The sequence below is a fragment of the Medicago sativa genome, chromosome 7 (genome assembly GCF_051527215.1).
Source record: "Medicago sativa cultivar Bolivia chromosome 7, Bolivia_mono, whole genome shotgun sequence".
Taxonomy (NCBI): domain Eukaryota; kingdom Viridiplantae; phylum Streptophyta; class Magnoliopsida; order Fabales; family Fabaceae; genus Medicago; species Medicago sativa.
Genome location: NC_140755.1, coordinates 32308446 through 32378960, shown reverse-complemented (window position 1 = coordinate 32378960; position 70515 = coordinate 32308446). Strand labels below are relative to the sequence as shown.

General features: G+C 32.7%; 8 protein-coding genes, 3 long non-coding RNA genes and 1 pseudogene across 13 annotated transcripts; 6 read left to right on the top strand and 6 right to left on the bottom strand.

Annotated features, from left to right (window-relative positions):
• The first annotated feature begins 1927 nt into the window (after nt 1-1927).
• On the top strand, nt 1928-5241 carry LOC146905693 (uncharacterized). Its single transcript, XM_085728610.1, has 5 exons — nt 1928-2353; nt 2445-2498; nt 4463-4827; nt 4910-5060; nt 5179-5241. The coding sequence occupies exons 3-5, from the start codon at nt 4463-4465 to the stop codon at nt 5239-5241; spliced, it is 579 nt and encodes a 192-aa protein (XP_085584736.1). The 5' UTR covers nt 1928-2353; nt 2445-2498.
• Nucleotides 5242-6015: 774 nt separating this feature from the next.
• LOC146905692 (uncharacterized) lies at nt 6016-6853 on the bottom strand. Its single transcript, XR_015019791.1, has 2 exons — nt 6329-6853; nt 6016-6245 (listed from the first exon to the last, which is right to left on the bottom strand). It is a non-coding gene; the product is annotated as an uncharacterized LOC146905692 (long non-coding RNA).
• A 1753-nt stretch (nt 6854-8606) lies between these two features.
• LOC146905691 (uncharacterized) lies at nt 8607-9565 on the bottom strand. The gene is made up of 3 exons (XM_085728609.1): nt 9443-9565; nt 8993-9343; nt 8607-8882 (listed from the first exon to the last, which is right to left on the bottom strand). The coding sequence occupies exons 1-3, from the start codon at nt 9563-9565 to the stop codon at nt 8607-8609; spliced, it is 750 nt and encodes a 249-aa protein (XP_085584735.1).
• Nucleotides 9566-17205: 7640 nt separating this feature from the next.
• LOC146905690 (uncharacterized) lies at nt 17206-21983 on the bottom strand (annotated as a pseudogene). Its single transcript, XR_015018599.1, has 7 exons — nt 21758-21983; nt 20757-21670; nt 19527-20671; nt 19228-19446; nt 18289-19146; nt 17602-18185; nt 17206-17489 (listed from the first exon to the last, which is right to left on the bottom strand). The product of XR_015018599.1 is annotated as an uncharacterized LOC146905690 (transcript).
• A 2007-nt stretch (nt 21984-23990) lies between these two features.
• On the top strand, nt 23991-31604 carry LOC146905689 (ribosomal RNA-processing protein 8-like). Its single transcript, XM_085724300.1, has 9 exons — nt 23991-24403; nt 24493-24554; nt 27835-27886; nt 28421-28535; nt 28637-28731; nt 30539-30645; nt 30734-30848; nt 31158-31202; nt 31282-31604. Exons 1-9 carry the CDS (start codon nt 24305-24307, stop codon nt 31351-31353), a joined length of 762 nt encoding a protein of 253 aa, XP_085580426.1. The 5' UTR covers nt 23991-24304; the 3' UTR covers nt 31354-31604.
• Nucleotides 31605-33720: 2116 nt separating this feature from the next.
• Nucleotides 33721-37054, top strand: LOC146905688 (transcription/mRNA export factor). The gene is made up of 5 exons (XM_085724305.1): nt 33721-33884; nt 33967-34051; nt 34819-34913; nt 36391-36467; nt 36694-37054. Coding segments are annotated over exons 1-5 (333 nt in total). The 5' UTR covers nt 33721-33882; the 3' UTR covers nt 36768-37054.
• A 2377-nt stretch (nt 37055-39431) lies between these two features.
• Nucleotides 39432-42294, bottom strand: LOC146905687 (FBD-associated F-box protein At5g56370-like). Its single transcript, XM_085728608.1, has 5 exons — nt 41561-42294; nt 40707-40906; nt 40490-40618; nt 40109-40384; nt 39432-39637 (listed from the first exon to the last, which is right to left on the bottom strand). Exons 1-5 carry the CDS (start codon nt 42084-42086, stop codon nt 39569-39571), a joined length of 1200 nt encoding a protein of 399 aa, XP_085584734.1. The 5' UTR covers nt 42087-42294; the 3' UTR covers nt 39432-39568.
• Nucleotides 42295-44315: 2021 nt separating this feature from the next.
• LOC146905686 (uncharacterized) lies at nt 44316-45338 on the top strand. Its single transcript, XR_015018018.1, has 2 exons — nt 44316-44732; nt 44970-45338. It is a non-coding gene; the product is annotated as an uncharacterized LOC146905686 (long non-coding RNA).
• A 2772-nt stretch (nt 45339-48110) lies between these two features.
• LOC146905685 (FBD-associated F-box protein At5g56370-like) lies at nt 48111-50305 on the bottom strand. Of its 2 annotated transcripts, XM_085724304.1 has the most exons (4): nt 49412-50305; nt 49193-49321; nt 48812-49087; nt 48111-48340 (listed from the first exon to the last, which is right to left on the bottom strand). In XM_085724304.1, exons 1-4 carry the CDS (start codon nt 50117-50119, stop codon nt 48272-48274), a joined length of 1182 nt encoding a protein of 393 aa, XP_085580430.1. In that variant the 5' UTR covers nt 50120-50305; the 3' UTR covers nt 48111-48271. The 2 variants fall into 2 exon arrangements, with proteins under 2 accessions (XP_085580430.1, XP_085580428.1); XM_085724302.1 differs by having other exon boundaries at nt 48111-49087.
• A 1652-nt stretch (nt 50306-51957) lies between these two features.
• On the top strand, nt 51958-53394 carry LOC146905684 (uncharacterized). The gene is made up of 2 exons (XR_015019209.1): nt 51958-52786; nt 53024-53394. It is a non-coding gene; the product is annotated as an uncharacterized LOC146905684 (long non-coding RNA).
• Nucleotides 53395-56653: 3259 nt separating this feature from the next.
• On the bottom strand, nt 56654-58163 carry LOC146905683 (FBD-associated F-box protein At3g52670-like). The gene is made up of 3 exons (XM_085724301.1): nt 57372-58163; nt 57149-57277; nt 56654-57044 (listed from the first exon to the last, which is right to left on the bottom strand). The coding sequence occupies exons 1-3, from the start codon at nt 58080-58082 to the stop codon at nt 56673-56675; spliced, it is 1212 nt and encodes a 403-aa protein (XP_085580427.1). The 5' UTR covers nt 58083-58163; the 3' UTR covers nt 56654-56672.
• An 8547-nt stretch (nt 58164-66710) lies between these two features.
• On the top strand, nt 66711-67925 carry LOC146905682 (uncharacterized). The gene is made up of 2 exons (XM_085728607.1): nt 66711-66792; nt 67555-67925. Exons 1-2 carry the CDS (start codon nt 66711-66713, stop codon nt 67923-67925), a joined length of 453 nt encoding a protein of 150 aa, XP_085584733.1.
• Nucleotides 67926-70515: the final 2590 nt, after the last annotated feature.

The window sequence follows — 70515 nt, the reverse complement described above, 5'->3', positions numbered from 1 at the left end:
CGAATCCGCCCCCTCTTTTTTAAGCAAATCTTCTTTTCACGCCCACGCGCGTTTAAAATTTTTTCTCAAACTGATGATATCGCCCAAATGCATGATGATATCGCCCAAATGCAAATCCGTCCCTTTTTTTAACCAAACTTTTCGCCCAAGCACGACTAAATCATTCTCATAAATAAAACTCAATCAACACAAAAACATTTTCTGCCTAGAACTACGTAGCTTTGATTTCTCCATCGCACCTGGAGATACGTAGGAGCAAGATGAAACTCTTGTCAAGCACAATAATAAAAAACCCTCTTTCTTTTTTTTGCATTTTTCTTTTCTTATTATTTCTTTATCAGTTCAAATTCAGCATTTTTTTATTCATGCATATTTATTTCTTCGTCATTTATTTTTATTGCATTTGATATAGAATGTATTTAGGGCCAATGTACAATATAAATGAGAAAAAGTGTGTGTGTGTGTGTGTGTGTGTGTGTGTGTGTGTGTGTGTGTGTGTGTGTGTGTGTGTGTCTTTTATTTCATTACCGCTTTATATATATCAAAAAATACAAAAAAATTAGATTAGGGATTTTGTGGTGATCCAACGTCACTACAAAAATCCGCTTTTAATTTTATTGCTCCGTTAGTTTAATTTCCATTTATTATTCAAAAACAACTAAAACATGCAAATAACCAAAAAACACAAAAATATTTTCATGATAAACCTTGATTTTCAATCAAGTGATCGTTCTCTCTATTTTCTTTCTTAATCAAATTTCAAATCAATTCTAATTCTACTTTGAGTCTATTTTCTTTTAATATAAAAAATACAAACAAATCCAATTTGCCACTTGGCTCTTTATTTCAAACCCTTTTCAAAACTCATAAAAAAAAACATAAAAACCAATCAAACGTCAATTTCTTCCCCGAATTACGAGGTTTTGATCCCTCACGGGTACGTAGGCAAAGGACATGCGTCCTTTCAAATCAATAAAAATGTAGATAAATTAGGTCTCTATTTTCTTTCATCATTGCAAATTTCATTTTTTAAAGCAAGCAAGTTTATAGCACAAAAGTTAAATAAAATCAAGAGGTTCTCGTAGAGTACTACGAATATTTTGGGTGTTTAACACCTTCCCTAAATATAACGAACCCCCGAACCCTTAATCCCTAAAAAATGTGGTATTTGAACCTTTTTCCACTTTCTGTTGAAAAGAATTAAATGTTCAGTCGTGAAATCAAAAGTGAGTCAAACGTCAATCAAATGGCCTTTGACCGTCCGAAAAATGACGCGACAGTTATCAACTAGTTTCACTATTTATTTTCATATCAATAATTGTATTACTGATATAATTATTAATAAAATGTTATAAACATCTTTTCTTAATAAAAAAAATCATAATTACGGTTGAATATAAAAAATTCATACACATTCAAAAAAAATAATTCATACACATAATACATATTTATTATTTATAAATCAGCGCTGCTATTTAGTACGGAAGATTGAGTACGATATTTGACGAATAATAGTTTTCTTAACTAACTAGTCGAGAGACCTGTGCTATAGCACGGGTAGCGCGGCTTCGCCGCGGAATACATATAAAGGATCACTACTAGAAAAACGCAAATTAGAGAGGGATTTTAGAGAGGGACAAAATTCCGTAACTAATTGTGACGGATTTAGGGACGGATTTCGGTATTAAACACAAAAAGTTGAATTGCCAATTATTAGTGAGGGAATGGTTTAAACATCCCTTACAAAAAATACCTGACAAAATATCCGTCACTAAATCCCTCACAAATTTGATGAGTTAAACGTTAGTCACGGATTTCGAGATGGAAATAATCCTTCTCTGATGATTCCCTCACTAAAACCATCACTAATATCAATTATATGGTTGGTGAGGAAATTAATCCCTCACAAATAATTTATTGATATTAGCGCCAGAACTGAATCATCCCCCCTAATTATTTCACGTTTTGGCTTTCCCTCCTCTATACCAAAACATTCCCCTTTTTTTTTCACAAACCCTAAAACCAAATTTTCCCCCAAATTTTTCCTCTAAACTCATAACTCCTTCCTCAAAGAGCTTATGAACTCCAAAATGCACTCCAAACAGCTTCCAATCGATTCTCAAATCCTCAAATCCTCAATTCCTTCCTCTACACTGATTCTTCCTCAAATCCTCAAATCAAACCTAAATCTACACTGATACTTCACCAAATCGAACCTCAAATCGAATTTTGGTCCCAAAATCAAACCTCAAATCGATTCTCAGTCCCAAAATCGAACCTTACTCTGAAAATCAAATCTCCTACCTGCTTCCAAAATCGTTCCCTCAAATCTGACCTTCTCTCAAAACTCACGGTAATCTCTTTGTAAATATCAGAGTTTATTTATTTATTTATTTATTTTATATTTTATCGTAATCTGATTTGGGTTTTGTGGGGTTTTACAGTGAACTCACTCACATTTCTGAATCCAAAAGTGAAGTTGCTCTGAAACAGGTAAGGTAAATCGAAGCCCTTCCTTATTTTGTTTGTTATTAATTTTTAATTTTTAATTTTGTAGTTTGAATGATTGTTGTTGAAGACTGAGATTATTTATCTTTTGATTTTGTTCAATATTGGTTGTACAAGACACTACCAGGTTCATAAATTTTTATTTTTAATGCTTTACAAAAGATAAAGTTAAATTCAACTCTGTCTATAGCTTTAGAAGGTTGCTGTAGCAGTCCAGTTTCCCAACTTATTGACTGTGAGGGTACATTAACTTATTTTCCAATTTTATAAGAAAACTTGTGGAGTTAAATCCACATTATGGATCTGTTTTGATCTGTTTTGTCCACTATTGAATAAGAAACTTATTTTCCATTCCTTTTTTTGATATGTTTTGTCCACTATTGAATAAGAAACTTTTGTCTCATGAAAGGGGTTTGCAAAGTTTGAAACTTTATTCTTCTATTATTCTGCAGAGTTTTAGAAATAAGTGGATTTTGTCCTTGAGAATTATGGGACTTTGTTGCATATATAGTCATGATGCCTTATAAATGTGTCTCATTTTTCACTCATAATTAGATAGAATGTCTTTTACAAACGATGACACAATGGTTACTTTCATAGTTCATGTGATGATAGGCTGTTGTCACAAAGTATAAGAAAAAAGAGAGTATTTTTAGCATCATGGTTTTTAGCACTTACTAATTTTTCATATTGATTGATTAAAAGATAATGAACACATATTGACCATTTTGCATTGATTGAATTTGATGTAGAACACGTTGTATGTTTGTGAGTTTATATATGCTAAATGTGTAGCAACTGCAAAATGTGTTGTTGTTGTCGTTAGTTTTTGCTGCTATATATAGGGGCTGCTGTTTTTTCTGTTGGTGTAGGGGTCGGGGATTGTTCTCGGACATTTTGGGATTGTTCAGCTATAATTTGGTAAATCTAGCTATTGGTTTGAGAGAAGATCTTCAAACAGTCCTCAATCTCCTTCTCTATTTCATTTTTCTGATACTTATTTGTTTGTTTTGCATGCTTCCTAGCTCCAAAGAAATGGTTTTTTTGCCTTAATCTTCCAACATTTTGGTAGAGCATATGTTGCCTTTATAATTTCATGTGCTGCACAATTCTTAATTTGTCTCCTTCTATTTGCACAAGCTAGCTACATGCAGTGATAAAGTTATGCATGAGCTTTTTCTAATTATACCCTGGAGCATCTTGCTGTTGTGATTTTGTATCGTGGTGTGAATATAATGGGGGTGCTGCTGTATATCTGTGCAATCCAACATTGAAATGCAACATTGTTATTGTCATGTTTAATTTGTTTTTCCAGATTGGTATAACACATCTTGATGATTCACTAATCCGGATTTGTTGTGTTCGGCTTATTGTCATGGAAAATGTGTGATGGCTCCTCCTTGAAAGATTAAAGTTAATTGTTTTTTTATTGTGTCAAGTGTGTAGTGGTGTTGTATTATGAGTGAGAAATCTCAGGCTGGTGTGTTTTGGCCAATTGGTAAAGCTCCATTTGAGTTGTTATTCACTAAAGACATTTTATGTTTTTTCTTAGTCCAACTTTCAAGCAAATGTTAGTGTGCGATCTTTTCTTCCTTTTTATTATTATTAATTTTATTTTATTTTTACTAAAAGTGAATAAAAATTTACATTTAGACCATTGTTTAGAAAGTCTATCCTAGACAAACCTTTTAATTTAAACACACCTATTTGTTTGATTCATTTTGACATACAATTAATATTATCTTAACATGTTGAAATATATCTTCCAAAGTCTGTGTTTCTCTACGATCAATCATACGTTGCAATTTTAAGAGTTAATTCAAGAGTTAAACACACCGGTAAATGTTGATTTGTGCTTCTATTATTTTGATCTGCCATCCGCGTTATATGTTTTTTAGATGTGTCCAGATTTTTATGTGTTAATCAAATATATGTTTTTTATATGTATATATAGATGGCAGGAAATGATACTCTGGCGGGTGGAGGAAGAGGTACTGGTAGAGGTATCAGTAGAGGTAGAGGGGTTAGGGGTACCACACTTTCATCTGGGAGAGGTATGGCTGCCACTACTCCATCACACTCAATTGTTGGGCAAGCAACAAATCCTTCCACTTCTCATACAACAACAAATACACAAGTTCCCCACTCTACTCCTAGCCCTCCCATTTCTCAATCAACAAGCTTGCCACAAATTCCATCATCTAATGCATCTGCTGCTGATCCACATGTATCATCAAATGATATGGATTCATCTCCAAACATTGGGAGTGAGGACCCTCTTGATGAGCGTATTTGGATTCGTCCAGGACCTGAGAGCACGTATGCTTTTATTACTTTTTGTCCTTTAATTTTAAATATATCATACTCGTATCTTACAATTTCTTCAATATTGTTTTAATAGGTTTGACCCTCCTATTGCGCCTACACGTGCAATAACAAAAATTATGAAGCAAAAGTTTGATGGATGTTGGACAACATATGGAGAACTAAAGGCTGAAGAAAAAAAAAAAGGGAGACATAGTGTGATTGCAATGTGGTTTAGAGAGTTTAATGTATGAAAGTATTCATGAATATTTACGTATCTTACTAGTTATATTTATTTTTTTTCATGTAGATTATTCTCAATATATTGCTTTATTCTATTATTAACCTATATTTTTTATATTGTAGAGGAAGTTTAAGTGGCTACCTGAACTTGATGGAGAGATTAAGAATATGAATATAATTAATTAATGAAATCTGGTAGGAAATTGAACATTACATCAGTGATGTAAATTTCTGTTTCAATTAGTGAGGGAATTCAGGTTCATCACAATTAATGTTATATGCCTTCACAATTTGAGAGGGAAAACCAATCCGTCATTAATTACTTACGGAAATATTGGTAAAAATTGATGGAATAGTCCCTCACTATTAGAGAGGGAACAAGAATCCCTCACTAATTACTGACGGATTTGTCCTTGGTTTAACACATTTCTGGTTCATATTTAGTGACGGATTTATATGATTAGGGACGGATTGTATCCGTGTCAATTAGGGACGGAAACCAAAATCCCTCACAAAAATTTAGCAAGGCCAATATTCTTAAGGGATTACCGGTCGTCACTAAATCCCTCACTAAATTCGTTAGTGAGGGAATTATGGTAGTTTAGTGACGGATTGCTACCCTCTCTAAAATTGATTTTTCTAGTAGTGGATTAAGTCGTAAATAAAAACATAACATTAGAAAGTTATAATAAAATAATTGCGTAAATAATAATGGGCCGAAATTGAAAGGCCATATATTTGCAGGTGATATCCAATTTATAATGAAGATTAGGAAAATGAGTAGGTAGAAATAAAACATTCTGATGAACATTAATTAAAAGATTTCATACATTAGTAGAAAATATATAAATAACTAAAATAAAAATAGACTCTGAACAAAATTATAAAAAATTAGACAGTAGTTTAAATACTTAGATATGAACAAATCGAAATCCTAACTAAATTTTAAACACATGACACTTATGGAAAAGATCTTAAATATGAAATTTGAACCGGATATGATCTCCTTCATTGATTCCATTTTTGAAACAAAAGTAATTCCAGTTTGTGCCAATCATAACTTGAACACAATTGTTATTCATTGATTTGATCAATTCGAATAATTGTTGGTGGCCATCGTCTCCGCATAGAATGATGGAGTTAGAAGGAATATTTTGCCTCATATAACTATTCATTGAAGTTGGTAATATCTGCAAAAATAAAGAAATAAGTAATAGAATTAAAAATTATAAGTTAAATGTTTTTGTGAATCAATGAAAATGAAATTACTCACCAAATCATCATATTTGACTGTATCTGCATCAATTGTTATATCAAAAAATATAGTTGTTGATGGGTCTTCACTTCTGCTATGGAATGATGGAATTGTAGACGTTGATTCTATTGTTAAGAAATTTTTCACTTGGAATAAATCATTGCCAAAATAATAAATCACTAATCTCGAATTATTAGGAATTTTATAGAATTCTTTAAGGTCACTTAATCCTGTAGTTATGAGCGGGTATATTAAATCCTTATTATACTTTAAGATATGAATGTGACCTTCTTTGTTCAATACCTTCAAGTTTTCTCCTAATTCATGGTGGTAAGTAACGACAAAAATTTGTTCCATTTCTCCATATTTTTAAAAAAACAAAGAAAATTAATACAATACTTCAATTAGTATTTGAAAATAAAACTTAAGTTAGTATACAAATTGCCTGATTGGATAGTTGAATAATTTCTAGTTTGGCCAGTGGTTTAGATTGAATTTGCTTCTTCATTGCTTCCATATCCATATGATAAAATAATTTAAGTGTATGATAATTGTTATTGATATTTATAGACCGATTTGATAGAAATTATACTATTACTTAATTTATTTAACATTATTATATGATTTGACTAATCAATGTATACTTTATATGTACACTTTTTCAGAGTTTCCTTACACTTATTTATTTTTTATATAATAAATGATAATTGATTAATATAGATTTGTTGTTATATGCACGTGAATGACTTATAAGATGCATTTTTGAAACCAAGTTATATATTATTTTGAATTGAATACCAATGTATTTTATTGAACAACCAAGTATGATAAGTTGTACAGGTGGTACGTAACTTATATAGGAAGAGGAAACTGTAATTTGTCAAATTTTATATTGTTTATTAAAAAATTAAATTTGAAAAAAGAATAAGTAGTTGAATGATAATTTAATTAAGAGTAAATGAACACTTTCTTAGCAACAATGACTGAAATAAATGTGTAGTTCACTAATACATAGTTCATATAGTTGAAATATTTCAAATACACATAACTTGAATACAAATAACATGAAAAAAGAAATAGGTAGAGATAGCAAAACCGATTGATATTTAATAGAACACACAGTATATATAGGCAAACATCACAAATAGTGGCTGAACTGAGGTGAAGAGTTCATCAATGAAGTTTGTAAACATTGCATTTGTCTATAGGATTGTCAATGAAAAATTTAAATTGGATGTTATCGCCTGCTTTTATTTTGTTTTTAGAACAAAATATGTTCCATCCCATTCCAGACTTAGTAGTTAGTAGGACAATTCCATTTAAATTGACGACATCGAATTCCATAGTTTCTCCATTGTCACCACAAAGCCGAATGAACTCTAAGATGCAGTTATCTTTAACATAAATTCCTAGTTCTTCTGGTAAAGTCTGAGATAGGGAAAATGGTTAATATAATATTAGAACAAATATAAAATAAAATTAAGATATATATTGGAAAAATTTAGAACAAAAGTTATTGAAAATAAAATCACTTAACTATTTCCTCAGATTTAATAGTTTCTTCAGAGATTGTTATATCGAAGAAGAATGTAGATGTTGGATTAGTGGATCTGCTATGGAATGAATCAATTATGTTAATAGGGTCTATAAGTTTGAATGATTTCAGTTTCAAGAGACATGCACCTTGAAATGATAAGATGATTTCAACATTGTCAGGGAACTTATAGAAATCCTTGATTTGTTCCCATCCTTTTGTTATAAGTGGATTGACGTAATCTTTGTTGAATTTGATGAAATGATATTTTCCAGTTTCATTCCAGATAACCCATCTTTCATTCACATAATCATAGTAACTTGCTATAAAATCAGGATCAATTTCTGCATAATTCTATATAATTTAAGAAAGTGGGAGAAGTTAATGTGTAAACAAAATAGAATTTGATAACTTTTACATATGCAATTGGTTCTCGTTGAAGGATTGTTTTCTCTGTTGTCATGTTGTTGAACAATAACGTTTGCTAAGCTGTATAGTTGGTAGTACTTATTTATAGGAAGAGGAATTTTAATTATGAAGTGTTATATTTATTATAAATTTACACGGTGGAATATATTTCTGGCGGTATATGCACATAAAAAAAACTAACGAATATGCTACTTCTAATTTGTTTTGAATTCGATAATTTATTAATACAGAAGTAGAATATTTTTCAAATTTTGAATAAATAAATGATACTTAATTATATAATTTATAAATGACACAAATTATGTAAATAAAGATTAGATGGAAATAGGAGTTTTATTCAAGATCATATCTTCGAGAAAGTTTCATTACAAAAACGATGTTTTTTGCCATCACAACGTCACATTTGAATTCTAAATGAGTTCCAGGACGTATGCGATTATTTGAGCAGAATCTTTTCCATCTATTTCCAATAATACCAATTTTCGTATTGCTTTCTGGATCATCTTTGAATATCAATTTGCATATTGTTACAGTATTTGATGGTCCGGATAGTCTGAGATATTCATGGTTTTTAAGTTGGAGAAAGTTGCCAAGATCTGGTTGTAAAATCTGAAAATTGGTAAATATGATAGTAAATAAATGAATAGGTATTTATGATTGAAAATCCATAATTTAAGAAATGAATTAAAATAATAACATATAAAGAAGAAAACTCATACCAATTTGGAATTCATTGGATATATGTCTGGAATTGTGAGATGGAATTCAAGATCTCGATTAATGCATGTAGTCAACCTATGATAACGTGGATATTCGTTTTTTGGCGTAGAACCATTGAAAATTTTAATTTGGAAATGACTATTGTCTAAATATGTGAAAGACATAAGTGGATTCAACGTGACATGATAAAAATCTCTGAATTTGTGCCAACCATGAGTAAGCATTGGCATAGTGATATAGTTGTTAAACTCAACTCGATGACAATTTCCATAATCATCTTTTAACATCCAATGTTCTTCGAGTTCATGGTAATGTTCTGCAACAAATAATGGATCTAATTCGCAAATGATCTTCAATGTAAATAAAATTATGTTAATTATTAGTTAATAAAAGAATATTAATATATAAATCAAATAACATAAACTTCGAAGAAGTTAATAAATATATACTTCTGTGCAAACATCCATGAAATAAGGTCTATTGGACTCAAATGTGATCAATGGAGTTCTGCTACTCTGTCCCCTTCTTTGGTTTGAAGGTAATTCACTCCTGGATGAAGAACTTGACTCCATTCTTAGTGGATTCTAAAGTAAATTTTTCACAGATTAAATAGTATATAGTAAGTGGTTTTCAATGAAAAACTGGAATGACAATGGTATATTTGTTTAGTGTGGAAGTTGTATTTCATTTATAGGAAGGAATTATAGGGAAAAAGTATAAATTAATTGAGTGTAATATTGAATCTTTGTATTAAGATATGAATATTTTGTAGCTTATAGTTATATATTAGTTTTTTATAAAAGAGAAATTTTTTCAAAGTACAATGGAATAGAGATTCCTGACATGAGTTTACCATTCAACTGCTATTAGTGTTCTACATTGGCATAGAGTTTTATTTGATTGATTAGACTATTCAGTAGCTATATAATTTTGTATTTCAAGCATGTGAAATATATTTGTTATTTAAAGGCAGATCAATATATGTCAAGTTTATCTTCAAAAAGTAAGTGATATTAACAAAACAGGAACGTCTAAATGAACTTTGATATCAATCCAATATTGTGGACTTGTAAGTTTACAAAAAATTGGGCTAATGGAAATGGGGTTATGGTAAGTTTATTTTTAACGTGAATATGTATTAATTATATAAGTTTATTTAATTTAATTTATTAATACTAAGTTGATTTCATTCTTTGTAGCATCTTCCTAAACATGTATCTGAACAACTTGACATGAATGAGCAAAATAGTTTAACTCTTATAGATGAAGAAACAGATAAGACATACCAATGTGAGATTTTGAGAGATAGAAGAAATGGAAGTCTTATGTACCTTGCTGAAGGATGGTATGAATATCTTGCTTCAAAGGAAATAGCTGTTGGATTTCTTTTATTGTTTAACTTTGAAATTCCAACACGTAGGTTGTATGTATGCCCTCTTGAGTAATTATAAATATTATTATAAAGATTAATGCTGAATTTCGAACAGATATAGTGAAGGAATGTTGACTGAATTTATTTGTTAATTGTTACAGCTTGGCATTAGTTTTCTTTCTCAGACATGCATTTATAAGATATAGTGGAGTAGATAAGAATAAAGTTTGACATAACTTATCAAACAATAAAGTAAAATTTATCAGAATGCTAAATTGTTTTGGACAATGTAATGCATTGAAATTGAAAGATGTTAGGCACTGAATATGTTATATTATAGGATAGATAACTTTCCATATGTCATATATCATTGGAGGAGTAGAAAAGCAAATTCAATAGTTAAAGACAAATGCAAACATAAATGTATTACATCATTTATTAAGAAACCACACTTATGCTAAGCTAAGATTGAACACATGACACTTAAAAAAAAGATCTTGAACGACAAATTTAAACCGGATCTGACATCTGTCTTGCAGTCCATTCTTGAAACAGAAATGATCCCAATTTCCTCCAATTCTAGTCTCAACATAGTTGTTTTTCAGAATCCGGAAAAGTTGTTTTTGTCCATCGTCTCCGCATAAAGTAATGTAGTTATCAGTATTTTTTCGGTAATATAATTATTCAGAGCAGGTGGTAAAATCTGTAAAATAGATAAGAAATTGTTGTTAAAAAGTTGAAAATAGCAATGGAGTTTGTTTAGAATGGTAAATGAGATATAATATAATGTGCTTACGAAATAACCATCTATGTTTGTGTTGGTAGGTAGTGTGAAATCATAAATGAAAGATTTTGAATGATCTGTATTTCTGCTATGGAAAGAAGGAATAGCAGATGTTGAATCTATTAGTGTGAAACTTTTAATTCGAAATAGATCATTGCCAAAATATGACAGCACTATTTTGACATTGTCTTGAATGTTATAGAATGCCTTAAGCTCATTCAAACATATGGTTATAAGTGGATAGATCAAATCTTTGTTGTATTTTAGGATATGACATTTACCATCGTTGTTGCAAACATTCAAATGTTCTCTTAATTCATGATGGTAAGTAACTATAAAGATAGGTTCCATTTCTGCATAGTTCTTAAAAAAGGAAAAATAGTTATTGAATGATGAGTTATAATTTGAAAAAGCATAGGGAAATAATTTTATAAAATACCTGAAAAGATAGTTGGACAATTTCAAGGTGAGCTTATGGCTTAGTCTGAAGCACTTTCTTAATTTCCTCCATATTCATCTCTATGAGCATATAAGTGTTTGATAGTATTATTTGTATTTATAGACAGATGACGTGGGTATTTTTATGATTATTTTTAATATAGACAGGTACTATATGGTATATTGTTTTATATTTGAAGTGTGAAGCATAAAACTGAATAAAAAATATAATAAAGGTTGATTATAAGTTATTTAGTAAGAATAGAATATAATAATGAAAAGAGGATAGAATAGAATTAGTATTAACTATCAGTATGACAAAAATAATTATAACAACGAAATTAAAAAAATAGGGAAATTGACTGAAAGATAACATAGATATTGCATAGAGTTGCTAGTACATAATTAGATAAAGGTGACAGAATGGAAATAGTAGTTAATATTACAAATACAACACAATTGTAGCATGCAGAATTATGAATATTACATATTAAGGATAACAGAAACTCAAATTTAACACACTAAACCAAATGATTAGGAACTGATGTAGGTGTGATGGCTGGATACACATGACACTTGGTTAAATCAGAAGTGTCGAATTTGAAGTAGATTTTTTGGAAAGTCTTGAAATTGTTTGATTTGCAGAATTTGTCCCAGTTAATGCCAAGTTGAGTAGTTTGGTCGTGATCATTTAGCAAATAAACTTCAAAAGATTGTTCTTTTCCATTAACACCACAAAGTGTTAAATTCTGTATTCCAGACTGCTTTAGGAAATTGGCAAAATTTGGTTCCACCAGCTGCAAATTGAATAAGAGTAATTAATTCAATAGTTTATAATAGAATGTAGTAATAGAATGAAATAATGCAGAAAGTGATAAGTTAACCATGAAAGGATTAATGAAGTCAACTTCAGTAAGATGAGTGTCAAAGTGAAGTGTATGTAGTGGCATTTTGCTGCGACTGTGGAATGGAGGAATGCATGTTCTATCAGTGATCTCTCTGAACATTTCGACAAAGTATAAATTATGTCCATAATAACCAAACAGGACCTCAACATTATCAGGGAAATCATTATAAATCTGAAGATCAGACCATCCTTTAGTTAAGATAGGATGAACATAGCTTTTATTATACTTCAAGTAGTGGGTTTTGTCATTGTGATTAATAATATACCAGGAATCCTTCAGCTCATTGAAATATTTTTGAACAAACCTTGGTTCAACTTCAGCATAGTCCTAATTCAAATTCAAAGAAATACAGGTTAGCTTATGCTATTATTGAATAAAGACTGATACGTATGATGAAGTAATAATAACAATATAATTTGGATAGAAATTTTAAACATATAACTTGCAATAATAATTTAACAGCAGTAAAGTGCTCAATTGGGTCCTTCTCAAACAATTTTTGTTTAGCTACCATTGTGTTGTATTAGTGAGTAGTGATGTTGTTTGAAGGCAATAGTAGTAGTTATTTATAACATCCTTATATCTAAAATAGTAATACTAAAACGTGGTAAAGATTATGAAATGAATTGTAGTTTAATATTATTTTTTATAAGTTGCTTTGTATTGAATTATTAGAGTTTTGTTTGGTTTTGCAGGACAGCATGCATTTAAATTGATTTGCCAATTCAGCTAGTGATCAGTCAAAGCACTGTCGACTAATGTTGAGAATCTTGCATTCTTATAAAGTTGTTCACATAGTCCAAATGAAAGGCTGTATTAGTCATGAAGTAGATACCAAACTGATAAAGTAATTCATAGGGTGTATGATCACATCAGCTGCAGGTTATTTGTTCAAAGCTTCTTTAATTTTGTTCAGTAGATGTTAGTTCCAATGTAAAATTTATTTTGAATAATTAATACTAATGGATGTTTGTTATAATATTACAATTGAAGTTTGAGGGTAAGATAGTTTGATTAATTGTTTTACAGAGATGGCTATTCTAATCATGCTTTTGCTATTGCCAGTTACAGTATTTGTAGGATTAAATCATTCTGAAATCATGTTTTTGAAGGTTATATCAGAATGTGGAATCCATATCACTCATATAATATAGGTAATCGAACTTGCAGATGAAGAAAGATAAGAAAGGGAGTGTAAAGTAACTGAATTTGAATGTATAAAGTTACAATCAATACCGAATAATTAGTTCTTCAAAGATGATGACATTGATTTTTAATACATTTGAAAGTTAACATTTTTTGTTTATCAGTTTATATGTATATTAAAATTATTAGTGGTTGAGCCTCAGTTGTGGAAATCTATTTTGATCTCAGTATAATTAAATTAAGTGAGGTATATATTTGTACTCATTTTAAAGGTATTGATTATAGACACATCTGGAAGTTGTAGTATATTTGAATGGTTTTTTTAAAGTATAATTTCTCATATATGAGGAGTTCAAGAAATATAAAAATAATAGAAGTAGAGCTGAACATTAATGTATAAGCAGTACAAATGTCAAATATTGTAGTAACAATTTTGACTTATTAACCAAAGTTACATAGATTAACTGGAAATACATAACCTTGTAAACACTACGGACATACTTAATTTAGATAATAACAACACTATAGAACTCATAATTGTTGGCATTTGATGATTGAACTGAAGCAGAAGTTCAATGACTTAGATTTTGACAACCTTGATCAGATTTGAAGTAGATCGGTTAACAAAGTTGAACCTTAGATGATCGTTTTCTACAAATCCATTGATCTGACAAAAAAGTTTCCATTTAGTTCCAAATTTGGTTGTCCTATTTCCATCTACATTCTTCTTAAGCACAACACATGAAACCTCATTTCCTTCAGGTCCATACAGCAGCACAGAAGTATATTCAGACATACGAACATGGTCAGCAAAGTCATTGTTCAAAGTCTGGAAGATAAGAAATGTTTATATGAATAATATATATAAGGAAATGATTAACAAAACAGATGAAGTAGAATTTTAAAGGAAAAACAGATGAATTATATACCAATTGGGATCCAATAGCTTCATATTTGGTAAGAATAACATAAAAATACTGAGTAACGTCCATTGCTAAACGATAGGTATGTAAGTTTGGTAACCTAGTCAAGTTCATTCCTTCTTCACTATAGACATTGACGAAGAAAAGATGACCACCAAGGTACGTAAATAACATCAATTTATCACCATTTATTCCGAATCTTTCTCTCAGACCAGACCAGCCATGAGTAAGTAGAGGATGGACTAAGTTTTGGTTATATTTAACAGTGGTTCTGTTACTTCTTCCATCAAACAAAACAAAGCGGTTTCCTAGGTCATGCTGAAATTCCTCTGCAAAGCTTCTTGGCATTTCACCATAAGACTATATATTTGGATAATTATTATCAATAGTTAGTATTATATAAAATAAGTAACGTTATGAAAATATGGTCAACATAATAGTATATGCATATATACAAAATGTGATAAAGAATATGATAAATTTAATGTCATTTGAGATGTGAGCAGTAAAAAAAGCTCCTCTGCTTCTTTCCCTTAGTATTGTAGCAATTGGAATCATTCTTGGCTCAGCCATAGCAGTGTTTGTTTATGTGAAAGACCTGTTTAGGCTTGCAATAGATATATACATATATATATATATATATATATATATATATATAGAATCATTTAAGCTTTATGGACAACTTTTTTGTGTATAAAGTTACAGAATCTATACTCTTTAGGTAAATATTTTAATTGGAATAAGTTAAATTATTCAGAAAATTTAAAAGTTGAGCTGTTACATGTCTAGAGAATAGCATTCATGATTGACATATGTGGTCATTATATTACATTGAACAGTTAGAATACTAATGTATTGGATCATAATGCGTAGTAGATAATATAAAAAGATTCATATGTCTAAGACATAATAATGTAAGCATACATTTGATGACATATAAATAACATTTGTTACAATGCATAAATAAATAAAATACATAACAAAGCTGATGAAATTAACATTAATTTGATAGAAGTTTGAAGACGTGGCACTTGTCTAGTAAATCATCAATTTGAAATTTAAAGCGGATGAGATCTCTTTGTTTCCAATTGTTCCCGAAGCAGAAAAGTTTCCAACCAATTTTAGTTTTAGTTGTGATTCTATAATTTCCATTGCTATACTCAAAATTAAACTGAACATTGTCTCCATTGTCACCACAAACATATATCCAGGAATGAGTGATATAGGTTTTGATAAAATTTGCGAGTTCAAGTGGTAAAATCTGAAATAAAAGTAACGGATAAGAATATAATATTGTAAGTATAGAATATTATTTAGATAGTTTTGTAATATATAAGGAATGTACTTAACTAATGACTCTGCCTTCATTGGATCTTGTAGCAGTTGAATATCAAATTGTATAATCTTATTTGGATCGGTAGACCGGCTGTAGAATGGTGGAATTTGAGTTGATGTGTCTATTGGATTGAAAAAGTCCATAGCATATATATCTTTTCCGTAGTAAGATAATACTATTTTTGTATTTTCTGGAATGTTGTAGCAATCTCTTAGCTCATTCCATCCTTTTGTTAAAAGTGGATTGAAATAATCTTTGTTGAAGTTTAACAAATGGAAACGGCAATCCAACCTATTCCATACACTCCACTTCTTTCCTAGTTGATTATAAAAACTTGCAACAAACTTGGGGTTGATTTCGGCATGTCGCTGCTTAATTAATATCAGAAATATTAATGTTATATTAAAAAAATATATAGAAATAATGTGCTATAAGATCATTAATTAATTAACCTAGAATGAAAACTTGATGAGTTTAACATTTATAATTGGCTGAGTTTGAAGAAATGAGATGATTGCTGCCATAGAGCCTTGTTGAATTGTGATGGAGAGAAATGTGACATTGACCTAAAGAGAGTAGTTGTTTATATAATGAAGTTTTTTATTATTAAATGGTGAAAGCATTCAATGTCCGGTGGATACTGATAAAATATAGAAAAATGTTAAAGACGAATGAATGAATGTGGTTGAAGTAATGAATATGAGTTGATATGGTCCATTAATTTTGTCATTGATACTTTATGTTGATTTTATTATATAGTACGCTTTTGTTTTAACTTGACATGCCAATACAAGTTTATCTCACTCAAGCATCACCAAGTTCTGGTCCAACACATAACATGGGAATCTCACATGTCAGTGAATATAAGTAGAAGACAAAAATAATAGAGATATAGAGCAGATATGTGAACATAGCATGTATGCGCCAAGTTTGAATATCCAAAATGCAATGAAACTGATGATCAAATAAATTTGTAGTACTTTAAAGATAATGGCCATGTGAACTCAGAATGATATAGGTATTATAAAATAAAAATAATGATAATAACGTAGAACTTCAAAATAATGTCCATGACAACATTGTTTTGGTGAACACAACTTGGTATATGTTTTGACCAACATATGAGACTTGGTTGCATCAGAATTGTCTTTGGTATACATGCAAAATAGAAAGATTTATATTAAATTTTTGATAAGAGTATATAAAAACAACTGTAGTATTGTATAGGCTATAAAAAGAATAAGATAAATTCATTCAAAATAAGAGTATTTAATTTTAAAATACCTATAAGGAATGATGAAACACGTTGTTGTGGAGAACATGATATTGGATTGATCTTGATTGGAAGAAACAAATATAATAAGACAAAGGTGATTGACTTGTCAGTGAAAGCAAAGATCTGCATTCATTTTTTATAAGCCACAAAAAAGTACATGAATCAAATGTACATAAGTAGGTTTTAGTAATTATATAAGAAATAAGTAAGAGGAACACTTCCCAAATGACTTGCAAGCCCACATGTGATCAGTTGTATTGGAATTTGATTATTGTTCCTACTACTCTTTAGGATACAGAAGAATCAATACAATCTGAATAAAATTATTAAACACACATAATCAATAAGCATAAACATAGTTTGAATAAATGAAGATTTCAGTATTTTATAGTAAAATATGTATTAATAGTGAAGAACTGACTTACCTAATAAAGATTTTCAAAGACTTCCTTGTAGACAACATTCATTGTTGAAGTAAGTGGCTTGTTATCAGAATCATGGATTAATATCTTTAAACCTTTCTTGCTTTTTACTCTTGAAAATGCACCATACAATTGGCCATGGCTAAAGACTTGTCTTGGCAAGTAAAGTCCAACCTTGTCCAATGATTGCCCTTGTGATTTATTAATCGTCATGACATATGATACAATTATAGGAAACTGCCTTCTATTAAGTTTAAAAGGTCAGGGAGATTGTGAAGGAGATATGTTCATCCTTGGAATGTAAGTTAGATTTCCAATGTTTTTTCCAGAAATTATCTTGGCCTCAATAATATGATCTACCAATCTTGTAACAATTAATCTAGTACCATTGCATAATCCCTCAGCTTGATCTAAATTCCTCATAAGCATAATTGGAGTACCAATCTTGAGTTTTATTTTATGGTTAGGAAGTCCAGATGTTCTAAGGGTACTTAAAAAATCTGGAGTGAGTATTTCAAAAGATTGGCATTCATCATTTATTTCTGATTTATCAATGGAATCTGAACTCAGATATTCTTTTTCTTGTCCTATAACAATACAAATAATTATTTCAAGTTAAATTGATATGACCTACATCAATAAAATATATGATTCATAAATATGGTTATTGAGAAGTTGCTGAGAATATACCTGGGATCATAGTGAGAACATAATCATTGATTGAATCAACTACATCAATTGTTGAAGCCAAAATTTCCCTCTGCTTCAAATAATCAGGGTTGTTGTAATTGTCTAAGAAATCAGTATACGTGCTTTTCACAATTGCATCTATAGGATTTTCAAAATCCTTGATCAAAAATTCATTTGGTATGTCAATCTCAGCAAAACCATCATTTGGTTCAGCTATCTTTCCTTCACCAACATTGAGTATCCATTCAGAAAACTTTTTAAGTTCAATAGGATCCTCTGATTCGCAGCTTTGTTGCAAGCGTATGGTCTTGGTGAGAGTGAAAACTTGGAAGTGATCCCATATATAAGATGAACTTATAGATGCATGTACAATTTCTGATCTATTTCCCCTTGGTATTACCGACAAGATTTGGTGGAAGTCTCCTCCGAATACAACAACTTTTCCACCAAAGATTTTGTTTGAATTTGAAGTTGCAGACATAATATCCTTGAGTGTTCTATCTAGTGGTTCAAAACAATTCCTATGCGCCATAGGTGCCTCATCCCAGATGATCAAGTTAGCAACCTTGAGAAGTTGTGCTAGTTCACTGCCTTCGTCTATGTTACATGTTGAGTTATCAAGTGTAGGAACGGGAATTTTGAATTTTGAATGAGCTGTCCGACCTCCAGGTAATAACAGAGAAGCAATGCCACTGGATGCAACAGTTAAAACAATTTTATTCCTCACGCGCAAAGATGCAGCTAAGGTTGTCCACATAAATGTTTTACCAGTACCGCCATAACCATGTAAGAAAAATACACCACCTTTGTTACTATTTACTGCTGTAATGATTTTCTGATAAATCATTTTCTGTTAACCTGAAATTGCATAAAGTATTAAATTAATTCAAAAAATAATAATTGACTTACTTCACAATTATAGTTGCTAATGTGGGGTACCTGTAAGTAAGTTGAACAGTCTTTCGAATTCAGCCTCTAATGCATTAACATCGTAGTTGAGTTCATCATATATTATCCTATTGCCAAGTTCTTCCATGACATATCCAGTTGGATACGGAAAGCCTTTAAATTCCTTAAGTGATCTCCTATTTTTCTCCATGTGATTTTCAATCAAGGTTAGAGTGAGATTTTTGATCTGCTCTTCTGTAAGATTAAGACCTGAGTGCAATATATTTAAACTTTAGTTATATTTGTTTATTGGGAAGTATTAATAACATAATTTTTTTTAATAAGTATACCTTCATTGTTAGCCACTTTTCTTTGTTCATATAGGACACCATCGCTTAACCATTGCCAAGTATTATTCCAGACATGTACTGGTCTATCCATTGAAGCTGAAAGCAAAAGGGTCACAAACATCACATTGCATATCATGCTTCCCTAAAAGTATCATATAAAATATTATTCACAGTTCTGATATCTTCGTAAGAAGTTGGTCCCTTAACACAAGTTAACATCCTCCTCAAATAGTAAACTTCTTCGGTACTTGGAGGAACCCACATCAACCTACCAATGGTGAATCCTTTCTTCCTTGGCTTCCATGTTCTTTGTGGCTTTTTATATACAAACTTTGAAACAAACTTAGAATAAGTGAGTGATTTTGCCTCTGGATATCGAGCATTGCATTCAAGCCAAGATGTAAACATTGATTCCGTGACTGAAGGCTTTATGAGGACTTCATCCATTTGTTCATAATCGTTAAAGTACACAGATTGTTCTCCATGCAAATGAAAAAACAATCGTTCAACAGAAGGTTTCCTACCATGAATTGGGAAAGCAAATATTCTCCAGCATGCTTCACTTGATGATTCGTAACGACAGTCTAGGTACTTTTTGATCTCATCGGCGTTAGTATCCTTGACATTACCTTGATTTGACTTATCGGAAACCACAACTGCAGTTATGCGGTCATAACCTTTGTTAATATACTTGAAAAGGTATTTAATTGAACTTGATTGGTTACACCATTCCATATTGATATGAGCTTGATACTTCATTAGGAGATAAGGATTGTACGGAACAACATGACGATTGTTTAAAGTTATTCCCTTTTTCAGAATATGCCTACCATTATCTCTTCTTCTGTAAACAGGATATCCTTCATGGTCAAAACCAGTTTCATTTTGGAATTTTTTTGGAAAGTATTTGGAACAGCGATCTTTCTTCATGCAAGGAGAACTGATATTTGCTAAACTACAAGGTCCATGCATCATGTGAGTGCCAACCAACTTGTATAGTGCTTTCTGGTGAACTATACTTGGTATATCAGTAGATATAATCTTGTTAATGTGCTCCGGAGTAGGATATTTGCTTGAAGGGTGTAAAAATAACAGTAAATGTGCATGTGGCAACCCTCGCTTTTGAAACTCAATAGTATACAAATCTGTTAAGATAATAGATAAGAATCAGTAATAAATTATGAAGCAAACTGTGGCAAAGGTTTTCCATATTGTATTATAAATACTTACATGCAACTACTCTGCCAAGGATATGATTTTTAGTTAAATCATTCAAAACTTTATCAAATTTGATTTTGAAAACTCTTGCTATTATATCTGAATGGTCATGTGCTTTTAGATGCAGAGGTCCAACAACTCTTTGAATTTCAGGCCAGTTGGGATTGCAAGTAAATGTTATAAATAAATCTGGAAATCCCACTGAACTTGAAATGGCCATACCATCGAAATATAGTTGATCCATATATCTACGGCCTCCAACATAGCTTGATGGTAAAACAACCCTCTTACCTTGTTTTCCAGACTGAACATCTCCATCTGATGGCCTTTGATTCAAGCTTTTGTATTTTCCAACCCTCAATTTGGACTGATTCCTCCTCAACCATTTCAACCTATCAGCTTCCATCATTGTAAAACCATCAACCAAAAACTGTTGAAATAGCCTTCTTGCACACAAAATTGTCATAGCTTCCATTCTCGTTGCTTGTAGTCTGAATGATAACCATTCTCTGATTGTTAGTTTTTCTCTTTTTCGGGTACAACCATCGACGACATTTCTGTGTAAAACATCATCCCTATAACCATCCTCACCATAAGGGAACAATAGAGGATATTGATATGCAAGATATGCTGGGTGAAATTCATCAATTCTTTCTAGTTGACCACTTTGCTTTTCCATTATGATATCCCTTTTTGATGCCGAGTCGACATCACCAACTATCAGTGCTGCCACTTCGGATACAGTAGGTTGATTATAAATCCTTCCATCAGTTGTCCTATCAGAAATGAGCTTTAGTTTAAAATCTTGGACATTGTTGTTCCTCAGTCGGTCACGTGCCTTTCTAAAAGACTTGGCATGGCAGTTCTTTTCATCCAACATTTGTTGTAGTCTGGCAGCTGTCTCAATTTTCACTGACTTCGGATTGCTGAATTAATAATACAAAATGTATATTTAGTTTTAAGCAGGAACAATTAAAAACCAATATTATAACAATGAAAGGAAACTGTCTTACCTGAGACCGTGGATTCTATTTTTCAATTCATTGTCTGTGTCATATATGTATAGTTGATGTATAGTTGCGCAAACTTTGGACGTTTTCTGGGTAAAGGAATCATACTTCCAATCCTGTGACATGCTTCACCTTGAATTCTTATAGTAGGGGGACCTCTTCCTGCTCTAATACCTTTATCAACTTTAAAGCCAGGCGAACTAAATGCAAACATGCTATTGTATAGTCGTATGTTAAATAATTTTGTTAAATCATAAAAGAAATAAAAATTAATAACAGAAAGTGAATATTGAAAGGGAAAAAAAATATCATTTGCCAACAAAAATATTATTAATCGGTGGCAAAATAGTGTAATAGTATGAGATCTTCATTTTCTAAAATGATTTTTGCAGGAACAAAAAATAAAAAGGTTTATAAAAATAAGTAAAAGGATTACCAAAAAACATCATCCTTATAAGATCTATAAAAGATAAAACATATTCGTCAACAAAAATCTTACATTTTTTGAAAATACAACAAAATCACATCTAATTTCATGTTTCGATTTTTGTTGTTGTTGCATGTACGATGCCAAGACAGAGGCTACTGTTGTTGTTGTTGTCTCCGGCGAAGTTACTCCAACTGTAATTTTTTGTGGATTTTGTAGTTGATGCTGAGAGTGAATAGCTGAGAAGTTTGATTTTTACACATGTGGCTCTCGGTGGCCGGAAAATATTAGAGAAGATGCATGCTGAAAATTTTATCTCCTCGAGAATTAAAATAAATATATGGGTTTTTTTGAAGAAAATGAGAGGAAAAGAATGGTGGTTTTATTTTTCGAAGGTGGTGGTTGAATTTTGTTGAAAATTAGAAGAAAGGTGGTGGTTGTTAATGAGAGGAGGAAAAAACCAGAGAAGGGGACAATATATGGGTTTATGTGTGGGTTTTTATGTGTGGGTTACTGGGTTGGGTTTTTTGTCGGTTACTGGGTTGGGCTTTGGAGCCCATTAACATTGTTTTTGAAGATAGTCAATTAACTTTTTTTAACTTACCAAAAAAAACCATATTTTTTTTTATGTTTTTATTTTTTTTCTATTAATCAATGAATAATAAAAAATTTCTTCAAAAAAATTTGAGAAAAATCTCTCTTCAATTTTATAAAATAGATTGTATTTTTTTATTGGTGCACTTAAATTTTATTAATAGTCTATAAAAACTAGGGACAATATATTTCACTAATAATTCTTTCAAAAAAAAAATATTTCACTAATAAAAAAATATAAAATTTTTCAAACTTCAATTTGTAATAAATTATTAAATATATGCAAGAGCCGGGGTTCGAACCCCGACCACCACCCAAAAAAATATATGTGAGGATATGAACTATATTAATGAAAATACACGTGAGTATATGTATTTCTACGGGACCCATTAGAATAATTGGTTTTTTTAGGGGAATTAGTTGAAATTATTGATTTTAAATATCGTCAACATAAAAATACATTGTTTTTAAAAATGAGAACTATATATTAATAAAATATTTGTGAGTGTATGAACTATACATTAATAAAAATGTATATGAGTAATTTTTTTTACGGGAATATGTGAGTTTATGTTTATTTAGGAAACTTAACGTGAACTAATAAAATATATGTAAGTATATGAACTATATTAATGAAAATAGATGTGAGAATACGTATTTTTAAGAGACCATGAGAATAATTGGTTAAAATTAATTTTTTTTAGGGGAATTGGCTAAAATTATTGTTTTTAAATATATCGTCAACAAAAAAATACATTGTTTTTAAAAAATAATAATTATATGTTAATAAAATATATGTGAATATATGAAATATATATGAGTATTTTTTTTATGGGAATATGTAAGTATATGTTTATTTATGAAACTTAACGTGAACTAATAAAATATATGAGTGTATGAACTATATTAATGAAAATACATATAAGAATATGTATTTCTACGGGACCCATGAGAATAATTGGTTAAAATTATTTTTTTAGGGGAATCAGTTATAATAATTGTTTTTACTATCGTACATCAAAAGTTACTTTAATGTCATTCAACCCACAACGCGGCGAAGCAGCGCTGCCCGTGCTATAGCACGGGTTGAAACACTAGTTTCTCTTTATAAATTTATGTAAAAACTAAAAATACTTTTTTTTTTTTGACAAAATAAAAAAAAAACTAAAAATACTTGTCCCTCAATATATCACGAGGCAACACCGAATATGCGCCGCCAGCAACCAGCATCTCTCTCCTTCTCTTTGTTTTAAAAAATTTCTCCCCTTCTCTTCTTCTTTCTACATCTCTCCGTTTTATGAGTGCACAACTTACAACAGTGTGTACATTAACGAGTAACGACCGTCCAATAAAAAAACCGTCCCCGATCTTGACCGGTTTGATATAAGACCAACGGTTTTTAAAGTGTTTCCGAACCGGACACAGCTTTAGTTTCTGGTCCAATCGGTTGAACCGGTCTATCCGGTTCAGTTTCGTTATCACAACTTTTAGGTTCAAGGAGGTAGAAGGAAGAAGAAGAAGAGTTTGCAATGACGAACAAAAAACGAAAGAGACAAGGCAAAAATGATTCATCCAACAAGATCCAAAAACCAGCTTCTAATGACAAATCTTCCAGCTTTCTCGAAAAGGTATACCCAAAATTCAATTTTATTTTTATTTTTTATATATTTATTTGAGTTTCAATCAATATTGATTTGTTGGGTAATTAATTTTGCAGATGCGAGCAAGGTTGTCTGGTGGACATTTCAGAATGATTAATGAGAAGCTCTACACTTGCACGTATGTTATTGTTCATTTTCTTGTCATTTTGGTTTTGGAACATCAAATTCAGATTAAGACTTATGTTCTGTTTGGTTAAACAAAAATACCGATTGTCCTCGTGAGCCTAACTCAGTTGGTATCGACAATGCATAAAAATATGCAAGTCCGGGTTCGAACCCCGAGTACCACCAAAAAAACAAAAGTACCGATTGATAGATAAGTTAGCTTATATTAGATGAACTTATAGAGATAACTAATAAGCCAATTGATGCTGATTCAATTTTAAATGTTGAGTAAAATTAGCTGTTGATGAATGAATATAATAAAATGAGGTAATTTTTTTAATTAATATTATTAAAAACAATGTTAATTTTCATTTATTATTTCTGTAATCAATGTTAATTACACATGAACGAAAGGCAAGCGGTCAACAAGCTGCACCGCTAACCCTTTCTTGATGGCAAAAATGACAATACACATTTCGACGATGTGAGGATAGAATCAACTGAGCTTTCTTGTGAGCCTTAGAATTTCGACAAGAGAAACGTTTTTTAATCATCATATGAAAGTCTGAAATTGCAAGATCACATGCAAATCGATGAAAAAAATGTTGGCGATTGTTCGTGAAAAATTGATGATTTGTGTGAAGAACATGTACAAACGACACCACCTAGCATTGTGATTTAGGATAATGTAGAAGTTAATGCTGATGTGAGGAAAACACAAGAGGTGTTTCCTGCTGGTAATGCATCGGAAAATAAAGGAGCGGGATTTTCGGTATTAAAGATTCGCAAAGAAATGGTTCTCTTCTTAAGAGAAAATCTGTAAGTGCCTTTATCGTTGTGTTTTATTTTCATCATTGCTTGCTTATGAGTTAGTTGGACATTTATATATAAAAAAATTTTGCTTAAGTTTTTTTTTTTTGTCCATGATTTCACTATTGGTACTGTTTTCAGCATTTGAAATTGAAACCCATAAATCATCATCATCCTCATTCATCTTCGACCTTCGTAAACCAAAAGTTATCTGCAAAACCACAAGGCACTTCACTACTACAGTGCAACCCTCAAACCATAAACATACAACCCCTCCCCCTCCCTCGCAAGCAACATATCATTCACCACTTCTTCCTTGGTAAACGTGGTTTGAGTACCTGCATCGAGATTCCAAATCACTAGTGGAACTAATAGTGAAACCATAGACAAAAAAAAAAAAAAACTCAAGCAAAAAAAAAAACATATTTTTACATGAATATCTAACTAACTCATAAGCAATGATGAAAATAAAACACGGAAGCATGAAAGGAACTTACACATTTTCTCTTGAGAAGAGAACTATTTCTTTGGGCATCTTTAATACGGAGAAACCTTCCCCTAACTTTTTGGATGCATCATTACTAGAAGAAGCGCCTCTTGCTTTTTTCTCACATGACCGTTAACTACTAAATTATCACAAATAACATCACTAGGTGGTGTCATTTGTACATGTTCTTCAAATAAATCAGCAACTTTCTCCGAACAATCACCACCTTTTTTCTTCCATCAATTTGCATGTAGTCTTGGACTTAAATGACGATTCAGCATTTCTCCGATTGAAATTATGAGGCTCACATAAAGCTCAGTTGATTCTATCCTCACATCGTCGACACGTGTATTGCCATTTTCGGCACTTGACATTGATCCAAACCCTAATTCATGAATCTCAGTCGGTTTGATGCTCATATCGTCTACACGTGCATTGTTGTTTTCAGCAACCGACAGAGTTTCAAACCCTATTTCAGCTATTTTCGATTGAGGTTTTTGGTATTGAAAGAGAGAAAGAATAGGATTTTGGAATGAGATGATGATAGGTTTTTAGATTGTTTTCAAATATTAGAAATTAAAGATGATTTTTTAGGTTTAGAGATGGAAATGAAGATTATGATTTTTTTTTCTGGAACAAAACTTTTTATTAAATAAAATATCATTTTTGTTTTCTTTATTTATTTTAAATCAATATTTCTCATACCGTTCACGTGTACTGATAGGAACCTGAAAGTTCAAAGTGGGGAATATGGATAGAGAGTAAAAGTTAGTTAATGTGGTGGCACTAATTGTTATGTGAATGGGGAGATGAGAGGGGAATTAAATCATCCATTCAGAATCATTAATAAAGTGACATTGATTATCATGTGAATGGGGTTATAAAAGAGAGGAAAGGGGAAGTGAATCAGGATTGAGAATTATTGTTAAGAGTTTGTTAGGAGAGTTTCTCTCTGGTCTAGGAGCTTAGCTCTGGTAGGAGTTCTCTGAACTCTGGTTTATCATTTCCTTTTCTGTTTTATCACCATTGTAGAGCTCTTAAGCTCATCCACTTACATTCAATAATATAATTTCTTTATATTGAATTTTGGGGTTGGGGTTCTATCATGTACAAGCGAAGTTACCTCTCAGTTATTAAATTTGGCCACATGGCAATGCCATGCCAGCTTACGTTAGAAGTTAAAGTACAGGGATGGAAAAGTTTAAGGGGATTATTATTCCATGACAAATTTTAGAGGGACTGCAAGTGAAAGTTGGAATATTTATAGGACTATAAAAATTAAGTAAGTTTTAAATAAAGTGAAAGTTGGGATATTTATAGGAGTATAAAAATTATGTAAATTTTAAATAAATTATTTTTACACACAACGGACTAATGTCACATACCATCAAAGTGTTTTTTTTTTGAAGGATCAAAGTGTTTTTGTTAAACTATTGGATGTTAACATTCACGCAAGTAAATTTCTTTTTAATTTTTTTGTATATTCACACAAGTATATTTCTTTGTAATTTTTTGTAGATTCGGGTAAATATGTGAGAAAAATGATATTCTGTTAGGTATATGCTCCAAAGATACTTGAAGTAATGTGTGGAAAAAATGCTATAAATTAATGAGAGAAGAGTCGTTATGAAATAAATCTGTTTTGAACATACTATCTTATATTTGATAAGTTATCCGCTATAAGCTAGTGGTATGGCCTTGCCAAACCCAGCCTTAGATGAAATTGAGAGGTTCAGTGTGACTTCTTCCTTTAAGTAGTTTGGGCAATGAATTGGGACATAATGCTTTTTTAAATTATTATTTTTTTATGCTCATTATTTCAATAACTAGCTGGCTAGTTATACAGTTTTTGGTTTAATTTTTTGTTAATTTGTTAATGACTTGTTCAAATGATCCTATAACTAGACTTCCTAAACTGTTTTCTGTATTTTGTTTCTTTCTTTCTTGTAATTCTTTTTTTGGGTTGACAAGATTAAAGGAATTGTCATTTTTTCAGTGGAAAGGAGGCGCTTGATTATTTCCGTGAAGATTCGTCTCTATTTAACTTGGTAAGGGTTGTTTAGATGAACTTTTTATTTGAATCTGTCATTAGACATGATTTATGATAGATATATATAATGGTGTCGCTTGATTAGTGTTTATTGACACCGAAGTAGGAACTCAAATCGAATTCTCCTTTCTTTAGTTTAAAATTTTTAAAAATGTTTATTCCGTTTTAACTACTAGCATTTAAGGACCCAACATTCATAGAGGATAAGATAAGATGCCTTTGATTCAATGGCAAAACATTGAACTGAGATGTTATAGCAATTTTTTACTTCTCAGGTCTAGTGACCTAATTTTTTTGTTTAAACAACAAAATCCACATTGTTAATGATAAAATCCGAGTTAAAAATGTAACCGAAGGAATCAGCGTAAAAATTCACCAAGCAACTCATAATTTTTGTCTGATGAGCGTGTCTTGCAACACTACTACACTAGTGACTTGGCTCCATATCCTCATCCATATTAGTCCATTGGCATGTATTGTAATGATTGGAATTGCTCATTTTTATTGGTCATCTCAATTTTTATTTGGATAGTATCATGCAGGATACAAAACACAAATGTCAAACTGGCCGGAACAGCCAGTTAATGTAATTATCAAGTGGCTGAAAAAACAGAGTCCTTCTTTTGTCGTTGCTGATTTTGGTTGTGGTGAGAAGATACTTGATCTTATTGTGAATTATAACTCTTACACAATACTCATTTTTTTGCTTGTTCACTGCTAATGTTTTCATGTTTCTGATGCATTCTAGGGGAAGCACTCATTGCCAAAAGCGTGAAGAATACCGTCTTCTCTCTTGACCTTGTCTCCAATGATCCCGATGTAATTGCTTGTGACATGGCAAATGTAAGTTTTGCTTGTCAAACTCATGTACTTTATACGCATTGGATTTGGAGACTAGTTTTATAGTAGTGGACACTAGTAGCCGTATTTGTTTCCCTTGCCTTCACGTGTCACAGTTATGTCAAAAACAAATTAGTTTTTTTTGCCTTATTTTGGTGTTTATTTCACTAGGGTGTATTTTTTAGAAGTACAAAGATTACTCTACGCTTCCGTTTCTGCTAGTATATTACAAAACTGATGCAACGGATCAGGCTTGAGGCCAGTTTTATCAATAGCAGATTGAGGCGGCCAACCAACAATCTGCCATATAAACACAACATTACAGAATGTGTCGTAAACATTGCAAATATAATAACTTATGTATAGAAAGCATGATGTAATTATTACTTTGACAAGTATTTGTATGGTATTTTCAAACAAAAGTTTATGCTATGAATTCTTTAGACAATGATTTTATGACACTTATTAGTATGATCAAATGAATACCGTAGAACGACACAAAAAAAAAAAAAATGAATACTGTAAAACCTCATCCTGATCTATGAGTTCTTCTTATTCGTCTAATATTTGTTTTAACTTACGAAAAATAACTGAACAGAGCATTGTGTTAGAGAATTTGGATGTACAATTCGGTAATGATAGGACGCGGGTACCAACCTATATGTTGTCATTGAACTCAACAATTAAGATCATGTACACAAATCCTGCAACTTTCTTTGGTGTTTATGTCACATCAACTCTTCTGTAGCTTCGCTATTACGATCTCACACTGGCTCCTGGTCCAGGTACCATCTACTTCTATCCCTTATGAGCATCAATCTCTTTGTTCTTTGATGCGGGAATGCATCAATAAATAATTTGTCAACTAAGAGATTGATAAATTAGTTGACAAATTATTTATTGATGCATTCCCATGGATTAAAGAACAAAGAGATTGATACTCATAAGGGATAGAAGTAGGTGGTACCGCCCGTATGAGATCGTAATAGCGAAGCTGCAGAAGAGTTGACGTGGCATGAACACCAAAGAAAGTTGCAGGATTTGTGTACATGATCTTAATTGTTGAGTTTAATGACAACATATAGGTTGGTACCCCTATCCTATCGTTACCAAATTGTACATCCAAATTCTCGAACACAATGCTCTGTTCAGTTATTTTTCGTAAGTTAAAAAAAATATTAGACGAATAAGAAGAACTCATAGATCAGGATGAGGTTTTACGGTATTCATTTTGTTTGGTGGTGTGGTTCTACGGTATTCATATGATCATACTAACAAGTGTCATTAAATCATTGTCTAAAGAATTCATAGCATAAACTTTTGTTTGAAAATACTTGTCAAAGTAATAATTACATCATGCTTTCTATACATAAGTTATTATGTTTACGACACAGTCTGTATGGCAGCACCGACACAAAATCCACATGCCATGGCCGCTATGGCGAATATTTCACAACACTACTTGTGGCTCGCATCTTCGTTGTTTTTCTATTGCCTTACTTGAAGTACAGCTTTGATGGATGGGACACATTAGTGAAATCATGAAAGGGTGAATGGATTCCTTTATATATTGAAGGAAATAATTATTTCTTGCTTTCTTCTATTCTAGTTATGTAATTTTGGATGGTTAGGTCCTTATCTTTAGAATTAAAAAAAAATGTAGAAGTTGTCTTCCGTAAAAATTTAAGTACATGAATTTCATAATAATATTTGCAGCACATAACGGAGAACAATCTCATTTTATTATTAATTTTTTTATTAGTTGGATTACTTACAAGAGGACATGCTCATTTTTGTGAATTACTTGCAGACTCCACTAGATTCTGCATCTGCTGATGTTGCTGTGTTCTGTCTATCATTGATGGGAACGAACTATCAAACTTATCTTGAAGAAGCATGCAGGGTGCTTAAGCCTGGGTATGTGTTTTTATTTCCATAACGAATTTTCCTATTAAACCGGGCATGCTTTCCTCGTCAGGATCTGACTTATTGTAGTATTGAACAGCGGCTGGCTTTTGATAGCAGAGGTGAAGAGCAGATTTGATCCAAATACTGGAGGAGCAGACCCAGAGAAGTTTTCAAATGTAATTTCTGAGCTAGGATTTAACTCCGTGAAAAGGGTATGAAGATGCTCCATTTCATTGCCTCTGTGAATACTAGCGTGCAAACGTGTCCCTTCTTGAGTTTCGTCTGTCTCATTTTTTTCTTCTCTTCTTTTCTCTTTTACTTCCTCTCTTGTCTTTTTCTTGCTGCAAAAAAATATGATAATAATGAAAGCTACAAAATTTTTATGTGCTTTAACAAATGAGTTATTAGATTGAGTGAAAGTAACTGAAGGGTAAAATAGAAGAAAAAAGGTTAAACCAAAATATAGTATCCCCTTTATATGTATGTATTGGATTGTGCTTACTGATGTTTAATCGTTGCAGGACGTCTCAAATAAAATGTTTATTTTGTTTTACTTCACCAAGAAGGTACGTAGCTAATTCATTCATGTGATTCCATTTTTCTTCTTCGATTCTCGTTATTGATTTTGCTTTTTTTTTTGTGTAGGAAAAGCAAAATTCTAAAAGGAAGGAAATTGAATGGCCATCACTTAAACCTTGTTTGTACAAGCGCCGTTGAGGTTATGGTTTTATTTATACACAATCGTTGTGTGGACGAAAGTTAAATCACATTTTTGTTAGCATAGGCTAGTCAATCACAAAAGCTCTTGTATTTATCTGGTTCTTTTATCTTCAAGGTTCATCCCCAATTTTCTTCTTAGTGTAATGTGCATATTTGCACCTTGTAGCCAAGTGTTGTGGGGAGAGTAGAAGATTGATGTATGAAATTCCAATTCTATTAACTATACAATAGCATCCAAGTTAATTCAAGGCAAAGGAGTGTTCCCACTGTTTGAAGGAAGAAAGGGGTTTGATTTGAGATATTTTTTGAAAAAATTGAAGTAGTTTAGAGGTGAGAACTGAGAATAATGAAAGATAATGAATGTAATTTTGGAAAAAATAGCAATGAGTGTACAGTGTAGTTAACAATTCATTCTTGAAAATTTGAAACACATATTCGTATTGTAGTTAATTTTTGAAAATATTTTTAATTTTATTTTTTAAAATTTGTGCTAGTTTTATTTGTTGAAAGAGAAAAATAAAATAAAATGAGATATTGTGTAGAGATGATAAAATGCATTTAAGAAAATAATGAAATTAAATATTTTGACATTTTCATTGTCTTGAAAATTCTGAATGTATTCTGCCCTACTTTAAGTTTAATGTTTGTATGTGTTGGATCAATCCTTTACGTTTTTATATCAAATTGATCCTTAACTTATACAACGTTGTCATTTTTAAGGATATTTACATGACCGGTAAATCAATACGTGACAAGTTCAAATCAGTGCTACAATTAATTAAGTTTGTTTTCCTTGAAAAAAAAATTAATTAGTTGTTTGGGATTTCAATTAAAATTCAATGAAGCAATACAACCTACAATGACACACTCTAGTCGGTGGATAACAATCTTGGGTATGTTTGGATGGAGGATCTAGGAGGGAAAGAGATGAGACTTGAGTTACTTGAGTTGATTTATTTTTCATTTTTAAATTATGGACATTAACATATTAACATGACAAACAACCATATAATACTTCCATCATACTTAATTTATTTTAGGAAAATATGTTATATAATCTGTAATTTAAAAAAGAAAAGTAAACTTTCATCTCCCTTTCTCTTCTAAACCTTCAATCCAAACACACCCTTAATAGAAGAAAAGCGAGTTAGATGAAGGACTTTTTTTTTTTTTGTTAAGTAGCCTAGTGGCTAGAGCTTAAACAATTAAATGTGGAGAGGAGAAGTGGGGTGTCCGGGGTTCGAACCCAGACCCCTGCATAAAATATGCATTGTCCATACCTACTGAGCTAAGATCACGGGGACGATGAAGGTCTTATTTAATCAGGTGCTTTTGTACATATGTACCGTATAAATCCTTATAGCATCTTTGTAGCAAAGCACATATTAGCTTATAAATTTTAAATTCATATGACTAAAAAAATATATGTTTGATATTTTTATTTTTTTTATGAGCTTATAACTTACTTTTAACACTTGTAAATAAAAACTTATTTTTAATAGCTTATAACATTTTTTTATAAGCTATTTCAAGTAATTTATAACTTATCATTTTTTTTTTCTCTCAACTTCACTCATGTTATTTTAATTGCTGGTCATGATCATAACTTACACTCTTATGCTACTGACATCCTTCATATTAGAGATGTTTTGCATGGAAATAGAAATAAATCATTGGTGCATGTTCTTAGGGAACAAAATATGTGTGCAGATTTTATGGCTAAAGAAGGATCACATGCAAAGTGTTCTGCTCACTGGAACTGCCCTCCGCCTGACATGAAATCTCTTATCCTGAGAGATAAGCTTGAAACTTAATTTCGAATCTTACTTTCTTTCTTTTTCTTTTTCTTTAGCCTCGTTACATTGTAACACTATCAAAAAAAATTGAACAAAAATAAATATTGATCAAATATATTATAATTTTTATTTCATATTTAAAAATTAGTTAAGTCGTTAGTAAGTTATTTTTTTTTATCAAACTCTACGAATTTAACCAAATAACTTATTCTTATCAATTTTCAATATGTTATATGTTTCTTTTTTGAGGTGAATTGTTTATAAGTTATTGGCTATGTTAAGTTATCAAAAGTATCTACTTCTTTTCATAGGAGGAAAAAAAAAACCATTTATTTTTGGCTAATGTTAACTTGTGCCCTCAAGGCACATGTTAAGATACTCATTATAGAAATACACATATCAAAAGGCGTGCATTCAACTTCTTAAAAGTTGTTATATTGTGTTTTCCAATGCAAAATTGCTCTATTTAGGTTGCTTAACATGTGCCCTAAGGGCACAAGTTAACATGACCCTTTATTTTTTTTATCAACTTGCTTCGTTAAAACCATGTTTCATAAAAAAAAAAAAAAAATGATTTTCTGAAGAAAAATAGGAAAAGAAAACGGTAAAAGAAAAGAAAAGAAAAGAAAGGAATACTTTCACTCTAGTTGCATCGATCGTTTGAAAGAGAGAAAGACGAAACAGGGCATACAGTGCGTTGTGCAATCCTTCAACAACAATCCTTTTAAACATGTGAGCATCTCAAATGTTTCGTTCGTTTAGAAATTTTGTTTTCACGTAATTGATTTTTGTTATTTGTTTAATCATTTTTAAGGAAGCCAAAATCATCAGTGAATCGACCCCCAACACCTGATGTTGTCGAAAGAGAACCCACTTTTCAGGAACTCATCAATATCAAGGTTTGTTTCGATTTACTTATTTGAGCTTATTTATTGCCATAGTGAGTTATGAAACTCAAACACGGACCCTAGAAATGACACTGGCACAAATGTGTCATGTCGTGTCATGTTAGATATATGAACACGTGTTGGACACTGAACACACATTTGATTAGAAGTGTTGGTGCTACAGAGTTTGTGAGACTTGGGAGTCTCATAAGCTGACTCCAGTTTATTTCTATAAGTTCTCTAAGGCTCTGTTTGGTAAACCCAAGAAAAGAGCTTTTAGCTCTTAGCTTATAAGCTCATTTGACAAAAGATAGCTTATGGAAACGGCTTATGGCTTATCCTGAAACAAATTGACTTTATTTTATCTTGTGTAATAGAAAGAACTAGCTTATTCATGACTATGGGTATGTTTGAATTGAATTATCTACTACTGGCACAAGCACTTCTGAGACTGTTTGGGAGCAATGAAGCTCGGACACAATACGAGTATCGGATACGACGCGTATCCGACACGGCGATATGTCATCCAAATTGGGAGATATCGCTTATATGAAAACAACTTATGACATGTTCACATGATGTTTTTAGCTTATTTTCATAAGTTCTTCAAGATATCTTATGAAAACAGCTTATATCTTATACCAAAACAGTTTGACTTTATTTTATCTTGTGCAATAGAAATAGGTTATTCATAAGTGCTTATGCTATAAGTTGCAAATTAAGCTGTTTATCGAAACAGGGCCTAAATCTGGTTTTTTGTTTTTTTGACTGTTTGATAGTTTATTGAGACTGGAGAGAAAGAGAGATTGATGGAACTTTTGAGGGAAAGACTTGTGGATTGTGGTTGGAAGGATGAAATGAAAGCTATCTGCAGGTTTTTATTTTATTTCATTGTTAATTCTATTCTGGATTTTTACTGTATCAAGGCATTTGGAAGAAAATAATCTGTGGTTTCAAGTTTATTTGTTATATTATAAATTCAAGAGTTTAATGGACATACACTATCAGTGTAAATCAGTCTTACACTTGCATTGAAAGGGTGGCCTCCACTTTTCCGTATCATACATCAATTTTAAAACAATACAATATGTCAATCGCTGATGGAGAAAAATAGTGGTTTGTTAAAATTCTGGTACGCTATAGTGCTATAGCACCGCTGTTGCCTCCAATTGCCGACATGTTGCACTAAATTGCTTATTATGGATTAACTCCCCCCTTTAGTTTATTTTTCATATTGTATTTTTAGACAAAGATATGAAAGGTTCACCAACCGTGGGCACTGTAAGCAAGGCATTAGGACGCTTTTTGCGTTAAGAAACTAAATAATGGTTTGCCATATCAAATAACTAAACTTATCTTTTTCCATTCACAAATGAAACTATAACTGTACCACTGCCATATCATGTTCAAGTCATTTTTGTGTTGTACTGTCTTAGCGAAGATGCATCTCAGTCCAACGTGTATAGCCATATCTCTGTAGTCAATAGCAGTAGTGGCAACCGCAATCACGGTAGTGTGCGACACAGTGGATGTCCAACGCTGCACAAAATGCTGTGGTGGAGAGGATGTGTTCAGCCATGGCACTGTGCTTGGCAGCAGAGTTGCGGAGGAATCACATAGAAGACGTGCCCAAAAGAGAAGATGATCGGAAAAGCCATATATGCCCTTGTTTTTTATCTTGAAAAGACAAAAATGCCTATGTTTTTTGGCTGTTTATAGTTATTGTTTTCAACCTTTTGAACCGTTAAGGGTTTTGACTTCTGTGATCTATCCTCTTCTATTCCACGACCTCTCCTCTCCAAAACTGCTACCTCTCCTATGCTCTATGCGACCTTTGCTGCCGTGCAATTCTGACGCGGCTGGTGCCGACTCTGGAGCGACCTTCTCTCTCCTGTTCTCTGCACGACCAGATTTGTTCTTCTCCCCTAGACTTTGGTGTAGCGGCCTTACCGCTTTGCTATCCGCCATATAATATAATGTCATGTTTTTCCTAATAAAGATGTGTTGTTTGACAGAAGGGATTTCTGATTAGTGAATTACTAATATAAGCTTGGTGTCTGCTTTTTGAGTTTAGTGTTAGGTTCAGTTGCATGAGCTTTAGTTGCCACTTAGATGTATCACAATAAGACCATGAATTTCTGGTGATATCGTATCCGAGAAATGTTATTAAGCAACATACTTTTTTCCTATCAGATATTCACAACTGCTGTACATTCATTTTTACTGTTTTATCTTCCCCTATTGTTGTGTTTCTCTGTTTGATTCCACCTTTTCCTCTTCAAACTCGGACACATCTCTTTTTGTGTAACTTCTCAAACTTGGAATTTATAATACTATTTTTCTTTCTACAGAGCCTTTGTAAAGAAGAAAGGGAGGAATAATGTTACCGTAGATGAACTTATACACGTAATTACTCCAAAGGGTCGAGGTATTATTAATTTCTTTTTTGAAATACTTCTGTTCTGTATATGGTAACTTGGTTGAAGTGGAATTCTGCATTTTATTTGTTCATGAATCTATTGAAAAATATTTTAAAAGCTGTTATATAGTTGAATATTATGTCTTTCAACATTAGAAACTGTACAACTGTATCGTGGCTTTAATTTTCTTTGCACCAAAACTTCCAACTAACTAGATAGAGAATTTCTCTGCAGCCTCGGTTCCTGATTCTGTAAAAGCTGAGCTGTTGCAAAGAATTCAGACATTTCTTGTTTCCGCTGCTCTCTAATGGCTTGATCGGCAATAATCTCACCGGCATTCTGTAAAGGTTAAGGGTTCGTGTTTGGATTGCAGTTGGAATTGCAGCAGCACTCTTTTCAACGACAAGTAACTGAGGGATGTTTTCTGGAAACTGAATTTGGTAGCATTGGAAAGTGTACTTTGCCAATTTTCCAAACATGCAAAGAACTGCACACACATTTGTACTAGATTTTGTGTTGCAGGGGTATGAATATGTGTTGTAAAACCATAACTCGTTGTCTCCTTATTAATTTGATAGGTCATCTTTTATCGAAATCAGTCAAACTATATATGTCTCTTTTCCCGGCTTTTATTTCAAGCTTCGTATAAAAATTGCTTCTGCATATCAAGTGTATCTTATTACACACAAGAAACCGATCTTGTTTCAACTCAATGTGATTTGTTTTTGGCCTTAACCCTCTAGTTTTTGGAGAAAAGGGACCATGGTCATCCGAAGTTTGGTTAAGAGGTAAGTAAAGTCGGACAAATGAACAAATGATTGTTTCAATTGTAATTCGAACTCGGATCCTCTTGTACCCAAGAAATGATTGCTTCTATTAAATCTCAATAACCATTTGAGACCAACCACTTACGGTCTATTTACTGTGAAAATAATTTTTGTTTTCATTTTGTAAATTTGTGTCTCTATCTCTCCAAATGAAAGAAATGGAGAAGAACATAAATGGAGAAGATCTTAACTCCTATTGAATCACTTTATAATTTTAATTATAATTTCTGCTCTCAAACATCAACCAAAATCCTCCTATTTTACTTCTTTGTTTTCTATTGGATAAAAACACAATGATGTTTGGATGGTTGATATTATAAACATGAACAGTTGCATTTTATGAACTACGTTCCTTCCACAGTTCCACTCCTTAATGTTTTTTTTTTTTTTTTTTTTTATAACGTGGAGCATTTGAAGCCTTTGAGGGTCACCAAAAGAATTTTAAAACTTGTTGATTATACTCTAATCTGAATGGCATTATGTGCAATATATCACACTTGTTAAAAAGAAAAACAAATTACCGTACTTTTATAAAGAAAAGGTGATTAAAAGTAATTATACGTGTTTATACAGAAACTAAACAAGACATGTAATAAGCTTAAGCGGAAAAAAAAAAATACTAGCTTAACTTCAGAAAAAAAAAACTGAAACTCAAGGAACTGAGAACAGAACAAAGCATAAGTAGACTAACTTAAAGTTTGAGGGCCTGTTTGGATTGGTTTATTTTTGAGCTTATGCAAAACATCTTATACAAATAAATTAATTTTTATATTTGTCAATGTAATTTATGGAAAAACATCTTATCAAGATACAATTTTCGTTAATGAGAACTTACGAATTTTCGTTAAAGAGAACATAGGAAATTTCCCTAAACAAATTTACCATGTTATATATAATGACTTTTTGTTAACTTAATGAAAGTTGTTTTTACTGTCAAAAGAAAGATAATAATGAAAGTTGTGTTTTCTAGACCATAAATTGTTGTGTAACTTCTTCAATGAGAATTACAGAAACTCATTCATTCACACAGTTCTTGGTGAATATTGATTTTATTCAATGAGACGGTTGCAATCTGAATTGAAACGATTGCAAGAGGTAACAACAATGGAAGCACTCAAATTTAAATCCCGATGCATCGTTGGATTTGAATTACATTCGCTACCCTACTCGCTACCCGGTGGGGAGAGAAGACGATTTTAATTTTGTTACACAGTGGAAATATGCTACAAAAAGCATGGATATCTAGAGAACAACTCTTATGTCAACATTGTAAATGCTGAAGATTTTGACAGTCTGAGAATCAAGTCGAACACTGAATAAACAGTATAGTTACATACAATAAACAGTCTGAGAATCAAGTCGTACAGTCTGAAGTATATGAATACTGAATAAACAGTATAGTTACATACAATAATAAAGAAAAAAGGAATCCACATTACTTTATGCAGGAATCATTTGCAGCAAGTTTGTTAACAGAAGAATAACCTAAACAATGAAGATCAGCAGGGCATGTAAAAGCCAAAAATCAATGACCTAGCAACAAATATGCTGGCCCTCCACTACGAAATCGAAACTGATTGTAGAAGCAGTTTTAGTCCAGACCAGTGATTTATTCCAAAGGATGGATGAACATCAACTATGGCAAGTTGGTCAATCACCAAAAGAAAGGGACTTAAAATTTATAAGGCTGACATACTGTACCGAATCCAGGTTCGGAAGGATCATAACATAATACTTTGTTGCATTGTAAGACAGGAACCAGAAACAAGGCAGGTACTAAGATTTTAGTTAACGAAAGGAACCAATGAGAAATCAGATCGTAAAAGAGTAGAGAACCAACCCTTCTAGCAGATATAAACAATCCGACATCAACGATCTGACTTCAGGCATCCTGAATTATGAATAGAGGTAACCAAGAGTTCTCATCTACATCAGATCTCAACGAAGATAATGAAAGTATTGCCTAAGTGAATCTCATATGGTAAAGAATCCCGGTTAAACATTGGTGTAGATGTACTTTTTTTTTGAAGAAGTTGGTGTAGATATACTTGTATACAGTTAATTGTATTAGAATGCGATTAGTAGTGCGCAATAAACGGACAAGGCAAGTATATGGAAAACTTGGTGAATATTAAAAACCAAAGGTCCAAAACACAAACCAACAAATAGGTATAATATAAAGTTAGCAAGAAATAAGTTTATACTTATAAAACAAAGTCGAAACCAACAAAAAAAAGTGAGGCTAGTTAGCATTGAACACAATTATAGCACACACACACACACTACATGATTATGCACTTTTCCTTTGATTTTCTGGGTATGCTGCTCACTTCTTGGTTTTCTTCGGCGCTCTACAAAAAAGAGATAAAGTTAGACGACAACACCATTATACAAATGCTGTTCATAAAAGAGATAAAGTTAGATGTTAACACCAGTAACACGGAAATTCTGCCGAACTCACTTCTGATCTAGACATGCACTTAGTGTCTACCTTATTCAACATGTTTTCTATTTATCTCTTAATAATACTAATTTAAAGGTCCTTCACTGACATTGCAAAAGTGACCAAGAAACCAAAAGCTTATCTGCCTATGCCTGCTACATTACCCTTTTCAAATTAACCGATTATTCATTCCTTATGCAGCAAAAAACTAATGTCAATAAACCAAATCTTCAAAAAGATCGTGCAAGTAAAAAGCTAAATCAATTAAGGATAATTTTTTTTAATTTGTGCACAAAGTTCATAAATCCAGCAAATCCAACAATCTCATGGTAGCAACTAATGAAACAAATGAGAGAATATAGAAACTACTACTACATACATAAATTGAAAGTTGACATGTTGCAGAAGCTCTTGAACACGAGGTTAATCGTCTTTCTATTTTGTACCGTTTCCCGAAGCACCAAATTGACATATTTTCTAAAACTGTTGAATTCTTTAGGATAAATTCTGCTAACATAATGTGATCATTCTGTAGGCCTGGAAATGCAAAGTCACGCATCGTACAAGTTTTAAGGTTTGATGAAAGGCAACCTGGAACAGATTTTGGATGGGACCAATTTGAAAGGAAACCTCCAATGTATGTGCCTTCTATGTGCTGTTAATAATACAAAAGAAATAAAATGATACATACTTGTATGTTAAGAAAAGAAACGGGAAAAAAAATTAAATCAAATATGATTGTTAAATTTAAGAAACAAACCTTAAAAAGGTCAAGATTTTGAAGCTTAGGACAAAGGTGCAGCACTCTTGTAACTATATCCCAATTATAGCAGAGCATCAAATGAGTCAAATTATGAAATGTAGGAAGGTCACAACCTCGATAATACAACTACATTATTTAAAAAAGAGAGTATTAAAAAATAAACAACACACTATTGATTTTCAATGGTATGCATGCATATAATAATCACACATACCCTGTGTAGTTTTATGCATAGAAACTCCGCATTTGAAACTGTTTCCATCGGAATATAGAAATCACAGTCGGTAATATCTGCTCTTTTCAACTTTGTTAAGGTTTCACCCCATTCTATGGAACAAGAAGTGGCATAGGTTATATCAAATAGTAGAAGATCTTCAAGATTTGGACAATTATCTGTAAGGAGTATAAGATCCAGGGATGTCAATGGGTACCCATGGGTACGGATAGCATGATACCCGTCCCCGCCCCGTTGGATAAATATAATACCCGTGTCCGCCCCATACCTTTGTGGGTACCCACTATACGGGTACCTGCGGGTATTGGAGTATCCATGGGTATTCATGGGTACCCATGAATTTTTGAATTTATTTATTTTTTGGTACAAATAATAACTTTTTTAATTACCAAAAAATTTCAACTTTTAAACATTCATACATCATCCATTCAAAATTTCATAAATCATACATAACCCATAAAAAATTCATGATTCTTACGTAATCCATAGGATATGTTTTATGATTTGAATGGAGTGGAAACATGAATTAAAAAAAATTCTAAATAAAAATAGGTTATCAATGAAGAATCTTAGGTGAGGGGTAAGATTTGCTTCAATAAGGTAACAACTTTAAGTAATAAGATAAGATGTGCAAGGATATTTTAGTAATTTATTTAATTTATTATCGGGTATGGGTACCCGTGGGTATGGGTACAATCAAATCCGTGTCTGTATCCATATAATAATGGATAGTCAAATACCCGTTTATTATACCCGTGGATACCCGTTTAGCTACCCGCCTGTGCCCGTGATGGATTTTACCCACGGGTACCCGTGGGCATGGGTATTTTTGCCACCCCTAATAAGATCAACTTCTTGTTGAAAGCGAATAACTTTCAAATGTAGGGTTTTGAGTGAGGGTAATGTTATGGGAGTATAATAAAACTCCTCACCCATATTGAGAAAACTGAGCTTAAGAACAACAAGGGTTTCACAGGTAAGGATAGAATAAGGCAGATGAGGGATCATTCTTTCCCAATCATGCATTCTTTCACAAGTAAGGATGAAACTGTGGATACATAATTGGGAAAAACGTGTATTTGCCTTCTGTTGTTTACCCGCAGCTTCCAGCGAGATCAAAACCGAGTAAACGAATTTGTCGAATAAGGAGTGTTTGTCTTCTTCCGCTTTGTCATTGACGAATTCCAATTCCACATCTGGAACGTAACACCATAGATGCTTCCATCTTTTGGAAAGAAGTGAAGTGAGAATGGCTTGTTTGGTTGGAAGAAAAGAGAGGATGTGAATCAGTATATCGTCTGGTAAATTGCTGATCCTATCTATCGCCACCGTTGCCGTTGAAGTTTCCGGCGAAGACATTCTGTTAAGATGGTGCGGTATTCTTGATCAAGGATTCTTTTCTTGCTTTTTTTTTTTCTTTTGTTTTTTTTTACCACAAAGCAAGAAAAGGTTTAGGGTTTTGCCGCTAGTATATAAGTATTTATATATAGGAGAAATTTGACCTTATTGCTTGCTTCTAAAGTCTTGCGTATTGGAAACTTGGCCTCCAAGCCAGAACTCGAGTAATATTGTAGTAAGTCTTTATCTTTTTTGTAATATTTATTTAAATAATTAATTAAAAATAATAATAAAATTCTAGGAACTATCTTACTACAATATTGAACATTATAAAAAGAATTTATTTTAACCTTAGTTACCAAAAATATTTGATCATGGTATATGACAAAATTGATATATGTTTTTATATACAGTTAAGAGCTATAGAAAATCGGATAAACAAGTGTTCGTCTTTCCGCTTGCAATAAATAAAGAGATTGTCTAGAATGTAGTTGGATTAGTTGTGGTTATATTTTAGCAATTCGATCGTGGATTGGCTGTCATGTCTATCAATCAGATTTCACTTTGATCCACCGACCAATATTACTTATCCCTCCCAAAGCTAAAAAACGATTATTGTAATTTTTGTTGTGAGGGAACTTACACCTTCAGATCGATCATTATCATTTATCCTTCACAATTGAGAACCATAATTTTGGATTGGTGCAATTACGTTCAATTCGGTGCAACATATGACAGAACTTGCAGAGGCTATACAATGATCAAGCATTATCACGATTACATGCAAAAATATAAATTTTGGTGTAAGTCCTTATACAAGTGTAGAGGAATCAACCGTGATGTTCACTATGGTTTTCTAGTTTGAACATTACAAAGGTTGGTGGAGTCTTTTTGTACGTTTCAAGGGTTCTCAATTAGATTGCTATTGTTTATGCATTTTGTTTCTTTCGTTTCTGTTGTCTTGCATGAATATGACGACAACCGATTTTTATCGACTAATGAATCGTCCACCATCGACCCTCATGTCCATTGTTCCTTCATTAATGCTTTAGAGAAATACATTTGTGCAAGCTCTTGAAAATGCATGTGTTATTCCTTTACATTGTTTTCTAAAACTGTGTTTAAAGGGAAATAGATTGTCCATCAAGGTCCCAAAATTAAGAATCATACAAAGATGGCTTGAATCATGTAAAAATAAATTTCATGGACTTTTGATCATGGCAAAGGGCAATACTCCTTTGAGTTTTCAAGATCTATGTAAAAAACTTATTAAAGTTTGGTCCCATGTATAAAAATGGGATAGGAAATCACTAGAAAAAGGTTACAATGAATTCTATTTTTAGAATAAAGTGGATCTAAATCGTGTATGGAGTGTTGGTACATGAAACTTGAAGCCAATTTTGCCGTGCTTATCGGCATGGACGAATGATTTCAAACAAGCCTAATTATCTGGAAAATATAAAAAATCCGGAGCCTAATTAAAATCTAAACAAGGGAGATTAGTCACTTTAGTCCCTGAATAGGAAAGAAGTCGTCATTTTAGTTCTGAATGCAGATAAATTGCAAAATAGTCCCTGAATGTAGACTCTGTTAGTCAATTTAGTCCCTGAATGCAGACTCTGTTAGTCAATTTAGTCCCTGAATGTAAACTCCGTTAGTCACTTTAGTCCTTGAAATTGACTAAGAGTCTACCTTCAAGGACTGTTTTGCAATTTCTCTCCATTCAAGGACTAAAGTGACTAATCTTTTCTCATTCAGGAACTGTTTTTAGACAAAGATATGAAAGGTTCACCAACCGTGGGCACTGTAAGCAAGGCATTAGGACGCTTTTTGCCTTAAGAAACTAAATAATGGTTTGCCATATCAAATAACTAAACTTATCTTTTTCTTATCTTTTTCCATTCACAAATGAAACTATAACTGTACCACTGCCATATCATGTTCAAGTCATTTTTGTGTTGTACTGTCTTATTGAAGATGCATCTCAGTCCAACATTTATAGCCATTTCTCTGCAGTCAATAGCAGTGGTGGCAACCGCAATCACGGCAGTGTGCGACACAGTGGAGGTCCAACGCTGCACAAAATGCTGTGGTGGAGAGGATATGTGTCCAGCCATAGCACTGTGCTTGGCGGCAGAGCTGCTGAGGAATCACATAGAAAACGTGCCCATATACCGCTATGCTATCCGCCATATAATATAATGTCATGTTTTTCCTAATAAGGATTTGTTGTCTGACAGAAGGGATTACTGATTAGTGAATTACTAATATAAGCTTGGTGTCTGCTTTTTGGATTTAGTGTTAGGTTCAGTTGCATGAGCTTTAGTTGCCACTTAGATGTATCACAATAAGACCATGAATACTCAAAATGAATTTCTGGTGATATTGTATCCGAGAAATGTTATTAAGCAACATAATTTTTTCCTATCAGATATTCACAACTGCTGTACATTCATTCTTACTGTTTTATCTGCCCCTATTGTTGTGTTTCTCTTTTTGATTCCACCTTTTCCTCTTCAAACTCAGACACATCTCTTTTTTTGTGTATCTTCTCCAAGTTGGAATTTATAATACTATTTTTCTTTCTACAGAGCCTTTGTAAAGAAGAAAGGGAGGAATAATGTACCGTAGATGAACTTATACACGTAATTACTCCAAAGGGTCGAGGTATTACTAATTTGTTTTTTGAAATACTTCTGTTCTGCATATTGATGCCATATGGTAACTTGGTTGAAGTGGAATTCTGCATTTTATTTGTTCATGAATCTATTGAAAAATATTTTAAAAGCTGTTATATAGTTGAATATTATGTCTTTCAACATTAGAAACTGTACAACTGTATCGTGGCTTTAATTTTCTTTGCACCAAAACTTCCAACTAACTAGCTAGAGAATTTCTCTGCAGCCTCAGTTCCTGATTCTGTAAAAGCTGAGCTGTTGCAAAGAATTCAGACATTTCTTGTCTCTGCTGCTCTCTAATGGCTTGATCGGCAGTAATCTCAGCAGCATTCTGTAAAGGATAAGGGTTCGTGTTTGGATTGCAGTTGGAATTGCGGCAGCACTCTTTACAACGACAAGTAACTGAGGGATGTTTTCTGAAAACTGAATTTGGAAGCATTGGAAATAGTACTTTGCCAATTTTCCAAACATGCAAAGATCTGCACACACATTTGTACTAGACAAGTAACTGAGTTATGCGTTGTAAAACCATAACTCTGACTCCTTCCTATATTAATTTGATAGTTCATCTTTTATCAAAATCAGTCAAACTATATATGCTCTTTTCCAATCTTTTATTTTAAGCTTTGGTACAAAATTTGCTTCTTCATATCAGGTTTATCTTATTACACAAGAAACCGATCTTGTTTCAACTCAATGTGATTTGTTTTTGGTCTTAACCATCTAGTTTTCGGAGGAAAGGGACCATGGTCATCCGAAGTTTGGTTAAGAGGTAAGTAAAGTCTGACAAATGAACAAATGGTTGTAAGTAATTCGAATTTGGATTCTCCCATACACACAATAAATGATTGCTTCTATTAAATCTCAATAACCATTTGAGACCAACCACTTAGGGTCTATTTATTGTGAAAATGTTTTTTGTTTTCATTTTTTAAAATTTGTGATTCGGATCTTTAATCTTTAAGAAGTTTAGTTTTTTCCTTTTTAGCATCACTTGTTTGATAGGCTCATGACTTCTATTGATCTTAAATTTGGAACAATGTTACTTCATTGTCTTAAATCAATCATATTATAGGCACTTGTTCTAGTAGAGAATCTTTAATTTAGTTGATGCTTGTTCAATTGAATCCAAACCAAGCACGTGATCAATGCTTAATTGTAAGGGAACCAAGTCCATGTTAATTTTCATGTATTGACTTCTTACTATTGAATCACTTTATGATTTTAATTATAATTTCTGCACTCAAACATCAACCAAAATCCTCCAATTTTACTGCTTTGTTTTCTATTGGATAAAAACACAATGATGTTTGGATGGTTGATATTATAAACATGAACAATTGCATTTTATGAACTATGTTGCTTCCACAGTTCCACTCCTTCATGTTCTTTTATAACGTAGTGGCATTGGTTTCCACAGTTTCACTCCATCATTTTGATGATCAAAGCTGACTTATAGTAGTGGCATTGGTTTCAAAGACAAACTTTGATGACAGAACAAAGCATAAGTAGACTAACTTAAAGTATAAGGGCAATTTTAGATTGGTTTATTTTTGAGCTTATGCAAATAAATAAACGTTTATATTATTCATAAGCTTGTCAATGTAATTTATGGAAAAAACATCTTATCAAGATACAATTTTTCGTTAATGAGAACTTATGAATTAACATAAAAGCTTATTTATTTGCATAAACTATTTTTTATAAGCTTAAAAATAAGTCAATCCAAACGAGACCTAAGTAGACTAACTTAAAGTAGTGGCATTGGTTTCAAATTTGATATGAAGCTTAAATTTTCCTGATGCTTAAATTTTCATTTTATTTAGTCTACTTATGCTTTGTAGACTAATTAAAGTAGTGTCCTTTGTAAGCAGTAAAAGGAATATTAAAGTAGTGTCTTTTGTTAATGAAAGTTGTTTTTACTGTCAAAAGAAAGATAATAATGAAAGTTGTTTCTTCTAGACTATCAATTGTTGAGTAACTCATTCATTCACACAGTTCTTGGTGAATATTGATTTTACTCAACGAGATGGTTGCAATCTGAAATGAAACGATGGCAAGAGGTAACAACAATGGAAGCAACTCAAATTTGAATACCAGCGTTGGATACGAATTACATTCACTCATATCCAAAAACCCTACTCGCTACCCGGTGGCGAGAGAAGACGATATTAATTTTGTTACACAGTGGAAATATGCTACAAAAAGCATGGATATCCAGAGAACAACTCTTATGTCAACAATGTAAATGCTGAAGATTTTGACAGTCTGAGAATCAAGTCGAAGAAGGAAATGTAACCTTGATTAAGGATTAAAACAACAGACTGTTGTCCTCGTGAGCTTGGCTCAGTTTGTAGGGACAATGCATAATATATGCAAGGTCCGGGATTATACCACCTAGAAGCAAATGAGGTATTCCCTTTTTCTGTTTCAAATTATGTAAGAACGCTGTCCTCAAATATGGAATTTGAGGTTAGGACATCTATCAAGTGATAGAATGAAGTACATGAATACTGAATAAACAGTATAGTTATACAATAATAAAGAAAAAAGGAATAAGTGTTTTTTCCTAATGTTCCTTTTACTACTCAAGCTTTGATCACCATATTTGTTCTATTATTAAAGTAGTGGCATTGGTTTCAAAGTCAAACTTTGATGATCAAAGCTGGAAAAACAAAAAATTAAGAGTGATCAGAACCTAGTAAGAACCCAAAAATAAAAATCTGAAACATGCAGAATCATTTGCAGCAAATTTGTTAACAGAAGCATAACCTAAACAATGAAGATCAGCAGGGCATGTAAAAGCCAAAAATCAATGACCTAGCAACAAATATGCTGGCCCTCCACTACGAAATCGAAACTGATTGTAGAAGCAGTTTTAGTCCAGACCAGTGATTTATTCCAAGGATGGATGAACATCAACTATGGCAAGTTGGTCAATCACCAAAAGAAAGGGACTTAAAATTTATAAGGCTGACATACTGTACCGAATCCAGGTTCGGAAGGATCATAACATAATACTTCGTTGCATTATACAACAGGAACCAGAAACAAGGCAGGTAGGTACTAAGATTTTAGTTAACGAAAGGAACCAATGAGAAATCAGATCGTAAAAGAGTACAGAACCAATCCTTCTAGCGTATATAGAAAGTCCGACATCAGCGATCTGACTTCAGGCATCCTGAATTATAGAGGTAACCAAAAGTTCTCATCTACATCAGATCTCAACTAGCTCAATGAAGATAATGAATTGCCTAAATGAATCTCATATGGTAGAGAATCTCGTGTAAACATTGGGGTATACTTGTATACAGTTAATTGTATTAGAATGCGAATAGTAATGCGGAATAAACGGACAAGACAAGTATATTGCAAACTTGATGAATATTAAAAACCAAAGGTCAAAACACAAACAAACAAATAGGCATAATATAAAGTTAGCAAGAAATAAGTTTATACTTATAAAACAAAGTCGAAACCAACAAAAAAAAAGAGGCTAGTTAGCATTGAACACAATTATAGCACACACTACATGATTATGCACTTTTCCTTTGATTTTCTGGGTATGCTGCTCACTTCTTGGTTTTCTTCGGCGCTCTACATAAAAGAGATAAAGTTAGACGACAACACCATTATTCAAATGCTATACATAAAAGTGATAAAGTTAGACGGCAACACCAGTAACTCGGAAATTCTGCCGAACTCACTTCTGATCTAGACATGCACTTAGTGTCTACCTTATTCAACATGTTTTCTATTTATCTCTTAATAATACTAATTTAAAGGTCCTTCACTGACATTGCAAAAGTGACCAAGAAACCAAAAGCTTATCTGCCTATGCCTGCTTCATTACCCTTTTAAAATTAACCGATTATTCATTCCTTATGCAGCAAAAAACTAATGTCAATAAACCAAATCTTCAAAAAGATCGTGCAAGTAAAAAGCTAAATCAATTAAGGATAATTTTTTTTAATTTGTGCACAAAGTTCATAAATCCAGCAAATCCAACAATCTCATGGTAGCAACTAATGAAACAAATGAGAGAATATAGAAACTACTATTACTTACATAAATTGAAAGTTGACATGTTGCAGAAGCTCTTGAACACGAGGTTAATCGTCTTTCTATTTTGTACCGTTTCCCGAAGCACCAAATTGACATATTTTCTAAAACTGTTGAATTCTTCAGGATAAATTCTGCTAACATAATGTGATCATTCTGTAGGCCTGGAAATGCAAAGTCACGCATCGTACAAGTTTTAAGGTTTGATGAAAGGCAACCTGGAACAGATTTTGGATGGGACCAATTTGAAAGGAAACCTCCAATGTATGTGCCTTCTATGTGCTGTTAATAATACAAAAGAAATAAAATGATACATACTTGTATGTTAAGAAAAGAAACGGGAAAAAAAATTAAATCAAATATGATTGTTAAATTTAAGAAACAAACCTTAAAAAGGTCAAGATTTTGAAGCTTAGGACAAAGGTGCAGCACTCTTGTAACTATATCCCAATTATAGCAGAGCATCAAATGAGTCAAATTATGAAATGTAGGAAGGTCACAACCTCGATAATACAACTACATTATTTAAAAAAGAGAGTATTAAAAAATAAACAACACACATTATTGATTTTCAATGGTATGCATGCATATAATAATCACACATACCCTGTGTAGTTTTATGCATAGAAACTCCGCATTTGAAACTGTTTCCATCGGAATATAGAAATCACAGTCGGTAATATCTGCTCTTTTCAACTTTGTTAAGGTTTCACCCCATTCTATGGAACAAGAAGTGGCATAGGTTATATCAAATAGTAGAAGATCTTCAAGATTTGGACAATTATCTGTAAGGAGTATAAGATCAACTTCTTGTTGAAAGCGAATAACTTTCAAATGTAGGGTTTTGAGTGAGGGTAATGTTATGGGAGTATAATAAAACTCCTCACCCATATTGAGAAAACTGAGCTTAAGAACAACAAGGGTTTCACAGGTAAGGATAGAATAAGGCAGATGAGGGATCATTCTTTCCCAGTCATGCATTCTTTCACAAGTAAGGATGAAACTGTGGATACATAATTGGGAAAAACGTGTATTTGCCTTCTGTTGTTTACCCGCAGCTTCTAGCGAGATCAAAACCGAGTAAACGAATTTGTCGAATAAGGAGTGTTTGTCTTCTTCCGCTTTGTCATCGACGAATTCCAATTCCACATCTGGAACGTAACACCATAGATGCTTCCATCTTTTGGAAAGAAGTGAAGTGAGAAAGGCTTGTTTGGTTGGAAGAAAAGAGAGGATGTGAATCAGTATATCGTCTGGTAAATTGCTGATCCTATCTATCGCCACCGTTGCCGTTGAAGTTTCCGGCGAAGACATTCTGTTAAGATGGTGCGGTATTCTTGATCAAGGATTCTTTTCTTGCTTTTTTTTTTCTTTTTTTTTTTTTTTTTACCACAAAGCAAGAAAAGGTTTAGGGTTTTGCTGCTAGTATATAAGTATTTATATATAGGAGAAATTTGACCTTATTGCTTGCTTCTAAAGTCTTGCGTATTGGAAACTTGGCCTCCAAGCCAGAACTCGAGTAATATTGTAGTAAGTCTTTATCTTTTTTGTAATATTTATTTAAATAATTAATTAAAAATAATAATAAAATTCTAGGAACTATCTTACTACAATATTGACCATTATAAAAAGAATTTATTTTAACCTTAGTTACCAAAAATATTTGATCATGGTATATGACAAAATTGATATATGTTTTTATATACAGTTAAGAGCTATAGAAAATCGGATAAACAAGTGTTCGTCTTTCTGCTTGCAATAAATAAAGAGATTGTCTAGAATGTAGTTGGATTAGTTGTGGTTATATTTTAGCAATTCGATCGTGGATTGGCTGTCATGTCTATCAATCAGATTTCACTTTGATCCACCGACCAATATTACTTATCCCTCCCAAAGCTAAAAAACGATTATTGTAATTTTTGTTGTGAGGGAACTTACACCTTCAGATCGATCATTATCATTTATCCTTCACAATTGAGAACCATAATTTTGGATTGGTGCAATTACGTTCAATTCGGTGCAACATATGATAGAACTTGCAGAGGCTATACAATGATCAAGCATTATCACGATTACATGCAAAAATATAAATTTTGGTGTAAGTCCTTATACAAGTGTAGAGGAATCAACCGTGATGTTCACTATGGTTTTCTAGTTTGAACATTACAAAGGTTGTACGTTTCAAGGGTTCTCAATTAGATTGCTATTGTTTATGCATTTTGTTTCTTTCGTTTCTGTTGTCTTGCATGAATATGACGACAACCGATTTTTATCGACTAATGAATCGTCCACCATCGACCCTCATGTCAATTGTTCCTTCATTAATGCTTTAGAGAAATACATTTGTGCAAGCTCTTGAAAATGCATGTGTTATTCCTTTACATTGTTTTCTAAAATTGTGTTTAAAGGGAAATAGATTGTCCATCAAGGTCCCAAAATTAAGAATCATACAAAGATGGCTTGAATCAATGTAAAAATAAATTTCATGGACTTTTGATCATGGCAAAGGGCAATACTCCTTTGAGTTTTCAAGATCTATGTAAAAAACTTATTAAAGCTTGGTCCCATGTATAAAAATGGGATAGGAAATCAGTAGAAAAAGGTTACAATGAACTCTATTTTTAGAATAAAGTGGATCTAAATCGTGTATGGAGTGTTGGTACATGAAACTTGAAGCCAATTTTGCCGTGCTTATCGGCATGGACGAATGATTTCAAACAAGCCTAATTATCTGGAAAATATAAAAAATCCGAAGCCTAATTAGAATCTAAACAAGGGAGATTAGTCACTTTAGTCCCTGAATAGGAAAGAAGTCGTTATTTTAGTTCTGAATGCAGATAAATTGCAAAATAGTCCCTGAATGTAGACTCTGTTAGTCAATTTAGTCCCTGAATGCAGACTCTGTTAGTCAATTTCGTCCCTGAATATAAACTCCGTTAGTCACTTTAGTCCTTGAAATTGACTAAGAGTCTACCTTCAAGGACTGTTTTGCAATTTCTCTCCATTCAAGGACTAAAGTGACTAATCTTTTCTCATTCAGGAACTGTTTTTAGACAAAGATATGAAAGGTTCACCAACCGTGGGCACTGTAAGCAAGGCATTAGGACGCTTTTTGCCTTAAGAAACTAAATAATGGTTTGCCATATCAAATAACTAAACTTATCTTTTTCTTATCTTTTTCCATTCACAAATGAAACTATAACTGTACCACTGCCATATCATGTTCAAGTCATTTTTGTGTTGTACTGTCTTATTGAAGATGCATCTCAGTCCAACGTTTATAGCCATTTCTCTGTAGTCAATAGCAGTGGTGGCAACCGCAATCACGGCAGTGTGCGACACAGTGGAGGTCCAACGCTGCACAAAATGCTGTGGTGGAGAGGATATGTGTCCAGCCATAGCACTGTGCTTGGCGGCAGAGCTGCTGAGGAATCACATAGAAGACGTGCCCAAAAGAGAAGATGACAAAAAAGCCATATAGCCATATACCGCTATGCTATCCGCCATATAATATAATGTCATGTTTTTCCTAATAAGGATTTGTTGTCTGACAGAAGGGATTACTGATTAGTGAATTACTAATATAAGCTTGGTGTCTGCTTTTTGGATTTAGTGTTAGGTTCAGTTGCATGAGCTTTAGTTGCCACTTAGATGTATCACAATAAGACCATGAATACTCAAAATGAATTTCTGGTGATATTGTATCCGAGAAATGTTATTAAGCAACATACTTTTTTCCTATCAGATATTCACAACTGCTGTACATTCATTCTTACTGTTTTATCTTCCCCTATTGTTGTGTTTCTTTGTTTGATTCCACCTTTTCCTCTTCAAACTCAGACACATCTCTTTTTTTGTGTAACTTCTCCAAGTTGGAATTTATAATACTATTTTTCTTTCTACAGAGCCTTTGTAAAGAAGAAAGGGAGGAATAATGTACCGTCGATGAACTTATACACGTAATTACTCCAAAGGGTCGAGGTATTACTAATTTGTTTTTTGAAATACTTCTGTTCTGCATATTGATGCCATATGGTAACTTGGTTGAAGTGGAATTCTGCATTTTATTTGTTCATGAATCTATTGAAAAATATTTTAAAAGCTGTTATATAGTTGAATATTATGTCTTTCAACATTAGAAACTGTACAACTGTATCGTGGCTTTAATTTTCTTTGCACCAAAACTTCCAACTAACTAGCTAGAGAATTTCTCTGCAGCCTCAGTTTCTGATTCTGTAAAAGCTGAGCTGTTGCAAAGAATTCAGACATTTCTTGTCTCTGCTGCTCTCTAATGGCTTGATCGGCAGTAATCTCTCAGCAGCATTCTGTAAAGGTTAAGGGTTCGTGTTTGGATTGCAGTTGGAATTGCGGCAGCACTCTTTACAACGACAAGTAACTGAGGGATGTTTTCTGAAAACTGAATTTGGAAGCATTGGAAATAGTACTTTGCCAATTTTCCAAACATGCAAAGATCTGCTCACACATTTGTACTAGACAAGTAACTGAGTTATGCGTTGTAAAACCATAACTCTGTCTCCTTCCTATATTAATTTGATAGTTCATCTTTTATCAAAATCAGTCAAACTATATATGCTCTTTTCCAATCTTTTATTTTAAGCTTTGGTACAAAATTTGCTTCTTCATATCAGGTTTATCTTATTACACAAGAAACCGATCTTGTTTCAACTCAATGTGATTTGTTTTTGGTCTTAACCATCTAGTTTTCGGAGGAAAGGGACCATGGTCATCCGAAGTTTGGTTAAGAGGTAAGTAAAGTCTGACAAATGAACAAATGGTTGTAAGTAATTCGAATTTGGATTCTCCCATACACACAATAAATGATTGCTTCTATTAAATCTCAATAACCATTTGAGACCAACCACTTAGCGTCTATTTATTGTGAAAATGTTTTTTGTTTTCATTTTTTAAAATTTGTGATTCGGATCTTTAATCTTTAAGAAGTTTAGTTTTTTCCTTTTTAGCATCACTTGTTTGATAGGCTCATGACTTCTATTGATCTTAAATTTGGAACAATGTTACTTCATTGTCTTAAATCAATCATATTATAGGCACTTGTTCTAGTAGAGAATCTTTAATTTAGTTGATGCTTGTTCAATTGAATCCAAACCAAGCACGTGATCAATGCTTAATTGTAAGGGAACCAAGTCCATGTTAATTTTCATGTATTGACTTCTTACTATTGAATCACTTTATGATTTTAATTATAATTTCTGCACTCAAACATCAACCAAAATCCTCCAATTTTACTGCTTTGTTTTCTATTGGATAAAAACACAATGATGTTTGGATGGTTGATATTATAAACATGAACAGTTGCATTTTATGAACTATGTTGCTTCCACAGTTCCACTCCTTCATGTTCTTTTATAACGTAGTGGCATTGGTTTCCACAGTTTCACTCCTTCATTTTGATGATCAAAGCTGACTTATAGTAGTGGCATTGGTTTCAAAGACAAACTTTGATGACAGAACAAAGCATAAGTAGACTAACTTAAAGTATAAGGGCAATTTTAGATTGGTTTATTTTTGAGCTTATGCAAATAAATAAACGTTTATATTATTCATAAGCTTGTCAATGTAATTTATGGAAAAAACATCTTATCAAGATACAATTTTTCGTTAATGAGAACTTATGAATTAACATAAAAGCTTATTTATTTGCATAAACTATTTTTTATAAGCTTAAAAATAAGTCAATCCAAACGAGACCTAAGTAGACTAACTTAAAGTAGTGGCATTGGTTTCAAATTTGATATGAAGCTTAAATTTTCCTGATGCTTAAATTTTCATTTTATTTAGTCTACTTATGCTTTGTAGACTAATTAAAGTAGTGTCCTTTGTAAGCAGTAAAAGGAATATTAAAGTAGTGTCTTTTGTTAATGAAAGTTGTTTTTACTGTCAAAAGAAAGATAATAATGAAAGTTGTTTCTTCTAGACTATCAATTGTTGAGTAACTCATTCATTCACACAGTTCTTGGTGAATATTGATTTTACTCAACGAGATGGTTGCAATCTGAAATGAAACGATGGCAAGAGGTAACAACAATGGAAGCAACTCAAATTTGAATACCAGCGTTGGATACGAATTACATTCACTCATATCCAAAAACCCTACTCGCTACCCGGTGGCGAGAGAAGACGATATTAATTTTGTTACACAGTGGAAATATGCTACAAAAAGCATGGATATCCAGAGAACAACTCTTATGTCAACAATGTAAATGCTGAAGATTTTGACAGTCTGAGAATCAAGTCGAAGAAGGAAATGTAACCTTGATTAAGGATTAAAACAACAGACTGTTGTCCTCGTGAGCTTGGCTCAGTTTGTAGGGACAATGCATAATATATGCAAGGTCCGGGATTATACCACCTAGAAGCAAATGAGGTATTCCCTTTTTCTGTTTCAAATTATGTAAGAACGCTGTCCTCAAATATGGAATTTGAGGTTAGGACATCTATCAAGTGATAGAATGAAGTACATGAATACTGAATAAACAGTATAGTTATACAATAATAAAGAAAAAAGGAATAAGTGTTTTTTCCTAATGTTCCTTTTACTACTCAAGCTTTGATCACCATATTTGTTCTATTATTAAAGTAGTGGCATTGGTTTCAAAGTCAAACTTTGATGATCAAAGCTGGAAAAACAAAAAATTAAGAGTGATCAGAACCTAGTAAGAACCCAAAAATAAAAATCTGAAACATGCAGAATCATTTGCAGCAAATTTGTTAACAGAAGCATAACCTAAACAATGAAGATCAGCAGGGCATGTAAAAGCCAAAAATCAATGACCTAGCAACAAATATGCTGGCCCTCCACTACGAAATCGAAACTGATTGTAGAAGCAGTTTTAGTCCAGACCAGTGATTTATTCCAAGGATGGATGAACATCAATTATGGCAAGTTGGTCAATCACCAAAAGAAAGGGACTTAAAATTTATAAGGCTGACATACTGTACCGAATCCAGGTTCGGAAGGATCATAACATAATACTTCGTTGCATTATAAGACAGGAACCAGAAACAAGGCAGGTACTAAGATTTTAGTTAACGAAAGGAACTGATGAGAAATCAGATCGTAAAAGAGTAGAGAACCAACCCTTCTAGCAGATATAGACAATCCGACATCAACGATCTGACTTCAGGCATCCTGAATTATGAATAGATCTTAACTGGCTTAATCAAGATAATGAATGTAATGCCTAAGTGAATCTCGTATGGTAAAGAATCCCGGTTAAACATTGGTGTAGATATACTTGTATACAGTTAATTATTTTAGAATGTGATTAGTAGTGCAGAATAAACGGACAAGACAAGTATATATTGCAAACTTGATGAATATTAAAAACCAAAGGTCAAAACACAAACTAACAAATAGGTATAATATAAAGCTAGCAAGAAATAAGTTTATACTTATAAAACAAAGTAGAAACCAACAAAAAAAATGAGGCTAGTTAGCATTGAACACTATTATAGCACACACTACATGATTATGCAGGTTTCCTTTGAATTTCTGGCTCTGGGTACGCTGCTCACTTCTTGGTTTTCTTCGGAGCTCTACATAAAAGAGATAAAGTTAGACGGCAACACCAGTGACACAGAAATTCTGCCGAACTCACTGCTGATCTAAACATGCACTTAGTGTCTACCTTCTTCAACATGTTTTCTATTTATCTCTTAATTAATAATAATAATAATAATTTAAGGGTCCTTCACTGACATTGCAAAAGTGACCAAGAAACCTAAAGCTTGTCTGCTTATGCCAGCTACACTACCCTTTTAAAATTAACCAAATTCAAAAAGATCATGCAAGTAAAAAGATAAACCAATTAAGGATAATTTTTTCTTAATTTGTGGTAGCAACTAATGAAACAAATGAGAGAATAGAGAAACTACTACTACTTACATAATAATATTCGTTATCATAAATTGAAAGTTGACATTTAGCAGAAGCCCTCGAACATGAGGTTAATTCTCTTTCTATTTTAGACCATTTCCTGGAGCACCAGATTGTCATATTTTCTAAAACTGTTGAATTCTTCAGGATAAATTCTGCCAACATAATGTGATCACTCTGTAGGCCTGGAAATGCAAAGTCACGCATCGTACAAGTTTTAAGGTTTGATAAAAGGCAACCTGGAACAGATTTTGGATGGGACCACTTTTCATGCTCATATACTCCAAAGTATCTATTCTTCCAAAAACTTCCATCTATGTGCTGTTAATAATACAAAAGAAATAAAATGATACATACTTGTATGTTAAAAAAGGAAAGGGAAAAAAAATAAAATCAAATATGATTGTTAAATTTAAGAAACAAACCTTGAAAAGGTCAAGATTTTGAAGCTTAGGACAAAGGTGCAGCATTCTTGTAACTATATCCCAATCATAGCAGAGCACGAGATGAGTCAAATTATGGAATGTAGGAAGGTCACAACCTTGATAATACCACTACATTATTTAAAAAAGAGAGTATTAAAAAATAAACAACACACATTATTGATTTTCAATGGCATGAATGCATATAATAATTAATCACACATACCCTGTGTAGTTTTATCCGTAGAAACTCCGCATTTGAAACTGTTTCCATCAGAATATAGAAATTACAGTGGGTAATATCTGCTCTTTTCAACTTTGTTAAGGTTTCAGCCCATGCTATGGCAGAAGAAGTGGCATAGGTTATATCAAATAGTAGAAGATCTTCAAGATTTGGACAATTATCTGTAAGGAGAATAAGATCATCGTCCCGTTGAAAGAGAATGACTTTCAAATGTAGGGTTTTGAGTGAGGGTAATGTTATGGCATTATAAGTCAAATCCTCACCCATATTGAGAAAACTGAGCTTAAGAACAACAAGGGTTTCACAAGTAAGGATAGAATAAGGCAGATGAGGGATCATTCTTTCCCAATCATGCGTCCTGTGTTCAACATGCAGGATGAAACTGTGGATACATAATTGGGAAAAACATGTATTTGCCTTCTGTTGTTTACCCGCAGATTCAAGCGAGACCAAAACTGAGTAAACGAATTTGTCGAATAAGGAGTGTTTGTCTTCTTCCGCTTTGTCACCGATGAATTCCAATTCCACATCTGGAACGTAACACCATAGATGCTTCCATCTCTTTGAAAGAATTGAAGTGACAAATGCTTGTTTGGTGGGAAGAGAAGAGAGAATGTGAATCAGGATATCGTCTGGTAAATTGCTGATCCTATCTACCACCACCGTAGCCGTTGACGTTTCCGGCGAAGACATTCTGTCAAGATTATTGCTTAGCAAGAAAAGGTTTAGGGTTTTGCCGCTAGTGGTGTGTGTATATATAAGTATTTGTTTCGGGATGAGAAGAAGTTTGTGTATTTTGGGTTAGCAACAGACCCTTTATATAGAAGTTTGCTTACTTGCTCAATGTCTCGCCTGTATTGAGAGTGATGGGTGTTTGGGATGGACGGCCCATCTCGTCCAATATTTTTTTTTTTAATATTTATCTATACTATATATTAAGAAACTACCCCTTTCAGCATTTTTTTGGTTGGATTTTTCTTTTCAAAAATACCCTTAATTTTCAAAAATACAATCTTACCCCTTTTTAATTTTTTGACACGTCATCAGAATTAAATCCTTTTGTGTCTTTTGCTTCAACCTCCCTCTATTTTTTCTCTTTTAAAAACAAATTCATTCGATATAATACATTAACTTAATCTTTTCTTTAAATAACAAACAAATTTAATCTTTTATTTTCTAATTATTTATTCTCTAATTATGAAGCTTAATGTGTACCAAAAATATAATCTTACCCCTTCTTAAGTTTTTGAGTCGTCATCAAAATTATATCCTTTTGTGTCTTTTGCTTCAATCTCCCCTTATATTTTCTCTCTTAAAAACAAACACACTTGATAAAACACTCTAACTTAATCTTTTTTATAAGAACAAACAAACTTAACCTGAATCCTAATCAAAATAAATTTTTCTATAATTCAACTTCTAAATATCTAAAGAGTTAAAAACAATTTACAATCTATTATATTTCTCTAATTATTAAAGTTAATCTTTCTCTAATTATTAAATTTAATCTTTCTCTAATTATAAAAATTGATGTAATTTTGTAACAAAAATCCATTTTTTATAGTTGTATCCAAACAAATTAAATTATTTAAAACATGTGATTTTAATTCGGGTTATCTCTTGTTTTTTTTTTTTTTTGGTTACAAAGGCAAAGGAGAAACAGAAAAAAACAGAAGAGAGCAGGAACAAATCAGCTAGCCACGGGGGAAGAGGGTTCCCCAAGCATCATCCTTTAAGAGAGGAAGCAATCCTTCAGGGGGGGTGGCATGAATAGACAAGTCTGAGTCCATGGAAGCTCCCAACTTTGCAAGGAAATCGGCGCAGCGGTTTCCCTCACGAAGAGTGTGCAAAATAGGAGTGTTTGAAGGCCGAATCAGATCCTTTATGTCTTGAATAAGAGTGGCATAAGCATGATAGACCACTGCAGGCCCGTTAATGAGATTGACGCAGTGGAGAGAGTCAGTATAGCAGACAACATCAACAATGTTCAAGTTTTTGGCTTGCTGCAACCCTATAAGGATAGCGTGTAGTTCAGCAAACAAAATGTCATTCGAATGATCGATGTGACCTGAAAAACCAGATGTGAAAAAACCAGCAGTGTTTCTAATAAGACCCCCAAAGCCGGTACGCTGAGGATTACCAAGGCAGCTCCCATCCACATTGATAATGAAGCAAGAATGGTTGAAACAATTCCACTTTACAACCCGGTCTTCAGCAGCAGCAGCAGGAAAGAGGTTGAAAGATGTCCGGACAACATTGACCGTGTCTTGAATATTGAAAGAAATACGGTGGAGCGACCAAACCTCAGAACTAAAACACATAGAGTTTCGATATCTCCAAATCCACCATAAGGTTGTAGCAAAGAGAAGAGAATGAGGGCCCTTGAGACCGTGATTTAGCCAAAGATAAGCATCATTTTCAATGAAGAAATCAGCGGTGTTGAAGCCAATATGACGCCAAATTTTGGAGGAGTGCAAACAGTCCCGGAGGCAATGAATAAGCGTTTCAGCATGCTGGCCACAGCGGCTGCACTGATCAGAATGAGCAATGTTTCTGTTTCTTAACAAGGATAAAGTTGGGACGGCATCATGGCAGGCTAGCCATATAAAGAACTTGAATTTCTCCGGTAGTCGTAATGACCAAATCCACGTCCAAGAGATAGAGGTAGAGGCTGAATTGTTATAGTTCGAACGTGAAAGAAGCCAATTATATCCACTCTTAGCTGTGTAAACACCGTTTATGTTGGGGGACCAAACAAAAGTGTCTTCCACGGAATCATTGAAACGGACATTCAAATTGTTGATGTGATTTGCAGCTTCAGGAGGAAGCGTGGTATAAAGGATGAGGGTGTGAGGTGCCGGACTGCTGATAACGTCTTTGATAGTGAGATGAAGGTCGTGAATGTCTATGAAGGGGACAAGAGGAGCAAAGGGACCTGAAGAGCTCCAACTAGTGAACCAAAAAGAAGAATTGCCGCTGCCATGTCTCCACTCATAACCCTCATGAAGCACGGATTTTGCGCGGATGATAGCAGCCCAAATAGATGAGCAGCTGGAAGGGGCAGAAGCGCGGAGCACATGAGTATTTGGAGAATATTTATTAGACAGGAGTTGAACCCAAAGCTTGTTGGAAGAATGCATTATATCCCACACTAATTTCCCAAGAAGACTAGTGTTAGTAATTCTGGCAGCACGGATACCCAAACCACCCGAGACTTTTGGTTTGGTGATTTTATCCCAACCCACAAGATGTATGCCTTTGTTGTTTGAGTCTCGCCAAATGAAGTTACGAGTAACTTGGTCAATGTTATTGCAAACACTTTGAGGGAGCCAGTTTATTTGCATGTAATAAGTTGGGATAGAAGAAAGAACGGATGATGCTAAAGCTAACCTTCCCGGTTTATTGAGGAGTTTATTTTTCCAAGACGCTAACCGTTTTTGCATTTTCTCGATGATGAAAAGGAAATCATTCCTCTTTGGTCTCCCTTTAATGATAGGAAACCCCAAATACTTGTCAAGGGAAGTAGTACAACGGATGTGAGAGTGTTGATTTTATCCTGAGTGACACCTGAAGAATAAAAAGCTCTAGACTTGTGAAGATTAATTTTCAAACCTGAAGACTTGCTAAAACGATCAAACAAATCTCTGATGAAGCGGAGCTGAGTGCTGTTGGCTTTGGTGAACAAGAGAACATCATCTGCAAACAGGAGGTGTGAGAGTTTGGGCCCCGAATTAGTTATGTGGATAGGCTCCCAGTTACCCTGATGAACGGCATTGTTGATGGCTGATGAGAGCTTCTCCATGCAAAGAATGAAAAGGTACGGAGAAAGCGGATCACCCTGCCTGAGGCCATGAGAAGGATGGAAAGGAGACAACTTATTTCCATTCCAAAGAATAGAGAAGCTGGATGATGTAACGCAATGCATGATGAGCTTGATGATGATGTCCGGGAAGCCATAATCACAAAGGCAAGATCGGAGAAAGTCCCAATTAACATTATCGAAGGCTTTCTCTAAATCAATTTTAAACGCCACGTACCCTTTCTTCTTCTTGGACCTGCGCATGTAATGAATAACTTCCTGCAAAACAATGGCATTGTCAGTGGTGCCCCTACCAGGCAAGAAACTGCTTTGGTAGGGACCAATAATATTATTAAGAATAGGTCTGAGGCGATGTACAAGGACTTTGGTGATAATTTTGTAGATGATGTTACACAGGCTAATGGGTCTAAAGTCTTTGTAGGTTAAGGGAGGGTCAACTTTGGGAATGAGGGCTATGAGGGTATCAGATATGGTTGGGTCGAAATGACCTGTAAGGAAGGCTGAGTTCACTAAGTTGAAAACATCATCTCCAACAATGTGCCAATATTGTTTAAAGAAAATACAATGAAAACCATCAGGGCCAGGGGCTTTGTAGGGTTTCATGGAGTGAAGAGCGGCTGCCACCTCTTTTTTAGTTAAGGGGCTAGTAAGGGAGTTCCTATCATCAGCATTAAGAGAGGGGTGGTGACCTTCATTGAAGTGATGATTATGGTGACTGTCTTGGTTGGAGCAAAAAAGATTTTTAAAGTACTTGAGGGCCTCATCTTGAAGTATGACATTATCAGAGGACCAAGAACCATTAGGAAGCTGAAGCTTGTGGATTTTATTCTTCTTTCTTCGAATGATGGTTTGAGTGTGGAAAAAGGAGCTATTTTTATCACCAAATTTCACCCATTGCTCCCTTGATTTTTGATACCAATGCATTTCCTCTTGAAAAAGAATGTGATTGTATTCTTGCTGGAGTTCTTTTTCTAAAAGGACATGTCTAGAGGAATCAACCCTCTCAAGATAGTGTTGGACCCCCCTTAGTCTTTTGACCACACGCTGCTTTCTTTTAAAGATATTTCCAAAAACTTCGTGATTAAAAATGATGGAGTTCTCTCTAACCTTGGAGAGGGCGGTGATGGTGTTGTGGTTAGAAGAATTCCAAGCTTTATTTTAATTACAATAACCAAACAAAATAAATCGTGATTTGTTTTTATAAATTCTCTTAATTAATATATATCAAAATCACTTTTATTTTAATTTGTAACAAAATGGGTCCTGAATTGTTTTTTTATAAAGAGGTGATTTTTATCATGATAAAAAAATCTATAAATTATTGAATGTCGTTTTTTTAATTCGTAACAAATTTGTCATATATCTAATTGACATTTACTAAAAATAAACTTTATGACGTGCATGTGATTTTATCTCATCGTGTGTTTATAATGAAAAACACTAACAAATACATTTTATACCGATACTTAAAAAAAACACGGGAAAAAAAGAGTAAATAAAAAAGAAAAAAGCATAGGACTTTTTTTTGACAAAAAAATCATAGGACTATTTCTCACGGATACATATTTTTACACCTAAATTTATTCAATTATATCCAATTGAATGATCACAAATAACATAATTTGGGAGAGTTACAAAATCTTTCTCATTTATAAATCATACACGGTTTTTTTTTTTTTTAGGGAAAATTATATATACACGGGGTTAGTATTTATTATGAGAAATACAACTACTTTACATAAAATTACACATCTTCAAGATTACTTCTTTTGTATAAATGATTTTCATACTTTTTTTGTTTATCTTAATATTATATTATAAAATTATTCTTTTTAATTGTTATTCATTATTAATCATTATATCCTTTTAAAGAATGACTATAAAAAAAACACACAAGACAAACATTACTCTTTAATTAATTAGACATTAACTAATATTGTTGTACAAATCATACATGGGACAACAATCACTCACATATTAATTAGTTAATTGATTTTTTTTTTATGTATTGTATATAGGCATGGCAACAAAACACATACCCGCGAGTATCCATCCAAACCAAACTCAATTTGACGGGTTTTTCCCCGCTTTGACTCGGTTTGGGTTTTCCCCGACTTCAAAATACGGGTACGGGATGAGTAAAGGGAATATAGGTATACCCACCCCAAACTCATACCCAAACTCGTCCCGAATGTAGAAAATCATTTTATTGCCCTTTTATATAAGGGGTTTGCTAGGATACACCCACTAGTTTTTATTAAGGTGTGTTTTAGCAAAGATATAACTAAAAAGTTGTTAAATACCCCTTAAGGTGAATGTTGCTAAAACACACCTTCTAAAAAATAAGTGGGTGTATGTTAGCAACTCCTATAGGCATTTGCTAGGATACACCCACTTATTTTTTAGAAGGTGTGTTTTAGCAAGTTATAACTAAAAAGTAGTTAAATACACCTTAAGGTGTAGCTTGCTAAAACACTCCAACATAAAAACTAGTGGGTGTGTTCTAGCAAATCCCTTTATATAAAAAGAAACTCAAACCATAAATCATTTTAGTCACACAATCAGAGTCTCAGTCTATCAGATGACACCCACTTCTCAGAGTTCTCTCTATTCTCCATCACCATAGCCATGATCTATCGTCGTCATTTCTTTGTAGGATAATGCATTGCAACATTGCGTCTAAGGCAAAAAAATACTTCTATTTTATTAAAAAAAAAATATCCACTGCAGGGATGGGGCGGGGATACCCGAACGCGTCAGAGACGGGGACGAGATTCGATTTCTTATCTCCGTTGGATATGGGTAGGGTAGCGGATAAGTATACGGGAGTAGGGTATGAAGACAGGGAATATAAAACCTGTCCCCATCCACCCCATTACCATGCCTAATTGTATCTTCTAAATAATAGTGGGAGTAATTATATTATACTAATTATAATTTGATATAAGAATCTTGCACGATACACATTTTTATTGTTTATAAATATTTTTCAATGATATATAAAAATCACGGGGCTTATTAACGTCTCTGTTATCATTATTGTGATTTTATTATTTATAATATTTTCACATATTTTTGGTCTATCACTTTATAATATTTAATAACAACTATTTCAATATTTTTATTATTATCTTCATCTTTATAATTATTTTTTTTCTTATTTCTCAATGTAAATAATATTGTAAATGCGTTTTGACACATAAATCGCAATTTAAGGATCAGCCCGTGCGGAGCACGGGCCTGTTGCAAGTTTTAGAAAAATATTTGATAACACTATATTAAATATTAATAAGTAGGGTTCTCACAGTTCATACCTGCATTGTTTAGTTTTTCTCAACCTCTTTTATCCATAGATAAAAGAGATTATATTTGACCGTACTCGTTGCGAATTTTATGTAACATCCCGCTCTTTATCTAATGGAAATTTTATCTGTTAAATGTATCAGAGGACTGATGTTCACGGAAAGCGAGAATGATGAAGAATGTTAAGTACGACGGAAGATATTAATAAGTAATATCAGTTAAGCATGAGTTAAGTATCAGTGTCAGGTTAAACACGACTAAGACGAAGGGCATTCTGGTATTTGCACGCAAAGAGGTATATAAGTGATATTGGGGCCAAAAACCTTCATTTTCACTTCTCTTTCTCTCTCTAGGTTTTTGAGAAGAGAATTTCTCTCCTCCTTCTTTCTAAGGCCGCCCCCATCCTTCCTTCTATAAGGCATCAAAGCTTCACAAAACATGAAGTTGGTGATCAAATATGGGTTTGAACTTGGGAAGCTTCTTGGACAAGAAAACATCAAGAGGAAGAGGTTTTAGCATGATTTGAGGAATTCGGAGATTAGGGTTTGAACTTGGGAAGCTTGGAATTTGAGGCAAACACTAGAAGCATGCTAGGTGAGTTCTTAGATAGAACTCACCATCGGGATTATGTGCTTAATTTGCAAGAAAAGCAGAATTATGTTAAGATTAGGAAAAATATTATTTTGTACCCTTGCCTTTGATTTTGCTTTGTTTATGTTAAAATTGCCATGAAAGATGTTTTATAATGATATGTAAGTTGCTGGATGTTCATAGTGCATTGCAGGATCGATTTGGACGAGTTTTGGGTCAAAATTGCAAATTTTACACCACAGACCCGAAGAAAGTCGCTATTAGCGAAATATTTCGCTAATAGCAAAATTCTTCAGACAGCTGCCCAGAAAATCACGCCATTAGCGAAAGTCTCTGGATGGGCCAATATGCTTTTGGCCTGTTGGCCCATTCTAGGATCGGTGGTGCATTCTGAAGCCTTTCATTCGACGTTTTACAACTTTATAACCCCAAAACAACATCTAGGCAATGCACATAACATCAAATGATTCTTGAAATCAAAATCATGGCAATCTTAGCATGTATGGAAAGGATGGCACAAGAGTGTTTAAGCCGAATTACTCGGGTAGATGATGAATTAGGAAAGGGAATGAATGTAAAACCTCGACTTAGCTTGTCGAGAACTAGAAAGTTAAGCATGAACCTTATGTAGGTTAAGACGCGAAGTATATTCTCTTCGCACATGATTAAGAATGAGTATGATAAGCCGTGAATTGATAGCAATCTCTTCACATATGATTAAGTATGAACATGAATGAATGAAGGTAGTTTACCACTAATTGGATCGATCTCGGATCCGAGGTAAACGAGTATGCATGTATAGGTTATAAACCTTTCATGAATGATTAAGACTATGACTTTAATGAATGTTGTAGGTGTCGTGAGAAACGGGATAAGCTTCGAAAGGGGGGCCCGCACGTCACTGAGGGGATAAGTAAGATGTAGGTGTTGTGTCTCTTGCGATCCACGTAAGTGGGATCCCGAGAGGTTCTCATGCCAAGGGAATGGGATAAGCTCCACGAGTTGGGCCCACACCTCGCCGAGGGAGTTCGATGTGCCTTAGCTAGGTTTTCATCGGTATGTATGGGATTGCGCTCGGGGTTACTCCACCCGGGGCTATCCGTTAAATGAATCAGGATAATGATTGTTTGTTCAACGCTAACATAACGATGAATAAATGACATGATTATGTATGATATGATTATGGTGATGTTATGATGTTAGCCAAGAGCAAAATATGAATAAAACAAGATATGAATGTTATGCCGATGACGATCTTAGGTTTCCCTTAATCGTCCGGTTTAGGACCGTGTCATGAAAATGTTATGTTAAGTTATGTCTTGATGTGTATATCGTATCTCGAACTAGCGGTTTTAGGATCCCTTTACCGCCATGACATGTATGATGTAGATAAGACCTATGATAAGTAAGATGAACCTATGACGGGTCTAGTATGCACTACCGTCTAGGAAAGCAAGTCCCCACACACGTATAATCAACCGCCAGGTTGTATTGTAGACACGTGGTGACCGTAGGTTTTCCCCGTGGTTGCCTATAGCCTAGGATTAGGTGGGACTCATTGAGACATTATGTCTCATCCCAATCCTTATTTGTTTCAGATAAGCAGGATGGTATGCAAGCTTGAAGCCAGATGGATATCGCAACAAGTGCGCGTTCGTATCGCTGCAGGATGTTATGGATATCAAGGATGTAATTTTATATGTATGGAAGAGATGTATTATGTTGTTTTATGTACGAACGCAAACTGTTGTGTAAATATTCATTCATATGTATTGTATGTTGTAAATTTTTAATGTATCCAGTACTAAAGATAACGCGCATGCTAAACTTCCTAGGTACGTTTAGTATAGGTGTTACATTTTACGTGTTTATATTTGTTGAAGCAAATTTTTATGTATCATCAGGAGAAAGTTGATATTAATTTTTTTTGAAAACTCATGATTATTATTTGAAAAATATCAACATTAATGTAGTGTTTCTACTAAATAATTTTTTATTTTATATGTAACACTATAAAATATTTACACCGCGTCTGTTGCGAATTTTATGCGTGTATATCTACAGAAGTAAATTTTTATGTTATCGATATGTTATAATTTTGAAAACGGTAGTGTTTCTATTTGAGAAACTTATAAGAGACTAAAAGAGATGAGAATAAATTGTTTTCATATATCTATAACATAAGAGAGGAGAAAATATAGTTTTCCTATAAGAGGTGAGAATAAACCGTTTTGTTATATTTATGCTATAATAAATTGTTTTTTTCTTATGATTAAATAACGAATTGGAGATGAAGTCCATTAAATTAAATTAGAGATATTAAGAGTTTAACTGAGATTACTTTAGACATTTTGGTGAACATAAGTTTTAATATATTAGTAGTATATATTAGACGTGTGTTTGGTGGATTTTTGAGAAACAGCGCTGGCTTCTTCTTATCTGCCTTTTCAGGTTTCATTCTGGGTTCAGATGATATTATTCTTGCTGAACTTTCTACTATTTACCATGGGTTGATTATAGCTAAAAATTTGGGTTTTGTTGAGTTAGTTTGCTACTCGGATGCTCTTGTTTGTATCAATCTCATCAACGGCCGCCAAGAGAAATATCATGTCTATGTTGTTCTTATACAAGACATAAAAGAGCTACTTCATCAAAGTAACGTTATTTGTCACACTCTCAGGGAAGGGAACCAGTGCACCGATTTTTTCGCTAAACTAGGAGCTTCTTCGGATGTTGATCTCCTCATTCATGCTTCTCCCGCAACTGAGATGCTCAGCCTTCTTAGAAGTGATGCTAATGGAACCTTCTTCCTTAGGGATTAGCTAGGTTCTATTACTTTTTTCTTTTTCTGTTCCTGCTTTTCTTTTCTTTTTTCTGTTGTCTCCTTTTCCTTTGTAACCAAAAAAAAATATTAGTAGTATATAGTAGTAGACGCCTATCGGAAAATGTTCTAAGTTAATGAATAAAGAGAACATACTCATATCATTTTTCTAAGATTGGTACTAGAAACTTCAACGCATATTATGAATCTCTAGTTCTTAATATTACATATCCGATAGTATTTCCTCGGAAAAATTTGTCACTTTTGGTGGGTAACCCTTTGATAGGAATATATACAGATATGGGAGTCAAATTAAATTTGTTTAGTATATCACTGACCAATGAGAGGGAAATGGTATGACCTGGATCTCCTGCAGTAATTGTTTCATGCAGCAGTAGATCTCGGCCGTAAAAAAGTGATTCAATGATTCATGAAAAGTAAATATGTAATTAAACTTTTTCTCAAATTCCATCATTAATTTTTTAAATGTAAATTCTTCTTCCGTCTCATTTTAATTGTCACTTTAGCATTTTTTGTCTCAAAATTATTGTCATTTTAGAATATCTTTCTTTATTGAATCTCTATCTCTATCTCTATTATAAACATTTCCCTTATTTTATTTTGATAGTACACGTGGCAAGGTAATATTGAATTGTGCATTTAATGTTTTATATCATATACACACCAAAATGTAATATGTTAAAATCATAAAGAGTATTTAATGTTTTTTGATTTAATACACCATATCATGATCAATATTCAATGCAGTTATGTGTCTTTCTAAAATATAGTTTTTTTGTTAGGTTTTACTTACCAACCAACCGAACTATGGATTACTAGGTCCTTTTATTATCCTACGATCCAGATCTGAGGTTTAATACAAAAAAAAAAAAATTTAAAAATGAAACAATCATTTTAATTTTTTTCTTGAAAAATTGGTCCATAAACTTTTGCTTGAACAAAACAAAATGATTCAAAATTTCATTTATTTCGGTCAACTAATTTGTAAATTCCTATAAATAGTTTTGTTTTGGCCAGAAATAGTTATATATTATTATAAGATTTAAATGATAATTAATATTGTTAATTAGCCTATAACCCATTAGTTTGCTCGGTCATTTTATATTAACATCATTGTTTGTTATTTCAACCAATCAAATCGAATCATTTATCATTTGTTTTAATTTTCTACCAATCAGAGATTATTATGTCATGATTATTTGATTTCTTTGGCTATAAATAATCATCTTGAGACTCATACTTGTCACATCACACCACTTTCAAAATACAACACAAATATTTGAGAGACAACACTAAACCAATATTATCTTGGTTTGTTAAATTGTTTTTTTGTTTTCTTACACTAAACCAATTTTGTTTTTCTTGCTCCCATTTCATAAAAAGGTTTAATTTCTAAAATTAATCATGTGAGGGAATCAAGGTGATTGATCGTTCCTATTGTTAGGTTTTGATTTATTTGTGATGTTCAAAGTGATAATCTCTCTCTCTTTTTTTTGTTGGTAAAACACAATCTGTCATTCTTACTTCATATTAATCATTTTTAAAAATTATTGATTTCGTTTTAATTCTAATGAATGAATTTGTAGACTTCTTATTAATCATTTTTTAATTGTTGTATTGGGGTTGTATAATTCTTGCTATTGTTTGCCTAACTTTGATTAACAATTTTGCCAAACTTTGATTTACAAGGTCGAATCCAGCATTAGCAGCGCTACCATGTTTGAGAACTGTCAAACAAATATGAGTTGATTTTGATGTTTAAGGCAACACAAACTGAATTTGATCTAAACATATTGTGTATTAAGAGTATAATATGATGCAAATCATATTTAGGGAAAAATGTATTCTGTGAGGAACGTTGGTGGTGATGTAAATCTCGAGTTGTATTTAACAATAGAGCACAAATACGAACTCAATCGTATAAGTATCACAAGTTTTTTTTTTTCATTTTCATATTAATTTCAACCTGGATGAGTTGTAATTATAAGGTGATTGACAAGTATTTTGCAATCATTTTAATAATATTAATTTTCATTTTTCATTGTTTTTTCTTTAGGTCATTTAATGATATGTATAACATATGACGAACTAATTCAAATGATAAGCATCTTATTTTAATATATAATCCATTCATATTCATATGCATTTAAACATATTAAACGAATTTTAGTTAAGATATCATATGATTCAATGGTTGGGTGATACCTCATCCCTCTTTAATTATAAGTCCTACTTGAATAATCTTTTTTGACCCTAAATCATCATTATTTATTAAATTTGTTAAGTCTGCAGCAACTTAACCTAATTTTTTCCCTCCACTAATCCCTTATTAGGTTTGCAACAACTCTATCCTAAAATTTTGACTCTAAATTTGCATCATATATGTTTTTCATTTCTCTCTCTAATAACCGTGAATATTTTTCAAAGCAAAAATTTAATAGATATCTTAATCCTTATCCTTATTATTTATTAATTTTATTAGGTCTGCAGCAACTTAACCTATTGTTTCTATAGATTATTTATATTTTTTTTTGACAAGTTATTGTACACTTATTTAATACGTTTACAAA

Bases quoted from the DNA above. Each gene is read 5' to 3' on its own strand.
- LOC146905685 (XM_085724302.1), bottom strand. From the start codon at position 50,119: ATGTCTTCGCCGGAAACTTCAACGGCAACGGTGGCGATAGATAGGATC. The intron at 49,322-49,411 runs GTATGTGTGATT...TAAATAATGTAG, and splicing joins TATGCATAAAACTACACAGG to TTGTATTATCGAGGTTGTGA. The intron at 49,088-49,192 runs GTTTGTTTCTTA...TATTATTAACAG, and splicing joins AAAATCTTGACCTTTTTAAG to CACATAGAAGGCACATACAT.
- LOC146905689 (XM_085724300.1), top strand. From the start codon at position 24,305: ATGACGAACAAAAAACGAAAGAGACAAGGCAAAAATGATTCATCCAAC. The intron at 28,536-28,636 runs GTGAGAAGATAC...GATGCATTCTAG, and splicing joins CGTTGCTGATTTTGGTTGTG to GGGAAGCACTCATTGCCAAA. The intron at 30,849-31,157 runs GTATGAAGATGC...TAATCGTTGCAG, and splicing joins GATTTAACTCCGTGAAAAGG to GACGTCTCAAATAAAATGTT.
- LOC146905687 (XM_085728608.1), bottom strand. From the start codon at position 42,086: ATGTCTTCGCCGGAAACTTCAACGGCAACGGTGGCGATAGATAGGATC. The intron at 40,907-41,560 runs GCAAAAATACCC...CATTGACATCCC, and splicing joins AGTTGATCTTATTAGGGGTG to TGGATCTTATACTCCTTACA. The intron at 40,619-40,706 runs GTATGTGTGATT...TAAATAATGTAG, and splicing joins TATGCATAAAACTACACAGG to TTGTATTATCGAGGTTGTGA.
- LOC146905682 (XM_085728607.1), top strand. From the start codon at position 66,711: ATGGTATGCAAGCTTGAAGCCAGATGGATATCGCAACAAGTGCGCGTT. The intron at 66,793-67,554 runs GTAATTTTATAT...CTGCCTTTTCAG, and splicing joins ATGTTATGGATATCAAGGAT to GTTTCATTCTGGGTTCAGAT.
- LOC146905688 (XM_085724305.1), top strand. The intron at 34,052-34,818 runs GTTTGTTTCGAT...ACTGTTTGATAG, and splicing joins AGGAACTCATCAATATCAAG to TTTATTGAGACTGGAGAGAA. The intron at 34,914-36,390 runs GTTTTTATTTTA...TTCTTTCTACAG, and splicing joins GAAATGAAAGCTATCTGCAG to AGCCTTTGTAAAGAAGAAAG.
- LOC146905683 (XM_085724301.1), bottom strand. From the start codon at position 58,082: ATGTCTTCGCCGGAAACGTCAACGGCTACGGTGGTGGTAGATAGGATC. The intron at 57,278-57,371 runs GTATGTGTGATT...TAAATAATGTAG, and splicing joins TACGGATAAAACTACACAGG to TGGTATTATCAAGGTTGTGA. The intron at 57,045-57,148 runs GTTTGTTTCTTA...TATTATTAACAG, and splicing joins AAAATCTTGACCTTTTCAAG to CACATAGATGGAAGTTTTTG.
- LOC146905691 (XM_085728609.1), bottom strand. From the start codon at position 9,565: ATGGAGTCAAGTTCTTCATCCAGGAGTGAATTACCTTCAAACCAAAGA. The intron at 9,344-9,442 runs GTATATATTTAT...TTTACATTGAAG, and splicing joins TCATGGATGTTTGCACAGAA to ATCATTTGCGAATTAGATCC. The intron at 8,883-8,992 runs GTATGAGTTTTC...ACCAATTTTCAG, and splicing joins ATCCAATGAATTCCAAATTG to ATTTTACAACCAGATCTTGG.
- LOC146905693 (XM_085728610.1), top strand. From the start codon at position 4,463: ATGGCAGGAAATGATACTCTGGCGGGTGGAGGAAGAGGTACTGGTAGA. The intron at 4,828-4,909 runs GTATGCTTTTAT...TTGTTTTAATAG, and splicing joins CGTCCAGGACCTGAGAGCAC to GTTTGACCCTCCTATTGCGC. The intron at 5,061-5,178 runs GTATGAAAGTAT...TTTATATTGTAG, and splicing joins TGTGGTTTAGAGAGTTTAAT to AGGAAGTTTAAGTGGCTACC.